Source organism: Nothobranchius furzeri, chromosome 9 (genome assembly GCF_043380555.1).
Source record: "Nothobranchius furzeri strain GRZ-AD chromosome 9, NfurGRZ-RIMD1, whole genome shotgun sequence".
NCBI classification, from domain to species: Eukaryota; Metazoa; Chordata; class Actinopteri; order Cyprinodontiformes; family Nothobranchiidae; genus Nothobranchius; species Nothobranchius furzeri.
Window position 1 is genome coordinate 48,511,758 of NC_091749.1, and position 72,089 is coordinate 48,583,846.

Below are 72,089 nucleotides of genomic sequence, written 5' to 3' on the forward strand. Positions count from 1 at the left end.
TCTGGACCTTTCTTACTGCATTGATTTATATCTGATGTAATGCTGCATGTGGTTTTTTTATTTCATGCATTTGGTTGTTTGAGAATGTCAAATTATCCTCGCATAGAAGGTTTTATTTTACTCCTGATCTGCTGCAACATGCTGAACTCAGACTAAACTCTGGGCAAACTCGTACCATAGAAATCTGAGTCAGCTGGGCTGACATGTATGCATGCATACACATATAAAATACCTTAAGAGTCATTTTAATGTGTTATGCAATGATACATTTTCAAATATTTCTTGTTCAAATTTAAAGTCATCTTAACATCTCTTATCTTTCTCAGATATCGCTGAATAACATGCATACGGTTTATTGTGCACCACTAATAATAAACATGGACATGTATTTGTGTTAGATTCATGTTTGATACTTTTTCTGTGTCATGTTCCACTGTGGGTGTTTTTCAGGTGAGTTGTTTCCCGTGACGCAGAACCTGGAGGAGATTACACCTCCTTCCTACAGTAATATGTGTTTTCCTGCTTGTCTTGTTGCCAGTGTTTTTACTTTTCTAATGTTGCCACTTTAACTCACAGGTGCTCCACCGTGGTCATAAACACTAAACAGTTGGAGACAACAGCGAAGAAGTAACAGCAGTAAGGTGGGATCCACAGCATGCTCGAGACAAAGCATGTAAAGAAGTCAAACACATGCTTTATATTTCTATTTTTGAACATATGACGGTGAAATGCTCCTTGGTTCAAAAGTTGTTGTGTTCATGAACGTACAGGATTTATGTTTGACTTGTCAGCTACTTTGAAGGATTTTACAGTCATTTAGGCTTTTATTTAATCATCCATATACTTCTAAACATAATTTCTTACGAACCAAAGTTTAGTTTGTTTTATTTTAATCCCTGCAAGCTGTGAAAAAACCCTGATTCTTCATCAGGCTGATGATAAGTTAATACAAGGAGGAACTGTCTGAACAACATATTAAATATTCAAATACTTTAACTGATTTAAGCTTCTTTAGATCACAGACAAGCCACGGGGCTGTGGCTGTTAGACACTCATGAACTCAAAGATTCTCTGAAAGCAAGGAAACATGTAGAATCTGGTATAGTTATTAGTCGTTTGCCACAAACATAAACAAAGCAGCCCTGCATTCATCTAAGACACATCTGAGCTAGTTTGGATCTGAGTTTTCATCAAGTGGTGAATCCATCCTCTCTTTTCCCCAGTTCTGGTCGACTGGACCAGTGTGTCTCATAAAGTGGAAAGCTGCTGGTTTTTTTAATGCTGGGAATGTTTACAAACATTGCTTTCATTTACTTTTTTTTACCCAGATCATGTTTTTGAATCAGTTCTACAGCAGAAAGCACTACAATCACGATCAGATCTGGATCTGAATGTCTCCACTTATGCAAGGGCTGAACTGTCATGACAAAATCATTAATATGGAGTTGTTTAAAGGGATTTTTTTTTACAGTTAAGGGAAAAATGTTGAATTCTTATGTTAAATCTTGAGAGGATAAGTGTTTTTCAACCTGAGAATATATAAAACATGTTATTTTTTTACAGGGACACAGCATGCCTCTGCAAAACCTCGCCTCCACACAGATAATCAGATCGTAAATTCTGTTTACAAATGAAAGATAAACAAACAAAACCATCTTTGGTGTTGCCGTGAGATATTTTTACCGTTTTCTTGCAGCAATAAATTACATCATCATTATGAGACAAAGAGAAAATTTTGTGTTTTAATATGGAACTGCATTTGGATCACGTGTGTGTGTGTGTGTGTGTATGTGTGTGTGTGTGTGTGTGTGTGTGTGTGTGTGTGTGTGTGTGTGTGTGTGTGTGTGTGTGTGTGTGTGTGTGTGTGTGTGTGTAATTAACACAATTGTTTAAAAGGTGCGGAATCCCTCGGGTAGGCATGACCGCCGTGTGCAGGTTATGGGATATTTTCATGAGATCCTGGAGAGGTGTGTCATCTCGTCTTTGTGTGCCAGTGAGTGTTTCACCGTCTGTTCTTGAGGCATTAGAATTAAATTAAAAGTAAATTTGGGATTTTAAACTCATCACAATCAGATTCAAACACTTTTCAAAGGCATCTCACTTAATAAACTTGGAAAAGTTTCCAAACACACATGCATGCATGCACGCACGCACACATACACACACGCACGCACACATACACACACACACGCACACATACACACACGCACGCACACACACACGCACACACACACACACACACACACACACACACACACACACGCACGCACGCACGCACGCACGCACACACACACACACAAACACGTACACACACACGCACACACACACACACGCACGCGCGCGCACACACACACACACACACAATTTCTAAAATATTACAACATTAATGGTGGACTGACGACACGTTAAGAGCCATAGCCGTGTTCCTTGATATTGCTGTTTATCAGGATCGTTATTTTTTAATCACCTTGTGCTTTCATTTTTTCTGTATAATTGTTTAATGCATTTATTTTAACTTGATTTTTTTTGTCTTTCTGTAATTAAACATGTCAGGTGCACAAACTCATATTTGGATAGACTGAAATAAAGTGATTTAAATAATCTGCCTTCATGCTGAACTGTGAACTTTTTTCCTGAAGATCTGTTCATACATTTATTTTTGCTGCTGTTTTTATCATGTCAGATTTTACTTGTTTAGGATGATTCTGATTTTGATGAGACTTTAGCGTTATTCTGGTACATTTTCCTTGTGTGTGATGCTTTGAGTCTGGGGATCCTCCATGTTAATCCAGCGTTTATCTATGTGGAACAGCACTTATCTGCCAGAAGAACTCAATGATTACAGTTTTTTTTTTTACAGACGTTAGGACCCATTTCTCAATACTTAGGTCACATTTGCAAAACTCTACATACAGTGTGCACAACAGAAGTCTATGTGGGCCAAACTGAGGATCAATTATCATTGCTTTGGCACAAAATGCATTGAGTGACCACATCTCTCAAATGTCATGAACTCCCTTCTCACTCAGACACAACAACTACCAAAAATCATTGTACTAACAGGACATTTTGCACTTGCTTACATACTGTTCACAAAACTGTAAAACTTATGTTCAAAACAATAACATACTGCAAAACTGAATAGGAAAGCAACATCCAACAGCAATATGTTATTGAAACATAAATGCAGTTTAACCAGCCACAGCTGACTCTGATTGTAGATGTAATTGGGCCAGACAACACTGGACGGCTCCTGGCGTTCCTGCATGATCTCTATGGAAGGGTTGTGCTAGGTGAGGAAAGGGATGTGGACAGACGGAATCAGCCAACATACATAATTGTATGGGAAAATGTGGCATTTCACCACTCCCATGCAGTCACAGAGTGGGTGTGTGGCCCATCCCAGAATGGTCACTTTTCCTCCCACCTTACCCCGGGTTTCCACGGGAGCCGTCAGCAGCACGTTACTGCAGCAGCACGTCTTGCTCGCGTAAGCTGCTGCTTGGCCCTTCCCACGAGACGCGAATCAGCAGGGGAGCAACTGTCACCGACAGAGCACGAAGTCACACGAGTGACTTCGTCAGTAAACACAACAACAAGCAGGAGAAAATTACAACATGGTTTGTGTTTTATGTTCTGTCCGTTTTATAATCGCCAATACGGACCTGAAAAACAAAGGAGACCGCTAGCTAGGTGATAACTTCTCACGGGGCCGCACAGTTAGTAACTTTTTTAAAAGTAAAGCAACCGGAAGGCAGTACGTTCTTTATTCTGAAAATCTCGGGTGCTTCTCTCCATTTCCGTGTCCGATTTCCTGTCTTTCCTTCCCCAAACATGTCTAAATTGACCCGTTTCAGAGGCGTCGCGCGTAGGAAATAGAACCGGCGCGTAAAGGCCGCGACATGCTGCTCCTGAGACGCGGCCGACTCGCACTGCTGACGGCTGCTGACGGCTCCCGTGGAAAAGGTTCTGTTGACCACAGCGGTTCCTATCAGCAGCTATGACGTGCTGCTGCAGTAACGTGCTGCTGACGGCTCCTGTGGAAAGCCGGGGTCACTCTTCATTCCTCAACCCCATAGAGGAATTCTTTGCCTCATGGCGGTGGAAGGTGTACGACCATCATCCACACGATCAAATGTCCCTTCTGGATGCAATGTATGCTGGATGCCTGGACACAACAGCAGTAGATTACCAGGGATGGATCAGGCATGCCAGAAGATTCTTTCCTAGGTGTATTGCCCTAGATGACATAAGATGTGATGTGGATGAGAACCTGTGGCCAAATGGAGAAGATCGAGTAGATTAGCATATTGAATCTGGATCAGTGGATGTTGTGTTTACAAAGTCTTGTTTTGGAAGTACTTAGTGCAAAAACAAATACCATTAAAAATAAATGAACAACATGAAATATTGACTAATTCTGCATCATGTCTGATTCATTCGAGTAACATCTACTGGAAGTACGAACAGAGATGTGTCCTTGTTTTACACAAGAAAATGTAACGCTACATGTTGTTGGTGTTTTTTAGGTCTTTGTTTTGTGGGTGACAAAGTGTGTTTGTTGGCTGCCAACCTTTGCTAGTGTTCTGGAGGACTGTGTTTATTTGAGACCTGAATGAAGTGTTTTGGTGGTTGTAGTGCATTTGAATGTGAAATGAACTGTTTTGCCAAGCTGAAACTCAGTTAGGAGAACTGTGTGGTGTCTAGCAAAAGTGACATTAGTATTGAGAAATGGGTCCTAACGTCTGTAAAAAACTGTAAATCTTATTTACTATCCAGCAATTATATCACAACAACAATAGTGTTATTTTAAATATTTTTCACTGCAGGTTTAATTTGGGACAAAGCCAAGGAATTCTAGCCAAATGATATTTTTGAGAAACTATGACTTGTGTGTGACTGATTGTTTGATGTAATGTACGTAAATAAAAGTCTTGTATTGATGATCCTTCTGTGTTTGTTTCCAATAAATATAAAAAAAATAGCATCACTTTTTCTGTTCTTCTACAAAACCTGCAAATAATATTAAACATTCCAAGTTTAAGGACAATACAACTTTTACTTTTAGCAAAAACAAACAAAACTGACATAAGAAGAAATGAGATGGAATCAACACATGGTGTCAAATTATAGTATAATTACAAAACAAAAGATAAGTGTACAATTGTGTTACATTTATAGTACTTTCCCCAACGTTTAGTCTCAACAGTTTTATTTTAATTTCCCAATGCAAACAGTTGAAACTTCCACTCCTCAAAAGGACTGCAGACCCTGCAGGAGCTGCCTGCAGGCTCTTAAGGTGGTGATCAGCAGCTGATCCACGTAGGTCTGAAACAATGTTCTGATTTAGATTTAATTCAGGTTCCTCTGAAAGCCTTTAGCTGACAGTTTAGACTCCTGTTTACAATTGCTGCATTTCTATTTTTAGAAGCAATGCGCTTATGTAACGCTCATACTAACATTATGGACCACTGCTGTCTGCTCCAGTTGACTGAGCTGCATGCTGTGCATGTGTGCGCGTTTGCATCCGTAACATTGAATTCGGTCTGATTAGATCATTTATAATACAAAACAACACTAAATGAAAAGAAAATGATCAAGTTTGTAGATTGGGTCTTTGTAAATGGTGTTTTAAACTCTACGATTCATCTGAATCTTCATGTAAATGATTACCGCAAAGTTTTTCAGGCATTTTCCTAATCCAGGTAAGGATAAATGAAACAAGAGGGTCTTTTATTCTTTCAATTTTAGTGTTTCATCAGTAATCACATTACCAGATTTTTGCACAACTGAGGATGAACTGAAAACAATGTTACGTTTTTGCTTTTATTCAGTGCAAAATCAAATTTATGAAATGGTGAAAATAAAATGAAAAATAAAAATCCACAGCTACACCATAAAACACGAATGCTGTGAAATTAAACTCAGGACATTTATGCACACAAAAAATACAGTCATGAACAATTTTCAATGAATGTAGTTAAAAAAATATGGGAATACACACACTCACACACACTTTGTAATTTACAAGATCATCTAACTGTAGCTTTTTGCAGAAATTAATACATCATCTTTGAAACTTTTAAGACCGATATGTGCATTTTATGCTGAGAAGAAGGTAATACAATAAACATAAAAACAATAATTTTCTGAAAGATACGTTAAATTGATTTTCACTATATGGATTTGCAATCACCCATCACATTTCACGACATTTAGAAGAGAACAGGATTAACATATTTGAAAACTATGACACTGTGAAAATTTTGAGATTACAAAATAAATTGATAATTAAAATATTAATGCACGCACACCTAAAGTACTAGTTTAAAGAGTGTTGTTCAAATGGAGCAGCTAGAATATGAGTGTGTGTGGATATTAAAAATATGACTTAAGTTCACATTATCAGTGAAGAAGGGTTTTAATTTTTAAATTAAAAATACTCATAAAGTTAAGAAACACATATTGCAAGTGTGTGTGTGTGTTTGTGTGTGTGTGTGTGTGTGTGTGTGTGTGTGTGTGTGTGTGTGTGTGTGTGTGTGTGTGTGTGTGTGTGTGTTTGAAATTTTAAAGTAAAGTAAGGATATTTAAGTGACAATAGCTGTGGCAGAAAACTCAAATATAAGCTTTGAAATATTTAATCATAGAATGACTGTAATATAAGTGGTTCGAATATGTAAAATATAGAACATCAAGAATCAGTACAAGAGGAAGTAAACATAATCACACCAGCTCTAATATAATTTATTGCTTGATCATATGAAAATAATTATTTTCACCAAATTAAAGGATTTAAAGCTAAACGTGAATTTTTTATTGTTTTAATTTTAATCTTGAGGCGTTTAGAAAAATATTTCGTCTTACATTTGGCACATAGTTGTTGTTTCATCATCTCAACACTGGAGGGCAGTAGATATAAAGTTCTTTAGATTGTTGCTAGGAAACGCCGAAAAAAGAAGACAAGGAAGAAAAGGAGCCAATGACAAACCGCCTACTACAAACCCGGAAGTGTCCTGCACATTAGCCTGAATCCTACTAGCTTTTTGCACTTTGAGCAGTAATTGAAGAAAGTCGGTGTAAGCTCAGAGTGAAAGCAGAGGTGAAAGCATGTCGTTCAGCGGAGAAGCTATGTTTCGGGCCGTGGAGGCGCCTCTGTTCTGGCTCGGTGCTCTGACCGCGGCCTGGCTGTCCGTGTGCACCGTGTGCCGGTTGTTGTCCGGTTTCAGGGTGTGGGTGCTGGGCAATGGTCGGCTCATATCCCCCAACAGTCTGGGAAAGTGGGCAGGTGAGAGTGTGACACTACGAGACTTTTAACTGTAGCACGAGAATGAACTCAAACAAAATAAGGCCGAAACGCAGTTTTTATTATATAAGGTCTTTATTCTAGGGGAAACAATGGTGGGGGTTCTAACTTCCAGAAGATTCTCTACAACCAACCACCGGTTTTTAGTCCAAATGTGAATTTATTATGTTTCTATTCCATCATATACACGTGTACCTCGATAGATCACATGGGTTTTAAATGAATGAATGGAGTTTTGATAAACTAATATTTAAATGTCCTGTATTCTATGCTCTTTACTCTGGATATGTGATCAACTTTGGAATCTATTGGATGATTCTTCATGTTTAGCATTAAACGTTTTTATTTTTTATTGCTTTAAAGAATATGTTGGTTTATGGCCTTCAATAACAACCACTGTCAAACGCAAGACAGCCTTCACGTAATATTTGGCCCAGATTCTAGCAGCAAATCCTGCCTGGTTTAGGTAAATATTCCATATCATAAAAAAAACCTACTTTTTGGAGCTTTTTACCATGTTGTCATGACCTCATGCGATATATCCCCATAGCCATGTTTGGCTGCATTCATGCATTTTCCTGCTTCAGCTTCAATTTGATCGATGTAAAGATTTTTCCTGCAAACAGGTGAAAGTAGTCCACTTGCCTCATCTGGCATTTATCTTCCCCTGATTCTTGTCTGGTCCTGGTTCTGAAACTTGGATATTCTGATAAATTACTTCTGCATTGGTGACCACCGTCCTGTCTACATAGATGCACATAATGGCCTGCTCAGGATGTGTTAGGTGACTATTATTTTGTAACAGACTTGGCTGTCCAGTAATTAGAGTACCTATCTGGTTTGCTGTTTTGTGCAGGTTCTCCTCTTGTTTTTTTTTTATTATTTTATTTTTTATTTTTTTAACTTGTTTATTTAGCCAATGTGAGTCTATGTGAGATTAGCAGAGTAAATCAACTAAAATGCTGCTTGGTAATAACCATTCAAAGATGTTTAGAGACACAAAATATTTTGCAGGAAATAATAAAACTAAAATATGAAACCATGAAATCTTCTTCAGCTGGCTTAATAAATCACAGCTGGTTTAATAAATCACTGCCGATGCCGCCGGGATTCAAACCCACATCAGCACATGATAAAATGACACGAAAGGCAGGTGGTTTAACCACTGGACAACCTAGGACAACATGGCAGCAGACTTCCCTAAAACACTGTTGCAAATTGTGAAAACGGGCGTGGGCGGAGCTTCACTTGAACCAATTCAGTTCCGGGTGTAAATTCAGGCTGATGAAAATGACTCGTATTTAACATAAATGACATCTCAGCAGTGATAATTTATCATTGTGCCTACCTTTAACTCAAAGGCTTAAATCAGCATAATCTGGGGCATCTAGAAAAGTTTTCATCTACATATTTCCTAACTTATTGAGTGTTTCCATGCATTGTAGAATTTTCATAGAAAACATGGACAAAACCCAACAAATTACCTCTAATTTAACATTTACACACTTCTGAAAACTGGAGACTGTGCTCTTCTTAAAGCAGAATATCACAACATGCCCTATAGGTTATAAATTGTAAGTCGCTTTGGATAAAAGCGTCTGCTAAATAAATAAAAATAAAATAATAAACATAAGAATATCACACAGACACCAACTCCTGCACCAATCAAACCCATGAAGCAACATGAAGAATCCTGTGGTATTAAACTGTGACCCAGCTGCACAACTATTACATTCTGTCTGTTTAATGATTCATATTCCAGTCAGAAGTCTAGTCTCTCATTTTGGACCATTACATACAAATGTCATTTCTTGTTGAATCTAGCTTCAGAGTATTATCTTGTGATTCTTTAAACAAGAAATAAACAATAGACATGGAATGATCAGCTTGTTGTTACTGGTTTTAAAACTGTTGTAAATCTTGTGACTGGATTATCGTTCGAGGGGATTATCAAATCAGATTGAATATGTCAATCTGTCCACGTTGCTCACTCAGTGAACCTTGAATTGTGACTGCCTGGTATTGCTTCATAGTTGTGTTCGTGTTGCTCAAAGTACGCCTTTCATCATAAAAACAAACAAACTGTATTACACATTTATGAAACACTTGAAGGGTTTTGTGAAAGTAGTTTTAATTTAAAATAAAACTAGTTGGTTTTAAATATAGCGTACTGTGATGTTATTTCTGATTGCAACAGATCAGAGATTTAAAAATGAAACCTAGTCGGTTTCATATAGTTTTAGACAAAGTAAAGGCTAGTGGATACATCTCGAGGAGTGCTTTTATTTTATTGTGAACACTGAGGAGTTTGAACCTTTTTAGTTGCTGAAGTTGCTTTTGGTCTTTTTGTGTTTAACTAAAAGTAGAAACTCATCAGAGAGCAGTGGGGGGAGGGGGTTGTGTTATTTTTGGATCACTCATGCAAAATGATTTAGGATATGCAATGAGGCAAAAGGAGCCCGTTGGCTTCCGCTGCTACTTTCATTCACAAACTTAGTGGACTAGATTGAGAGGACAGCCTGATTATATAACATCGCCAGAGTCATTCATAAATGGGGCTCACACATGAGATGCAGAGTCCTCGGGATTCTGGTTCAGTGGTGCTCACATCAGTCTGTGTGTGTGCGTGTGAGCACGCACAGCAAGGCATGCTGATGCTGGGCGATTGGGTAAAAGAGGGGCATCTGTGATGATATAACAGAGAGCTGTTGTTTTGTGGTATAATAAAATGTTGTCTTGCTTATTTGGACACAGGCTCATTCATTAATAGTCTAGCGATGTTACTAAATGGTGTGTTGCCAAGCAAGTAAACTGAACTGAGATAGGGTGACATTTTCAGTTATCTATAATTTAAAGCAGCACTTAATAAGTTTGCCATATCTCTCTCCTACTGGTTGAAAACAGAATTACAACTGTGGTAAACAACCCAGCAGTAGCCTGCTGTAGCTAGCTCTAACATAAACCAACTGATACTAAATAAGCCACAAAGTAAAAAGATCCACACTGTTTGACAAAAATATTATTACTTAAAAGTCCAGTTGCAACCAAGCCAGGTCACCATCAGTTCGTGATTTCGTAGCCACCTTTGGCTCTCTGAAACAAGTGTAGGCCTCTACGATGTTCATCCTAGCTTAAGCTCTATGTTTTGCCTCCAAAGACATTCCTCTCTTATAGCTCATTTCCATAGACCGTCTTGCTATCAGGGTTTTTCCTGGCTCAAATTGAGGCAGAGGTGGTACCATCCTGACCATGCGCCAGCACATGCATACTCTGTGCATTCAACTGTGTCAGTTTTGTAAAGGTAAAATATCAAAAAAGGCTCATTAATATGTATTAGATTGGTGTTTAGTTCCCTTTTTCCCATCTGATATTTATAGTTAAAAATTTTGTTAAATATTTGACCTACATTTCAGTAAAATTTTAGGTATTTATTAATAACACTCATCTTAGTCAAAATAACACATAAATATATCCACTAAAATATAATGCATTTCATTAAAATGCATTTGTAATGGAAATGGTAATAACATTTAATTTCTGCTGCTAACATTGTTATGGTGGCATGTCTATTATGTACGGGTTGCCAATAATCCAGTTTAAATGTTCAAAGATAGATGCATTTGTGAATTATATACTACCAACGGCTTGTCGTACTTCCTGCTCCTGTGTGTGGAGCAGACTTGTAATAGTAATGTGACTCGTATCTGCAGTGGTTCTGATCCACAGCGCTGCAGGTTGCAGAATAAACAGGATGGTGGGGACTTTTCATCTGTTTGTAGAGTTTATTCTTTCGTAGTTTTACGATCATCATATATTTTTCTGTGCGCCACTTGATCGTGAGACCGCTACCCGTTAGCTTTAGCATTAGCCAATCTGCGTGTAGCTGCACTTTTGATCCCAAACTTTGGACCGGTTCAGCCTTTGTGCCTTTGCTGGTTCCTTTATTTTCCTCCACTGCGTCCAGATGACCACACTGTGCGCCAGTAAAAAGCATTTTTCTTACATGTAACTTACTTCTGTTAAATAAAGCTCTGGGGAAATAGTAACTCAAAGATGTTGCACCAGTGCTGCATAGGTAAAAATGTGTAATGGAGATAAATCTACCTACATTTTACTTTCAAGCTGTGGTTTCTTGTTTTTATTTAACTATTTTCCTGTCCTGTCTGTCTCTCATCTTCCTACATCTCCTCTAAACTCTCCAGAAAAACTGCTGCCTGGATTCTTACTTTTTCACCTCTTACTTCTGAGCAGATCAATGGGATCTCCTGACCGCAAAGCGGAGTGCGCGTTTTGATGCTGCGTCAATGAGGTGAAATCACCGCAGCACACGACGAGTGGAGCGCGTCAGGAATGATTAAATGACAGAGTACCAAATGGGTAAAACAAGAGATAAGTGTGAACGATAACACACCGGAAGTCAGTGCAGGGAGGCCAGAACCGGACTGATGTGGTCCCGTTTCCTGGTCCCAGTCAGAAACCTGGCTGCGCTGTTCTGTACAACCTGTAGGCGGCGCAGTGATGATTGACCCAGTCAAGTATATAGAGAATTGCAGTAATCAAGCCTAGAAATTGCAAAAGCATGGAGTACCCGCTCCAGGTGGGCTGTCGACAGCATAGGCTTGATTTTTGCAAGGTGTCTCAGATGAAAGAAATTGGACTGGATCACAGAGTTGATGTGAGCATCAACTTTAAGTCCAGAGTCAATTTTCACCCCCAAACTGGTGACAACTGGTTTTGAGTAGGGAGAAAGAGGGCCAAGATCAACATCACGACCCACAGCCTTGCTGATGGGGTGAAAAACAATGAGCTCTGTCTTTCCCTCATTCAGATGCAGATAGTTGGTCATTAGCCAAGACATCACCTCGTTAAGACAGGACACAAAGGACTGGATAGAGAGACCTTTCTCTTGGCTTGGGTTAGCAAGCACATTGTCAGGACAGCATATATGGATGTTAAAATCACCAAAAAATAGGGATGGGTACCTTTGACATTTGAATCGATTCAGTACTAATTCCCGGTACCTGGGAACTTAACGGTACCAATTTTCGATACTTTTGAGTGTTTATTATTTTAATTCTCTTTTATAATAAAATATATAATTTTCTCAATATATAACCATATTTGATAAATATAACGATAAATAACATACAACTGTTTGTATTTTAACATCGTCCTTGTAGTTTTATAAGCTGGTAATTAAACTGAAGCAAACATCGTTACTGTGAACTAAATTTACTGTGTATCTTCATTCCTTTTGCCATCCTTTTTCTTTGATTTTTCCTACTGGGATGTTAGAATTTCCGAGGAGAAAGCGAACGCACCATTAGCTGATAACAATGGTGGCAATGGAAGCTAATTTATCAAGCTAACATTATCTTAAACAGTTTATTTAACTGCTGGAGCAGATTAAAACGATGATGCCTCACACTTAGATCGTTGTCGCTGGTTTCATCCTCACCCAATCACCCGTCGCATTTAGTAAAGTGAAGCCAAACTTTAGAGCGCGTTCATGTTCTTCCAGTCGGAAATTCAGAGTTCCGAGGAGAAAGCGAACGCACCATTAGCAGAAGGGAAGCTAACAAATCAAGCTAACGTTATCTTAAGCATTTTATTTACCTACCGGAGCAGATTAAGATGAGGATGTCTCACTTAGATGGTTGTCGCTGGTTTCATCATCACCCAGTTACCCATCACATTTAGTGAAGTGGACCCAAGCTTTAGCGTGCGTTCTTTCTACCATGCTGCTCTGTTTACAACTCGCTCGCAGCGACCGATGACATAACGCTCTTGCGCATGCGCAGCTGTATAGACAAGTTCTCGTTATGAAGGATGGGTACCGAAACGAGGCACCATTTCAAATGACGTGAATCGGTGCTCAGTCGGTACTATGGAATTAAGTCTGTACCTTTAAAAAGGACTGAATTCGGTACCGGGGTGGACCTTTAAAGCGCCTGAGCGCAATGGCGCTAAATTTTCTCGTCTTGACAATTTACCGCCCGGGTAGCGCCCAAACCTTGTTTGTCATTTACACACCGGCTTTCACCTACATCATGGCCGCGCCCTGTAGGAAGCCTCCGTTTTCGTTTTGCGCGCGTGAACCTGCACGCCTCTAGCCACTTACTGCACTTGTATGATTCGTGCACGTACTGCACGATTCTAGTTATAGTCACGTGAACTATAAGTTCACTATTAATGACCAAGTGGAATCACGCTAGAAACACACAAGCACGCAGGAAGATGGTGCCACCACAGGGATGGGATTTCTTGATGAAATCTCCGGCAAAACGCTTTAAAACTGGTGAGAAGAAGCGAGACAGTTCGAAACGGTATGAAGCAGAGAAGCGTGTGCGTAGGTGGAATGATTCTTGGCAGTTTAAAGAAGACGTGAGGCGCAGAGAATGGCCGTGTTCGAGTTGAGCAGCGCCTCGCCTGGAAAACAGACGAGAGCAAACGGAAGCAGCAGGGGGAGTGGCTGAAAGCCGGCGTTTGAGTCGGACAGATTTCCCTACTTGTGTAGCTCGGGGGTGACGATGGCTGAAGATATCGCGTTAGCGTTCACACTTGTTCAATTTTCAATTTTAATTCTGGTGCCTGTTAGCAGCTGAAACACACCCTCACGTGCTTATGGATATCACATATTGTATATGAAGACATGACTGTAATAATAAGTAAAGGTTATCAGCTGTAGCTTCAGTGTGCTCATAGGAAACGTGACAAAAGAAAACAAAACACATTTCTCTTTATGGCCTATATCAGTGGTTCCCAAACTTATGTAGCCGCGCACCCCCTTCTATGTCCCGACCATGTTGACACCCCCCCCAGCCCCACATCAGGGCATGGCTATATATATATATATATATATATATATATAGCTGAAACAACTAATCGATTTAATCGATTATAATCGATTATTAAAATAGTTAACAACTTTTTTAGTCATCGATTAGTTGTTTAATAATCATATTTTACCGCATAAAGTCTATTTTTTACCACAATCTGACATCGGTTACAATCTGTTAAATTTGCCGCCAGTGTGTGGCAGTAATGAGCCACTGATCTACCAGTGGAGCCGTAGAAGAAGAAATGAGCCAATAAGTGCCCTCGGTTTTCATGACGTATCACGTTACTGACGCTCATCTTGCTGTGAGAGATGGCGGATCAACAAGAAATACGGAAGAAAAATAGAAGCGACAAAACAAGAGAAACCCCGGACAAAAACCTCACGAGTATGGGAGCACTTCACTAGATGCCTTGAAAAGACCGGTGACCTGCAAAATATGCAAAAACCATGGCACGACGGAAGCACGACGTATCTAAGTGAACATTTGAGACGAAAACGTGGGGGCTGATGCAGCAGAGGAATGTCCGGTAAGTAACAGAAAATAAACAAGCTAACGCAGATCACATTTGGGACTTAGTGTTAGCTGAGTTCGTTATAGTGGATGTTAAACATGTTTTTTTTTTGCCGCGTCAGTTTACGGTGTTCTACTTCTGATTGAATAGATGCAATCGTGAATCTCCTCCGTGTTGTGAATCATGCGCTTGCCAAATTCAGCACGTCTGTTTATAAGAATGTTCTCGTTAAGAGAAAAACGGCACAAACCCATAACTGTGTTCCTCATTCAAAAAAGGACAACTCCGCAGAGGAAAATATACAGACGAGCTGTGTCCAGGTGAATATAACGCGGCATAGTTGTACGCTTTCAATTTTTAAATACAGGAGAAATTCAGAAAGTCCTTTTTTTAACTATTAAAAGGCTGTTTTACTATCTAACGCCGTAAAAAGCCTCACAACACATTTTTGTCAAATTAAATGATCACTGTATATTGTTAATTAATTCAAATAATGTAATATTGATTTAGTGTTGTAGTGTGTGTGCTGCTTTATTTTATATGTGTACTTAATTCAGTTTATTTGTGTTTCTTATGCAGAAAAAAACAAGCAACGATGGACAACTACATGGGGAGCAAGACACTCACCCCCAGCAATGCATACCACTTACAAACTATTCCAGATTCTACATTATTTTTTATGGAATTTACCTCTTATATTTTGATGCCAAAAAATTATTCTGGACTGATATTTTGCACTGTTTAGCTCATTTTACACCACTGACTGTGTTCATGTGCAATAAAATAGATTGCAGTCAACTGCACACTTCTCTTATGTTTTTCTTTTTCTTAACTGAAATGTATTCATCACTTGTATAGGTTAAATAGCTAAACAATAACAAACCGATTAATCGAAAAAATAATCGACAGATTAATCGATTATGAAAATAATCGTTAGTTGCAGCCCTATTATATATATATCTATCTCAATATATATATATATATATATATATACATATATATATATACATATCTCAGATGTCACGCTAAACCAGGGGTCAGCAACCTGTTCCCATCAAAGAGCCATTATTACCCGTTTCCCACAGTAAAGAAAACACTGCAGCAGCCGCGGCGTTGTGGGCGGGGCCTACTCTCAGACAGCAGAGCGCTGCTCACAACAGGTGACAGCAGCTGGTACCGGTCGCTCGTGTACGTCAAAGCTGTCTTTCATAAAAAGATAATCAATAAAACGATTTATATAAAGTGGATCCAGAAGTTGTAGCCCGTCTCTGCCTACAATATTTTGATATTTTTCACCCTGTTGGTGGTTTTACTGAGCAGGTGCCACTTTTGTCACACGTTTCTTTTTAAAACATGTTTAGACTGTTCAGAATACAAATCCAGGCTCTGTCACGTTTGATTGTTGTAATTAAACTTTGTAGGTGGGGAAGGTCAGAAAAGGATCCGATCATTTTGTTTTTCCCTCATTTACAGTGACGGAGATAACGGTGCAGTGCGCCTGGCTCTGGTGTTAATCAAGTTAAATTTGTAACAATTTTCTCAAGAAAACAGAACAGTTAAAAGCAGGGCTTGTGTTGACCGGATAGTTCCCGTATTTGGCCGTTTATTTTGATGGAGAAAGAATAGAAAGAATTACGCTGACACATGCAGACAAACTGACACTTTATTCGTTTCGCAAATCGCAGACGTAGCTAAATCACTCAAGAAAAGATTTCCTTCTGAACATCTGAGCTGGACACCGCTCAGCGCAGCTCACTGTCAGCACGTACATAAGGTGCACAGTGAGCTGAAGATGTGGAAAGTGGCTTGGAGAGTGCCGCAGAACCAGAGCGCATGCGGGAAGATTCCTTCCACTGAAGCGATAGTTTTCCAAACCCGGTCTCTCAGAGAGACTTGTCACTTAGAAAATATTCCCTGATGATGAAACTTTGGCTGAATTCTGATTGTTCCTGTCTCCAATGTGGCGTCTGAGGAGAGTCCCAGAATCTCACATAGTTTTCAGCTCAGAAAGCACCTATATGATTACGCACAAGCATGACGCGTCAACCCGGTCACACAGTAGACCGGGTTGCAGGTTTACGCAGACAATCTTTACATTTAGAATTAGCTTACAGATGTAAAATTTATGCAGTAAAATATAAAGCATTTTATTTAAATATCCATTCATTATTTTACAAGCACAGAGAGCCGCATCAGATGGATGGAAGAGCCGCATGCGGCTCCAGAGCCGCGGATTGCCGACCCCTGAGCTAGGGCATGTGCGGAGGACACACACACACACAAGCAAAATATACTTGTTTTCAATTACGTTTATTGGGCCCACTTACTTTTTCTTAGGCCCACCCACAAATGAGTTTCTGGCTACGCTAATGGTGACTTTTGACAGACTTCTCTGAGCTCCGCAGCCATTACACTTTTCACCTTGCGCACCCCCTAGCGGCAGCTCGTGCACCCCCAGGGGTGCGCGCACCACACTTTGGGAATCCCTGGCCTGTATAGTTGTCATCATCAACATAACATGATTTACAGAATACATGTGACCAACTAACATTTCATGTTCTACCACCAGATGTTTGGATCAAAAACCAATGAACCAATCAGATCTTAGATCGGGTGAGAACCAGGCGTTTCCCGTCATCCCCTAGGTTTTGCAGCCGAGGGAGAGCAACTGCAGCGCCTTGCTCCAAAACCTGCGGCCGCCTTGATCTCACGAGGTTATCGTTGCCTACGTATGCATGACGTCGGAGCAAGTCTGTGTCAAGTCGGACACAAATCTAACTGGCATGCATTGCTCGCCGATCACCGCTGGTCTAATCTGCGCAGAACTGGCTCATCTCCAACACAGCCAATGGCTCGAGTACAGCAAAGCGGAGCTGGTGATGTACTGCGTTGTATGCCGGAAGTATGCAACGACAAAATCGTGTTTTGTTGAGGGAACAAACAAATTCAAACTTGAATACGTTTTATGTTTGTGAATGTGTACAAAATAAAGGTTTATTACATTTAAAACGGTTCATTTGTTATTTTGACTCGTTTTGGCAGCTGACCAGCAGGGCCGGTAAATATTCAGTTACCGGCCTGACTGGCCAGTTGGTTTTGAAGTTAATGTCCACCTCTGGGTACCCATCGCTAAAAAATAGGACATAGTCATATTTTAGGATACATTCTGCCACAAGATCATAGAAATCATTTAGGAAGTTAGAGTCAGTCTTTGGAGGGCGATAAATCAGCACAACGAGCAGGCGGGGGGGGGGGGGGGGGGGGGGGGGGGAGATGCGTAGTTCAAACTGGCACAGTTCAAAAGAAGAAAATGACATAATGGGTGTAAGCTGTTTACAAGGAAAGCTGGATTTAAAAACAACAACCAGCCCACCACCTCTGCCCCATGATCTAGGGATATTAAAACAGGAGCAGCCAGGTGGTACCAGCTCCAGCAGGGTGCTTGAGTCACCAATCGGGATCCAGGACTCACACATGCACAGAAAACTCAAGTCATGTTGAATAAAAAAAATCCCAAAGAATAAAAGTTTTGTTCTGCACAGACCTGGCATTGACCAGACCAAACCGGGTCTGCGGCGGGGCCGCAGCACCGGGATCACGCATGGGCACCGCAAACGGGGCTGCAGCACCGGGATTGCGCACAGGCACCATCTCCTCCAGCTCAGAAAAAAAGCTAATTGCTAACCTCTATCATAGCTACTGGCACAGTAAACGGCTATTGCTGTAAAGACTAAAGAGACCTCCAACTAATGTTCCTACTGGAACCACAATTCAACTCCGTTTCAATTTAGTGTATTTATATAGCGCCAAATCATGACGAGTTGTCTCAAGGCATTTCACAAAGTCAAACATTCCAATTGAGTTCAATTCATTATGCCAGTAATTAAAGGTTTTCTATATAGGGAACCAAGGAGATTGCATCGTGTCACTGACTAGTTTTGTTAGTAACATAAACGTTGTTAAGCATAGTTTCTGGCCAGCAAAGGCCTGTTCTATGTGAAGTTGCACAAGTTTTTCGCTAAAAAATCACCGAAACCAGTTTAAAAGCAAGTGCTTAAAATATTTATTCATTATATTTCATGGCTTCTTTAATCTGAAGTTTTTATTTATCATTTAGCAAAAATATAACTTGATAGCTTAACTTAACCTGTATTTAACTCATTCACTGCCAATGACGACTAAAGTCATCATTTGCATTTTTTCACTGTATGGGCATCGGAACGAGCCCCGGCACCGTGAGCACAAACATCTCAGCTCTAAAGCCGAACTTCATCTGCATACGTCACATGTCACATTTTCAGGAAGCAGAAAATCCATGTGTTAGGAGATCGATTTTGGGCCGCTGCTGTAAAAAAAGTGAGGCGCGAACCGGAAAAGCTTCTGCCAATCACAATTCAACAACGGATTATGAAAGAAAGGATGAAGCTCAAAACGCGCAGATTCTTCCTGATGTAAGAGGTGAATCTCCGCTTTGTTTTGGATGTTTTGGCGTCGACATCATCTTAGCGCGCCACGTTCTGTGACTCTTAAAAAAAACAGTAAAAAAGGTGAGAAATGCTGGCAGCGAAGGGCTTTACCGATCAGGATACGGCTGGCAGCGAATGAGTTAACAAACTTTAAAAAACTTGAAATTATGATTAAAAGAAACTAATAGAAGCTACCTGTTAGCCACTCCATAACATGGCAGAACACATTCAGGCTTGTATTATTTGTGGATATAACACTTAAACATTGTATTATTTGCTCAGGAAAGAAGAGCGAACAGTTGTGTTGCTGTTAGCCAGAGTCAAGATAATTGCATATTATGAAACTTAATGAGTAAGACAAACTTTTACCCCATGAAACAGGCGTCAGAGCTTCCCCCCCCCCCCCCCCCCCCACACACACACACACACACACAGGAAATGACTCACAAATCAATTATTCATGATATAGTGATCACAGCAGATTTATTGAAAATACAAACAAATAAGTGAATGGGCACTTTCAGTTGGTTGTCTTTAAGATTAGAATTTTGGCATATCTTATGGGTGCCCAAGTCTCCTTCATTTCTGGTTGCCTCATGTGCCCCCGGAAGAACGCAAAAATTACATTTTAATTTTAAAGTCAACGGTGCTAAAAGAGATGATTTGTATTCCGCTTTGCCTTTCGCCCTGGATCGTACATATGTTGTACTGCAATTTAAATGAAAACTAATGATGGGTTTTTCAACCACGCCAGTCACGTACCTTGAGATTTACCAGCTTGTAAAAGTTTGTAATTAGCATGACTACAAATCAGACAATCGGCACGTTGCATATATGACGTCACCATAGAATATCCGCTTCCCTAGCGTAGGTGCTACTTATCACATGGCCATATTTATGGTGGTTCTTTCCTCCTGAAGGAAGGATTTGAATTTCGCTGAACTTACAGCCATTTTCCCTCTGTTTTTCTCCGTGTCTGGTTCGATTAAGTCACTTTTGTGAAGCGCACTTGTAGTCCTGGACTTGTTTTCACACCTAAAACCTAAAATAGCGTTTCCCCTCGTTCGAGAATAAGCGCTTTCTTGGAAACAAAATGCTTCTTTAAAATTCACGGACATCTTATGTGAAATCCATGGCACATAACAAGCGGAATTATAAAATAGTGTTTTTAGCCCCATTGACTTGCATTCATCTTTTTGTTCTGCCGGGAACCCATGGTCCAGAAGTAAATGAGCGTGACCCAGGCTCCCTATAGCTATGTCATTTGTTGATATTATTTTATTGCTTTTGAAGACTAAATAAATGGATGACCTAGCCTGTCCTCCCTCTCCTTCTACGTAAAGTTTTCACTTTTTTCTGTGAAATGTTCGAGATCAGGTTTTAATTTGAGGAAACCACTGCCCATCTCCATATCACTTTTTCTTGGCTGACTAGAATGTCTCCCCCAGCTGGTCAGTACCTGCAGGATTTCATGCATTGATTGATGGATTTTAAAATACTCTGGTTTGTCTAAAATAATTATAACTGATTTATGTTATTTTTTTGTTGTTGAACTGCTCTCATGGTTGGTATCCATTTGTGCAAAATGATCCTACGTGGCTTATCTCCAAATCTCAGCTGCTTCACCAGTATCTACTAGTTACGTTAAAACATTCATACTGAAGCCTTTACCACGTGAAGCCTAAACAAGTGAAGGCCTGTAGGCTGACAGAACTTGTTGAAAATTGGAGTTTTTTCCCGTTGCATAGGAGCACTCTCATCAGGACACTTAGCCAGTCTGACCCAGTTTTTAGGAGACAACAGCAGTTCCAGAAATAGACTCTGCTTTATTTGCTTGAAGGGAACATGCACTCAGCTGTATTTTTTCCTGTTCTGCCTGCAACACATTTCATTCTTAAAATAACTAAAAATAACCCAGTTGATGTTTCTCTCATCATTTTGCCTCCAGATACTCCTGCACCCCCACCCTCCTGTTCCTCTGTACTATTTTTAGTTGCCCCCAGGATCCCCCATGTTCGTGTTTGTCATTTTCTTTCCTCTTTTCCTTCTCCACTCCCTTCTGTTTGGCTCTTCAGTTGCCCCAGAGAATCCTTGGCATCTCGGCATCATGTGTATTAAAGACAATCCCACAAAGAGAAGATGGGCAGTAAAAGGGAAAATACACAAACCAGTGAGATTTGATTATGAGTAGCTCAAAATGTATGCCTCAAATAAATTTCATTATCTCTAAAAGATTATTAGATTTCTAGAAAGGATGCAAACAAAATTTCCTACAAACATAATGTCGTTGGGATTGTAAACTGTAGCCTCATTTTATTGTATCTAATAAGCTTTCAGACTCTGGACTGAAAAAAAAGACCTGTGTTGTTGAGATTGAAACGGGCATGACAGTCAGTAGATTTTCGTGCTACAAACACTATACAAGACTTTGCAGCTCTATTATTCTGCTAGTTATAATCTTATTTTTAATTCCTTATTTCAGCATATACAGAAATGTTTTCCTAAGCCTGGCAGTGTACAACAAATGTATTACATGGCATTTTGGGAATGCAAAAGCCTCTGACAATAGTAAATCAACCTTACAATCTATTTATACATTCAAATTTTAAATTATTGATTAGTGTATGTTTTGCAATGTGAAACATTTAGATTTTGGAATTTAGTAACAGTTCTGCCAGCTTGTATTTTAAAGTTATTTATTTGAAATGTTCCTGCAGTAATTGTTGTTTTTAATAGAATCTTTAGCTGCAGCCTCAGAAGGAGAGAGTTCCCAGCATCAGGGACACCAGCTGTGACGTAACTATGAGGATCGGGCCCAATGACGTAACTGATGATTCAATCAGACATTGTAAACAAAAAGCGTTCTGAGAACCACCAAAACGTACAAAACACATAGTTGTCTAGAAACCCTGATGCCTGCCTTTTTAAAAGCTTAAAACGGAGGAAACCCCAGGTTCATTGAACCAATGGGCTTAGGAGAACATTATTGTTTGATGTTGATTTGTTGGCCAACTGGTCAACAACCGTTACATCATTATAGTGTTTGCGTTTGCAGTCAAAAAATAAACTAAAAGAAGAAAAGTCCTTTAAGAATGGCCACAGGTAAACAGAAATTGCATTTCTGATAGTTCTGAGGATTTAATCATGGTTATGGTTTTACAGTATGTGTGTGTTACAGTATGTGGGTTTTATTTATGTCCAAACACATTTTAAACTTATTTTTCTAAACCGCTTCATTCCAGAGCTCTGGTGGATTTGTCTAAAAGCATCATTTCTTAGTGTGCTTGGGTAGAACCTGTTGTTGTGTCTACTTCTGGGAACAATGTCAGCTGTCCATTGTTAACTTTCATTTGGAAATAATCTTCCTCTGTGTCAAACATTGAACTCTAGTGAAGCAAAAACTACAACAAATTAATTGGAACATGTTTAAATGTAAACATTTCATCACTGCAACTATTAAAAACCAAAAACTGGCCACGGTGTAATGGAGATTAGTAGTGGGGGAAATCTACAGTTGTTCACTCACTATAATGATGTAACAGCTGTTGGCTAGTTGGTCAACAACATCAAACAGCTACTTCATGTTCTCCTTGTCTGGTTTATGATGTAAATTTGGTGAGGCAAGCGGTTGGTGTCCTCTATGAATGTTCACTAAAAACTAGGGGTGTTTTACCGATATGCAGTGCATCCAGAAAGTATTCATAGTGCTTCACTTATTCCACTTTTTTGTTTATTTTACAGCCTCATTCCAAAATGGATTAAATTCATTTTGCCCATAAAATACAACACACAACACCCCATAATGGTAATGTGAAAAAAGTGTCTTTGAAGTTGTTGCAAATATATTAAAAATAAAAAACTTGAGAAATCACATGAACATAAGTATTCACAGCCTTTGACGTGAAGCTCAAAATTGAGCTGAGATGCATTCTGTTTCCACTGATCATCCTTGAGATGTTTCAGCAGATTAATTGGAGTCCATCTGTGGTAAATTAAGTTGCTTGGACATGATTTGGAAAGGCACACACCTGTCTATATAAGGGCCCTGGGTTGACAGTGCATGTCAAAGCACAAACCTGCATGAAGACAAAGGATTTGAGTGTAGACCTCTGAGACAGGATTGTCTTGAGGCACAAGGCCGGGGAAGGTTACAGAAACATTTCTGCTGCTTTAAAGGTTCCTTTGAGCACAGTGGCCTCCATCATCCGTAAGTGGAAGAAGTTTGGAATCACCAAGACTCTAGAACTGGTCGGCCTTCTAAGCTGAGTGAATGGGGGAGAAGGGCCTTGGTCAGGGAGGTGACCAATTACCTGATGGTCACTTTGTCAGAGCTCCAGCTGTCCTGTGGAGAGAGGAGAACCTTCCAGAAGGACAACCATCTCTGCAGCAATCCACCAGTCAGACCTGTATGGTAGAGTGGCCAGACGGAAGTCTTTCCTTAGTAAAAGGCACATGGCAGCCCACCTGGAATTTGCTAAAAGGCACCTTAGGGACTCAGACAACGAGAAACAAAATCCTCTTGTCTGATGAGACAAAAATTGAACACTTTGGCGTGAATGCCAGGCGTTATGTTTGGAGAAAATCAGGCACCGCTTATCACCTGGGGTCTCATTTATCAAACAGTGCGTAGAATCCTTACTAAAACCGTACTTAAGCTCAGCAAAAAAAAAGTACTTACGCCAAGTAGGTTTGTGATCTATCAAACATGGAGTACACACAGCTGCACGCAATCTCTGCTTCATAAGTCTGAGACTAACGAGAATGGTTCTCAGCTGCATTTTAGTCAGAGCCCGCCCTCACCACGCCCACTTACTGCCATAAATAGTCAGAGCAAAGTGCCTTGTGGATCTCATGCACATACATAAGCCGGCTGTTGCAGCGATCTGCCAATGACATGGCAACCGTAGATCAAGGCAGATCAAGGAAGCGTAATTTCACAGAAGCAGAAATTGAGGTACCTGTGGGTGAGGTGGAGAAATGAAAGGAAGTGCTTTTGCAAAACAAATAAGAGAAAGTCCACGGAGTGGCACAGCATTGCTGAAGCCATCAATGTTGTGAATTCTTCAGAGAGGTCTGTGGCGGATATAAAAAAATGGTCCAGTCGGGATTCGATCAGACTCCCAGGTGAAAGTCGTGCGCTAACCAGTCAACAAACGGAGATCTCCCCTGTACACGTAGCCAGGGTGCATGATCAATCGGGTCACAGTGACATGACACACACACTGTCACAGACACATGACATTCTGTCTCAATCTGTCCCCCTGCTGATATTCTGCATTCCATATTCTGCGCTTCAGGCTGTGTGTGTGTGCGAGTGTGTGTGCTCGCATGTTTGTGTGCGCTCGCGTGCGTGTGGGGGGTCTTGTTCTGTGTGAAAATGAAATAGTACAAGTGATAATGCTGCAGGATTTCATCAGTTTATTCTTCTCAGCAGCAGCATTGCAGGTGCTCTCCATGTCCAAAATGTGAGTAAGCAAGGTCCTTAGTCAACTTAAAGTTGTGCACATTTTTCCGGTAAGTTTTCTTTCATAAATCCCAAAGTTTGCCTGGAAAGTTGCTTACGCAGTTTTCCCACCCCATTTTGTGCGTGAGCAAGCTTGATAAATGAGGCCCCTCAATACCATCCCTACAGTGAAGCATGGTGGTGGCAGAATCATGCTGTTGGGATGCTTTTCAGCAGCAGGAACTGGAAGACTAGTCAGGATTGAGGGAAAGTGTCACGTCGGGAGCCAAGAGGAGGTTAGGACTCAAATATGCAGAGATTCCAGATGACACAGGGTGGAGAAATAACGTAAAATCATTTATTAAAGAATACATCCAAAAAAGGCAGGGAACAAAAACAAAAATCAAAAAGTCCCAATAACAAAACCTAGAGTATCCAAAAACATAAGAAACCAAAATCAAGAGAGGGGAACGAGACAAGGGTGACACAAACAATGACCCAACAACAGACAGAGACGCAGACAGGGTTAAATACACTGGGGCATGATGAGAGGAAGATAAGCTGCAGGAGCGTGGGGAGACAAACCTAGTGAAAGCAATTAACTACAGGTGCTGGCCAGTAAATTAGAATATCATCAAAAGGTTGAAAATATTTCAGTAATTCCATTCAAAACGTGAAACTTGTACATTATATTCATGCAATGCACACAGACCAATGTATTTCCGATGTTTATTACGTTTAATTTTGATATTTATAGGTGACAACCAATGAAAACATCAAATCTGGTATCTCAGAAAATTAGAATATTCTAAAGGCCAATGAAAAAATGTTTGTTTCTCTAATGTTGGCCAACTGAAAAGAATGAACATGAAAAGAATGTGCATGTATAGCACTCAATACTTAGTCGGGGCTCCTTTTGCCTCAATAACTGCAGTAATGCGGCGTGGCATGGACTCGATCAGTCTGTGGCACTGCTCAGGTGTTATGAGAGCCCAGGTTGCTCTGATAGTCGTCTTCAGCTCCTCTGCATTGTTGGGTCTAGCGTATTGCATCCTCCGCTTCACAATACCCCATAGATTTTCTATGGGGTTAAGGTCAGGCGAGTTTGCTGGCCAATCAAGGACAGGGATACCATGGTCCTTGAACCAGGTGCTGGTGGTTTTGGCACTGTGTGCAGGTGCCAAGTCCTGTTGAAAGGTGAAGTCTGCATCCCCATAAAGATGGTCAGCAACAGGAAGCATGAAGTGCTCTAAAACTTCCTGGTAGACGGCTGCATTGACCCTGGACCTCAGGAAACCGAGTGGGCCAACACCGGCAGATGACATGGCACCCCACACCATCACTGACGGTGGAAACTTTACACTGGACCTCATGCAACGTGGATTCTGTGCTTCTCCGCTCTTCCTCCAGACTCTGGGTCCTTGATTTCCAAAGGAAATGCAGAACTTGCTTTCATCAGAAAACATAACTTTGGACCACTCAGCATCAGTCCAGTCCTTTTTGTCCTTGGCCCAGGCGAGACGCTTCTTGCGCTGTTTCATGTTCAAGAGTGGCTTGACACACGGAATGCGACACCTGAATCCCATGTCTTTCATGAGTCTCCTCGTGGTGGTTCTTGAAGCGCTGACTCCAGCTGCAGTCCACTCTTTGTGGATCTCCCCCACATTTTTGAATGGGTTTGTCGTCACAATTCTCTGCAGGGTGCGGTTATCCCTAGAGCTTGTACACTTTTTTCTACCACATTTTTTCCGTCCCTTCGCCTGTCTGTTAATGTGCTTGGACACAGAGCTCTGCGAACAGCCAGCTTCTTTAGCAATCACCTTTTGTGTCTTGCCCTCCTTGTGCAAGGTGTCAATGATTGTCTTTTGGACAGCTGTTAAGTCAGAAGTCTTCCCCATGATTATGGTGCCTTCAAAACAAGACTGAGGGACCTTTTAAAGGCCTTTGCAGGTGTTTTGAGTAAATCAGCTGATTAGAGTGGCAGCAGGTGTCTTCTATATTCAGCCTTTTCAGAATATTCTAATTTTTTGAGATACCAAATTTGGAGTTTTCATTAGTTGTCACTTATGAATATCAAATTTAAATGTAATGAACATTGGAAATACATTGGTCTGTGTGCATTGCATGAATATAATGTACAAGTTTCACGTTTTGAATGGAATTACTGAAATATTTTCAACCTTTTGATGATATTCTAATTTACTGGCCAGCACCTGTAATCAGGGAGAGGAAACTAGCATGACCTAAGAGCAAAAACCTAAAGACAAGAAGAGCAAGCAAAAATAACTAATATTCTAAGGGGGAAGGAAAACTACAAAAACCGGTGGGGAAAGAAACACACTAAAAAGACTAATTAAATGAAAAGCTGTACCTATAGAAAAACTGCAGAGGGGTGACTAGGGGAGACCAAAAGAGCACAGGACCTGGGAGGGATAATCTGGAGGGCCTGCAGACCAGGGGACACATGAGGAACACAAGGAGACACATAAGGGGATCCTTAGGGGAGGATGGAGCACACAAGGAGACACATGAGGGAGACGCAGACCATGACAGAAAGATGACTGCAACAATGTACAGAGACATCCTGGATAAAAATCTGCTCCAAAGCGCTCTTGACCTCAGACTGGGGCGACGGTTCACCTTTCAGCAGGACAATGACCCTAAGCACACAGCCAAAATATCAAATGAGTGGCTACAGAACAACTCGGTGAAGGTCCTTGAGTTGCCCAGACCTGAACCCCATTGAACATCTCTGGAATGATTTGAAAATGGCTGTGCACCGACGCTCTCCATCCAACCTGATGGAGCTCAAGAGGTACTGCAAAGAGGAATGGGCAAAACTGCCCAAAGATAGGTGTGTCAAGCTTGTGGCATCTTAATCAAAACGACTCAAGGCTGTAATTGCTGCCAAAGATGCATCAATAAAGTACTGAGTAAAGGCTGTGAATACTTATGTTCATGTGATTTCTCAAGTTTTTTTTATTTTTAATAAATTTGCATCAACTTCAAAAACACTTTTTTCACATTATCAGTATGGGATGTTGTGTGTTGAATTTTATGGGCAAAATGAATTTAATCCATTTTGGAATGAGGCTGTAACATAAACAAAAAAGTGGAATAAGTGAAGCGCTATGAATACTTTCCGGATGCACTGTACTGGTATTGCCTTACTTTTATCTTTCCAACACAATATATGCTGGATAAAAATCTCATTTAAATTCATGGACATCATTGGTCAAATTCATATAACAAATGGGATCAGAACATCTTCTGATTTATCAGTTCATAGACTCACATTAATTTTTTGGGTAGTAAGGGACCCGTGGACCCAGAAGTAGATGGGCCACAAAGTTAAAACTTGTGAAGCTGGTATCTGCAGGTCAGAGCCATACAGGAATCAGGAAATGGCAATCACTATTGAACCCCAAATCTGCCCATCCTTTTCTTTTTGAGTGTACCTCATTCTATCACGGAGATAAGGAGCGGGAGCATGAGGAAAAAAATAAAATAAAATTGGGATTTAAACAAATGAGTCTACACAATATGAGACACGAGCTTTTTTATAGTATACAGGGACATATTGTAAAGTTTCAGGTCTCAATCCACGTTTTGTTATATTTAGCCCGAGTTGTGATGAATAGTTCTTTCTGAAAGACGGCTGTTGCTAAAAATAGCCTCTGCTGCTGCTGCTGTTTGTGCCAGGCGTTTCCAGGGTGTCTGCTTGCCCCGCTGATGACAGACAGGACCTCTCTCATTTGTCTGTCTTCATTACATTGAGTTTCCTCCATATCTCCATCTGTCTGCACTCGCACCCAGCTCTTTATGCCTCAACAGTTAATTCAGCTTTTTATGTGCTTGCCCATTAACACTGTTTTTGCACACGGTTTATAAGACGCCAGAAGTTTCAGTAGATGGCAGCATTTGTCTGAGATTGTCTTTGTTCCTCTGCACTCTTACTGCAGTTTCTCTTTTATCCTCCATTTGAAGTCACGCTTAAGATGAGGAGAAAAATGTATCCACGAGTGTATCATCGGACAAAAAACCGCTGTGTCTATCTGTGTTATTTTTGCTACACTAAGGTAGAATGTTGGTGCTGCACTGCAGACATCTGGAATGTGTATTTGTGAGCTGAACAGCATCCCCTTCGGGATAATCTGGAGCGCTGATTGTTCTACTGAGATCTAAGTGTAGCATTTAGGTCTGTCACTGGTGTCTTATTTTTTTCTTTTTTTTTCTGTCCATTTGGCCAATTTTTCTTCCTTTAACTTAACTGATGTTTGTGTATTACTTATTCTGTAAGAAATAGCAAATCTGTATTTAAAAGAAAGCTTTGGGATATAATTTATTTTTTTCTGCTTATGTATTCATTTTTTTCTGTTTTCCTTTAGTTGTGACTGGAGCCACCGATGGTATTGGGAAGGCATACGCTGAGGAGGTAAGATTAATCTAGAATTCATTAGAATAATAAATATATTCTTAAAGTTGTCTTGAGTTTTAAATAAAATCTGGTTTGGTAATGTTGAGTTTTATTTGAAAATATTTAATGGATTATTTAGCTTTTTCAGTTTGTCTTTAATTATTGACAAACCATTTTAGATGTAGTTAAAAATGTTAAATTACATGAATCTCATTTCTGTGGTTTTCCCAGCATGTTTAGAGTCATCATTTATATTTTTCTTCTACATTTTAACAGCTTGCTCGCAGAGGCTTTTCAATAGTTCTGATCAGTCGCTCTCTGGAGAAGCTTGATGATGTGTCCAAGGCAATCGGTGAGAAACATGTAGCATGTTTACATTTTTAAACAGGTCAGATCACTGTTAATTATATAGTAAATTATAATCAAAATAATCACACATTTTCATGCCAAGAAAAGTCACTGATAATTGTGATCAAAGACAAATGAAGACCAGAACTGCAAGCAGTCTGGTTCATTGGGTTCCAAGGCAACCAGTGCCATAGCCCTACCCAGCTCCGCTCCTGCCTTCGCCATTCCTCGCATGGCACCGCTCCTTCCACATGTTCTCCTGCCAGCCTTCTTTCAGCTAAAAATCTCACTTCAACCAACACAATGAATAAACACACTGGATAACTTTTTGACCCCGTAGCACCTCCTGTAAATCTTTCATTGAGTAGATAGGCATGGCTAACGTCTCAATCCTTATTACAATCCAGTTTCATCATTTAATCTTGAAAGATTGTGGAGATTTAGTCAGTTAAGTCATGTGCTAGCTTTCACAAAGATTTAGGAGTTGCGTTGTTTGCTCAATTTTGAATATTTCTGTGATGTCTTTATCACATGTAGTTACGGTGTGCTGCTGACCTCGATATGGGGTGTTGTGGATTGGTGGGTGGAGTACTTTGAAGACCTCCGCAATCCCACCAGCACGTTTTCCAGTGAGGAAGCAGAGTCCGGGGCCTTTGGGTTGGGCTCTCCAATCTCTGGTGCTGAGGTCATTGAGGTGGTCAAAAAGCTCCTCGGTTGCAAGGCTCCAGGGATGGATGAGATCTGCCCAAAGGCTATTGTAGGGTTGTGCTGGCTAACACAGCTCTGCAATATTACATGGACATCAGAGGCAGTCCCACTGCTTTGGCAGACCGTGGTGGTACCCCTTTTTTAAAAAGGGGGCCCACAGAATGGGACGGAGGGAGGGAGGGAGGGAGGGAGGGAGGGAGGGAGGAAGGAAGGAAGGGAGGAAGGAAGGGAGGAAGGAAGGAAGGAAGGAAGGAAGGTCTTTTCTATAGTACCTCTCAAGATAAAAAAACACAAGGCACTTCATACAACAAAACAATTTAAAATATGAGATTTCAAAAAATTATCAAAAACATGTTTAGAATAAGCCAAAACAGACAATTGTGGTTAAAAAATGCAAAGAAAGAAAGAGAGAGTGAATAGGATAGAGGGAAATCAGTGAATCCTGGGGAGAGCAGAATAAAGAGAGGGTGGTGATGAAGGTCACACAAAATTGATTTTAGGTGTTTCTATTTTATGACAGTTTTTAATTTGTGTTTTATGTGTATATATGTGAATTTGAATGGCTTTTTAGGTTTAACTCTGTGCAGTGCTTTGGCCAGCTGACATGCCGTTTTTAAATGCGCTTTATAAATAAAATTGGATTTGATTGGATTGGAAATGCCAGCCTAAACAGGTGAGTTTTCAGCTGCTTCTAGAAGGAGACCACTGAGTCCACTGATCTAAGGCTCAGGGGGAGAGAGTTCTAGAGTCTGGGGGCCATAGTACTAAAGTGTTGGTGCGTGTTGATGAGGTGTATTTGTGGCTGTGGTGAGCGGGTAGTGCAGGCATCGTCTGGCCTACGCCAGCTGATGCCACCACACCACCCCTCTTCCCCCCACAGCCCTCTGTCTAAGTGCAGTTTAAAACTGGAAGTGAGCACTGGCACCTGGGATGAGGCTGAAAGATCCCCTTGCCAAATGCCGTTGTGTGTGCTTACTCCTGAGGCCCTAAGTGTGTGTTTGCATGGAATGTCATTGGTGGAAGTGTTTAATGTGCAAATAAAAATGGGGGGCAGGCTGCCACAGGAATGCGGAACTGGGGTCCATACCCGGACCCCCTGACTTGTCCACCCCCCAAAGTCCTATGTGCATGTTTGTGTGATGATGTGAGGGAGCAGAAGGAGAAAAATGTGTGGGGATGGGGAGGAATGGCTGGTTGGCTTAAGCCCTCCAGGGAGCCAGCTCCCCAACTGTCCCCAATAGGCACCTCTATTGCCAAAATGCCACCCAGTTTATGGAGACCCCAGCCCATCTTGCCAAGGCCCAAAGCAGCATATTGCAGAGCTCCACGGAGTCCAAGGGAACCACTGCAGCCCCACCCCAGCAGAATATCTATTCCCATCCCTGCATTTGCACAGCTTCCAGAGTATATAAGACATAGGACTTCCAGGTAAGGTTGGGTCCTCCCCCTCCTGGACAACCCCCTCCCCTGTGATGGACAGCAGAGGAGCCAAGGCCTACCCGAGGCCCCTGAGCCTGGGCCAGGCACTGCCGTATGTTCCCGCCTTCTTCCCGGCAGCATACATGTCAGGACCCAACCCCCAAGGCCCCGCCCAGATCCCCACACGGGGCCGGCCAACCCCACACCCTGAGCCCCCAGGCCCCCACCCAGATATATCCAGGGGCATTGCAGCCGCCAGGCAGTGACCCATGGCCACCGCCAAGATCCCCAAGGGGCCCCACTCACACCCGCCAGTAGTTCACCCCCCGAGTCAACCCAAGCACCTCCAGAGGGGGGCAGAAGTCCCCCAGCCCCAGACGCCCCCAGTGAACCCACCCTCAGGGAACGTCCTGATACTCCAAACTCGGACCCTCCACCCCATCACCCACATCAGCCCGCAGGACAATATCAATGGCCCCCCGTCATCGCTATGTGATGGAACCGATCAAAGGAGCCCAGAGAGATTGACTTGAAGTGGAAGTCGAGGCTGTATCAAATGCAATATGATCTAACACAATATTTCTTTACTGGTTAATGCAAAGAGTATCTCTGTTTTTCCAATTCATGAGGATAGTTTTCTTAGCGATGTAAATGGCAGTCAGAACCACGTGAACCAAAGATGTTTCAATCAGGACATTGTCCAGGTTTCCCAGTAAACAAAGAGAGGGGGAAGTTGGGATATGACATTTCAGACATTTTGACAGGTCTTCACATACTCTACCCTAGAATTCCTGGACAAGTGGACAGGACCACAGTGCATGATTGTAATTGTCACGAACGTTGTTTGTGCAGTGTGTACATGTGTCAGACGACACAAACCCCACCCTGAACATCTGATGACCTGTATAGTGTACTCTGTGTAGGATTTTGTACTGAATTAATTGTAAATTGGGGTGTCTGATCATTTTAAAAGCTTTTAAACAAGTTTGGGACCAGAAGTTCTGGTCATAGCTGACTGATAGATCCACCTCCCATTTTTCAATAGGGATTGCTATTCTATAGTCTATTGTGGACAGTGTCTTATAAACTTTAGACAGTAGTTTGGGGGGTTTGAGATTATAGAAGTCAAATACCCTTGGTGGTGTTTTTAATTCTACTTTATTGAGCTTAAATTTTTGTTTAACTACAGATTTAATTTGGTGATATTCTAAAAAGCTATTCTCATCTATTCCAAATTGGGAGACTATTCTGCTACATGGGATGAAGTCCAATCCTTCATATGTGTTCCAGGTATAGGATTCCTTTACTTTTCCAGTCCAGAAGGTTCATCATTTTGCTAGGTGTGCGTCTGCATGGTATTAGTGAAGACTCTATCAACTTTAGATACTCCCACCATGCTTCCAGAGAGGTGCTGATATTAATATGTTTGAAGCCTTCATGTTTTCTTATGCTTGAGCTAATAAATGCTAAGTCTGAAAGCTCTATCGTATTGCAAAGTGTCTGTTCTATATCTAACCAGGACTCATCTAGTGGGTTTTTAATAATCGACCCAGTTTAATTTATCGGATCAATACATTAAAAAATGACTAACATCGGCCAATAACCAATTTCAATGCAGATATATTGTGCATCCCTATTAAAATCCATAAAAAACTATAGGGTTCCAAGCCCAAAGGGCAGGGAACTCTAAATATATGTATAGTATAGGGATGAGCAATATGAAAAGAATTCCGATCACAATAAGTTTCATAACAGTTGATATTGATATATATCTTAATACAAAACAAACTGCACTCAGTCTTGTCTAGGATTGTACAGTTTTACATTTTGCTGCTCCAGCGGGTCATGCTGCTTCGGGAACTAAAACAGATTGCGGGTATTCTTTGACTTTGTTGCAACATGTGCTTTTATTTATTTATTTTTTACCTTACTTTAAATTATAAAAAAACTTCCACACAACTGAAGTGTTAAAGTTAAAGTCAAAGTCCCATTAGTTGTAACACACACACACTGGTGTGCGAGGTGAAATTTGTTCTCCGCATATGACCCATCCCCTGGAGGAGCGGTGAGCTGCGGACACAGCCATACTCCGGAACCATTTATTGGTTTAACCCCCCCAATCCATCCATCTTTTTATCATCCTTCTTAATGCAGAGTGTCAAGTGAGGACGCATTAGGTTCTGTTTTTAAGGTCTTTGGTATGGTTACCACCGCCCTGAACTGCCAGTTCAGTGGAACTGCCCTCGTTGTCCATGCAATATTGTAGAGCCAACCAACTCAGCATCCAGAGTCTTAAAGAACTCCAGGCGGATCTCATCCACCCCCTGGGCCTTGCCACCAAGGAGCTTTTTGACCACCCTTAAAGCAATACTAAATAAGCTTCCCTTTTACCTCCCACTGGTAAAATAAAAACCCTGCTTCAGCCTGCTATAATTGGTGGTAACAGTTAGCAATTGCCAACATCAAGGCCCTTTTGATTAGGAGCCCTGAAAATGAATCCCTCAAATAAAAATTACTTTATAAAAGATATCTGTGACCATTATTTTATTTTCCATCATTGATTTCTTCACTGCTTTATTTTTTCCTTATCTAAGTAACTGTTGTATATTTTCATAACATTTTTTCATTGTAAATGCCTGTTTTTTTGCCCCCAGCCAGCAAATGTGGTGTTGAGACTAAAACGATTGCAGCAGACTTCAGTTCTGCAGAAATCTACTCAAAGATTGAAGACGGACTTGCTGGACTGGAAATCGGAGTGTTGGGTAAGACTAGCAGGTGTTGAGGTCACCTCACTTAAAATTGGATGCAAACATTAGGACATTGTCATCTAGAAAATTCAGTGTGGATTTTCTTAAACAAATGAAAGTTTAAATGTTTCCATGGATACATTTACCAGTGCTTTGCTGCCTCCTAAAGACGAAAATATGTATCACAGTTTTGTTTTTATATTTTGAATCTAATTTAATAGTCTTTTTGATGTTTCATTTTCAAAGTCACACTGTTTGTTTTTTTCTTTTACAGTAAATAATGTTGGGATATCATATACCTACCCGGAGTTCTACCTCAATGTTCCCAATCTTGACACTGTGAGTGTTTTTAACTTAAGAATGGTCGGTTTTCAGTTTCATTTCTGAGCATTTCATGGCATTTTTAATAGGCAGTGGTTAGAACGTAAGCTCAACATTAATGTTTTTCAGCATTTCTGACTTTTACATTAAAGGTCTCATTTCTGTGGTGATGTTTGACTTTGTGTGTTTGGTCTGTTCACTTATGTTAGATAGGAGACCTGGTTGGATTAATCCAGTCCACTTTAGAATAGATCAGTATTGTGTAAGTGGACTGCTTTGCTCTGCTTTTGTCAGTCTTATGCTTCTTTAAACAGCTCAGTTGAAGGAAGGACCTAAAAGTGCCAGCTAATTCATTAAACTATTCAGAAATGTACGTAGGAGACTGTACAGGCTCTTATTCAGCCAAATTGAGCTGAAGAAAGAGTTTAAACTTTCTTTTGTACAAGACCATGTGTGATTTACATGGTAAAAAATGAAAGATTGTTACTCTTGTGAGAACATGTAGTTTTTGCTTGGGACTGGTGAAATCATTTTAATTTCATCACGTTATGTCTTGGTTATTTCTAAAACAGTTGTGTCCATCAGCAGTAATGCCTTTTTTGTTTCAGTTCATCGACACAATGGTCAACATTAACATAACATCAGTGTGTCAGGTAAGTGTTGCAACATACGACATTTTCTGAGCACATTAACATAAACGATTAGAAATGCTAATGTACTAACAACCTAAGATTGCAAAATAAAACCGTGATTGCATTAGGTGATGTTCGGTTAATGCACCTTCGGACGTAATTACAGCCTCAACTCTGCATGGATGGGTAGGTAGAGTTTTTGATCTGAGGGCAATGCATTTTTAACCATTTTTCAAGTTCAATAGAATAAAAAATGGGAAAGTCCAAAGGTTGTTGAAGAATTTGAAGGTGCTTTTATGTAGGTTTTTTTGGTGAGCTGCAGCAGAGAAGATTCTAGTTGTCCAGCTCACTTTGGATTGTAGAAACTTTAAACTATGTGGGTAGCTTGTAAATCAGTGTGCAGTCCTGGCCACCTTTGAGTAATTAAATTTATTAAAGTGAATTCAAACACCTGAGATGGTGTGCAGTTCCCTGTCGGGTTGGGGAATGTGCACACACACACACACACACAATGGTGACATAAAGCATAGTAAGTCACTACCATCGTTTTTCTCCCATGTTCAGTCGCTCCCAGAGCAGCAGCTAAAGTCCATCCACTCTTTTAACACTTCATTTAGGTTATTCAATATTTCTGGAAATGGCTCCCTCTTCTATCATTAACATTTCCTCTCTGTCTTTGTCCTGCCTTTCTGTCCACCTCTTCACACACCTCCCACACATGTATGCTTACAAGCATGGATGAACACAACCACACACAAACCACCTTTTTTCTTTTTGAAATTTTGATGTTTTTAATTTCCGTTTTCTTGTTTCTTGTGTTCATAGATGACACGTCTTGTTTTACCCCAAATGGTTGAAAGGTGAGTTTGTACGACATTTGTACGTTTTTGTACATTAAAGATAATGTACCGTAAGTATCTTTCCACACAGAAAATGTGGTGTGTAAAAGTATTTGTCCTCTTACATTTTTCGTTTTTACTTTTTTTTTTTTGCCACAGTTGCATCAGATCTGCAAACAAAATAACCCAAGTATATATGATATGTAGTTTTCCAATTATGTTTTAATAAGGAAAACATGCTATCCATACCGACTCAGTCAGCACTATGTAAAACATTTGACCTCCTTGTTAAATAATGAATTTTCTGTGATTAACAGCAAATACAACAGCAAATACAGGAAAAAACGAATCCAGAACAACACTGAAATCACCACATTCCTCTCTTGGTTTAAGATTAATTTCATGATTCAACAATAAAAATAAAGACAGGGCAAAAATGCCATAATGGCAAAGTTCTAAGATCAAAACCTCTGCTGACCAAAAAGAACACAAAATCCCACCTCTTGTTGGTTAAAAACCTTGATGAGCCCCTAAACCTTTGGGAAAATATTCTGTGGAATGATGAGACACAAATAAAACTTTTTGGATAGTGTGTATCTCGATATAGATTATCATCATCTTCTTCTTTACATCATATATATATATATATATATATATATATATATATATATATATATATATATATATATATATAAACAACCATTAAGCCAACAGTTAAACATGGTGGTAGTAGTATGATGGTCTGGGATGTCTTGCTGCTTCAGGACCTGGACCAGATGTTGCTCTAACAGTATTGCAACACATCAAGCATTCAACAAGAAGTTTCTAATTTCTATTGTCAACTCAAAACCTAGCCTGCCCACCCATTCCCCACATGTCTATCAGTCAGAACATCCAATTCTACTCAGCAAGTAGATCCCTAAGGTTACCTATCAGGTCCATCCAACACATTGTTGTGGTGTTTGAAGTTGCATTATTGATCTTCACTGATAAATTTCATTTACACTCAAAGCCAGTACAAACACTACAAGTTGTTAGGTGGTTTCCATCTTTAAGCAATGGTTTCCTTCATTGCAGTCAATCCTACAAGCCAGATCCTACAGGTTTCCTCCGTATGTGATAGCTGTGATTCATCATTTATTAAGTGAACAACAGGATCCAAGGGGAGTGGTACACCACTTAAATCAGTAATACAACAAAGTACTATAACCTAGAGGTCCTGAAGTCCAGGACTTTCCTATACAACATGAATAAATAAGCCCAGAGTCCCAGGAAAACAAAACTAGCAAAAAGGATCTGATGTGTTGCCCATTTTGTGTGTAATAATAAGCTCTTGGACACATTTTCAAATTTATATATTTATGATTGGGTGAAAATAAAAATAAAAAATCCCAATCGGGTTTAGGGCCCTTGGGACAGCAGGTTGTTATAAATATATATCTTTTTTGGGACACATCTTGTAACCAGCTGGATACTGGGTGTTCACATAGACCCTAAAAACAGATCTCATTCTGAAGTCAAAAAACGAAGAATGTCTATCAGCATTATATTTTAACATCAATTCTTGGAAGCAAAAAATAGATTTTTCCCCACTAATGTTTGTCAACGTTGTAATGCCCTTGCTATCCAATTTCTTACCATGATTTCCTCCCTAACAAGAGAAAACTATTGTTGTATAAAGGGGATGATGCATACCACCAATGTTTTAGTGCTGGTTATCTGTCAACAGCCCAAAATTTCACTAACGTATGTCTCAAAATTGGATCGTAATGTAGACTAACTTTTTCAGTTGATACTCCTGTGAAAAGGAAATCCTTTTATCTCACTGGCAGAATACGGTCTCGCTCCACAACTTTCCATACAGGGTGCTTTCTATCCAGCAAGACAAACTCCTCTCAACATGGGCTCAGTGATTGAAGTTAAAATTGGGACATTCACATTCTCCATTTTTTTTCTTTTTAACAGCAAAATGTACCACTTAAGGCCAGGGAGCTTACTGTTCTAAACACAACTTGTAATGATCTATTCTATCCCAATAGCCTGTCAAAGAGGGAAGCAGAATCAGACCTTAAATGTTTATTCTATGTAACACGTTCATCTTGATGACTGAAATTCTAGCTGGAACAAAAGCCGGCAGGTGTTTCCATTGATTGATATCCTTGTCAATCCTTTTCACTACTGACAGATAGTTTAATTTGGCAGCTGCTGTAATATTAAGTCAAAAATGTATCCCCAAGTAGGTCTGTAAATTCTGTAAAGAAGAGGGGTACAAAAATCCTCTTAACGTGATGATAGCGATATCACGAGTACTTGCTTGGAGTGTCACAGTCAGTTTGAGGATCTGTTACTTTTCCTTGTGGAATCAGGTAGAGGCCCCTTTCTTCCTTAATAAATATTATTTTTATTTATTTGAATTCCCAGTTTTGTTTTACTCTAGTTTGGGATGTCTAGTGTTTAAATGTGTTTGCTAATCTGAAACACTGACGTTGGAAACATTGAAGTCAGACTCCAAAAAAGCAAATATACAAGAAATATTATGTAACGGGCCAATCCAACGTTGGATCACTGTTCTTTGCTATAATGTGGTTGGAATGAAATAAAGACTATCCTTTTTATTAAGACATACATTCTGATAGACGTGAATAATATATTTGTTTGACAAAACAAATTTAAATGAATTTGAATTCAAAGTCATATTTAGCTTTCTCAAATAACAAACTAAAAAAAAGGATGGTGAGTTTTACTATGAAGAGCAAATACATTCAGACTGTGCCTCCATGTTCACACAATAATCGAAAAACATATCAAGTGAGTGACAAAACTACTAGACTAAAAGTACTAGCTAAACCTACTTAGAGCATGCAAAATATGGCTCCATAAAGATATTTGAGTGTTGGATTAATCTTTCCATTGCGAAAAAGGGGAGACAAACTTTTCACACCATTACCAAGAAATATGTCATACAGACCAAAAAGAAGTGGTTTGTTGGTGCTTTTTGTCACTAAAGAGGCACCTGCAAGAGTCTGATTTTATTTATGTATAGAATCTGTGCAAATTAGATAGACAACACTTAGTTTTCATTCTTTAAGTTGTTTTGCTGTGTTTCAGAATTATTTATATTTACAAACCTAAAGAGTGAAATAAAGAAGGGTTTCCTAGAAAAGGTATTTTGTATTACATGATTAAAAATAAATGGCTGTTTTTGTCTGAATGAATCGAAGAATTCCATGAAGGTTCATTTCTGCTCAGTTTGATCTTAAATTTATGAATCTTTTGCCCCTCAAAATAAATTTCATATTCCAAAAATAAGAAGGATGAAGGCACCGCAGACTGAAGCAAAAATGTCATCAGATTGTAAACATTTAAATATTGATGTTGCTGTATCTTTCATCTTATCATTATCCACCAGCTCTACTTTGATGCACTACGAGTACAGTTTTGGCTCAGCATGCGAGTACATGCTCTACCGTATTCTTTTATCTTGCTAGGATTGATTTCAGGCTGAAGTGTCTGTTGCTGTCTTTTTTCTCGGAGTATTTCTTTCTGATGCAGAAGAACATTTGGTTTTCAGGAAGAAGGGGGCCATCCTCAACATCTCATCTGCCAGTGGGATGTTCCCTGTTCCTCTCCTCACCATCTATTCTGCCTCCAAGGTAAATGCAGTACATGGTGTATGACCTTCTCATCAAGTGTTACTTGAAGGGATACCTGTAGGTGCTCTGGCTTCATAAACAGCTTGTGTTAACATATACTGCAGCACTGCAGGAGAAATCCACCCCAGTTGACTTCTTATGAATTATTCTTTCTCATTGACCGACGAAGCTAAACTTAATCGATAGAGAACACTTACTTGTGTGTAGGATTAAATTGACTAATTTAAAAGCCTTGAAACAAAATCTTCATCTTAAGTAATGATAAATTCTAGTTTTATTTGAGGCTATTTTTGCTTGACAACAACATGAAATGTTTACTTGAAACTGGACAATGCTGACATCTTAAGTTAAATGTTAATGTGCTGCCTAAAGCAGTACAGGCACATTAAAAAAATCAAATATCATGAAAAGGTTTCATTTCAAGAAGTAAAACACATATTTAAATTCATTACACATAGTGACATATTTGAAACCAATTTTTATTGTAATTTTGATGATTGTGGTTTAAGAAAATCCAAAATTCAGTGTCTCAGAAAATTAGGATTGTAAATATCAATCAAGAGCATTGTTTCAACAGAAATGTCAGCCTTCTAGTAAGTATGTTCATTTCTATGCATCAATACTTGGCTGGGCCTCCTTTTGCATGAATAGCTGTATCAGCGCAGTGGGGCATGGAGGCCATCAGGCTGTGGCTCTGCTGAGGTGTAATGGAAGGCCCATGTTGCATCCTTCAGGTCATTTGCATCGTTGTGTCTGGTGATTCATCCTACTCTTAACAATACCAGTGTCTGTTCAGGTTAGACTAGCTTGCTGGATAATCAAGCCTAGTAAAACCAGGGTCATCGAGCCAGCTTTTGGTACCTTTAACGGTGAATAGATGCCAAGTACTGCTGGAAAATGAAATCATCTCTGTAAAGCTCATCAGTAGAAAGAAGCATGAAAATCTCTTAAACTATCTTCATTCATCGTGAACTCGAGAAAACACAGTGGACAAACATGCAGATGGCATGGCACCCAATCATATCTGATTGTGGAAAATTCCTTCTGGACTTCATTCAAGCTATGGGGATTCTTTGCCTCTCCACTGATTTCTAATTGATATGAAGATTTTAGTTTTATCTGAAAAAAGAACTTCAGATCACCAACTCCAGTTCTTGTTTTCCTTAAGCTTCTGATGTCTCTGGTTCAGAACTAGATTGGCAGAACTTGTTTGTGCATAGTGACTCTGGACGTGTCCACTCCTTGTGAAGTCCTCCCAAATTCTTGAACAAATGTTGCTTGGAAATCTTGTCAAGGCTGTGGTTCTTCCTGTTGCCACCAAACTTTCTATGAATAAAAAAACAGCCCTCTGTGTACAAGTGGCTTCTTTTGCAGTGAGCTTTTTTGGATTCTCCTCCTTAAAGACCATGTCAGTAACTTTCTTCTGGACACTTGTCAAGTCCGCATTTATTCCCATGATAGTTTGGGTCAGTACGATACACTACTAAGAGACCATTGAGAAGAAGTGTGTCCAAAGCGTGTCCTTCTGTTGTCCTGGCGGGGAATTGCTTTGCAACACTCCCCAGGAGATGTAAAAGTTCGAGACCCAAACATCTCTGTCAGTGCTTGTGCGTCTTTCTCTTGTGGAGCTGACGTAAGTAGAATCGTGTTTAGTGTAGGTGTTACTTGTCTTCCATTGATGACCTTGATAAACTACCTTTCTCTAAAACAGGCATTTGTGGACTTCTTCTCGCGGGGACTGCAAGCTGAATACAAGAGCAAAGGGATCATCATTCAGGTAAGTTTGGCACTGGTTTTAGACTGCAAGTCCAAATGATGTGATGTGATTATTTGTAATCATACTTTTAGATATGACATTTTTTAGGACCTAAGACATTAAAGAAATACAGGTCCTTCTCAAAAAATTAGCATATTGTGATAAAGTTAATTATTTTCTGTAATATACTGATACACATTAGACTTTCATATATATAAGATTCATTACACACAACTGAAGCAGATCAAGCCTTTTATTGTTTCTAATATTGATGATTTTGGCATACAGCTCATCAAAACCCAAAATTCCTATCTAAAAAAGTTAGCATATGAAACTGTTCTCTAAAGGAGCTATTAACCTAATCATCTGAATCAACTAATTAACTCTTAACACCTGCAAAAGATTCCTGAGGCTTTTAAAAACTCCCAGCCTGGTTCATGACTCAAAACCACAATCATGGATAAGACTGCCGACCTGACTGCTGTCCAGAAGGCCATCATTGACACCCTCAAGCAAGAGCGTAAGACAGAAAGAAATTTCTGAACGAATAGGCTGTTCCCAGAGTGCTGTATCAAGGTACCTCAGTGGGAAGTCTGTGGGAAGGAAAAAGTGTGGCAGAAAATGCTGCACAACGAGAAGAGGTGACCGGACCCTGAGGAAGATAGTGGAGAAGGACCGATTCCAGACCTTGGGGGACCTGCAGAAGCAGTGGACTGAGTCTGGAGTAGAAACATCCAGAGCCACCGTGTACAGGCGTGTGCAGGAAATAATCTACAGGTACCGCATTCCCCAGGTCAAGCCACTTTTGAACCAGAAACAGTGGCAGAAGCGCCTGACCTGGGCTACAGAGAAGCAGCACTGGACTGTTGCTCAGTGGTCCAAAGTACTTTTTTCTGATAAAAGCAAATTTTGCATGTCATTTGGACATGTACCCTCAGTCAGTGATGGTCTGGGGTGCCATGTCAGCTGCTGGTGTTGGTCCACTGTGTTTTATCAAGGGCAGGGTCAATGCTGCTAGCTATCAGGAGATTTTGGGAGCACGTCATGCTTCCATCTGCTGAAAAGCTTTATGGAAATGAAGATTTCATTTTTCAGCACGACCTGACACCTGCTCACAGTGCCAAAACCACTGGGAAATGGTTTACTGACCATGGTATTACTGTGCTCAACTGGCCTGCCAATTCTCCTGACCTGAAGCCCATAGAGAATCTGTGGGATTTTGTGAAGAGAAAGTTGAGAGACACAAGACCCAACACTCTGGATGAGCTTAAGGCTGCTATCGAAGCATCCTGGGCCTCCATAACACCTCAGCAGTGCCACAGGCTGATTGCCTCCATGCCATGCCGCATTGGAGCAGTCATTTCTGCAAAAGGATTCCCGACCAAGTATTGAGTGCATAACTGAACATAATTATTTTAAGAGTGACTTTTTTTGTATTAAAAACACTTTTATTTTATTGGTCGGATGAAATATGCAAATTTTTTGAGATAGGAATTTTGGGTTTTCATGAGCTGTATGCCAAAATCATCAATATTAGAAACAATAAAAGGCTTGAACTACTTCAGTTGTGTGTAATGTAGGCTTGGGTGGTATCCAAATTTGAATACCGTCTAACTTCCACTTAATTTTACCCCGGTATATGGTATTACTGTGAATACTTAAAAAGTATGACGTAAGACTCAAGTGGACCTTCACCTTTCTGAATCCGAATACCAATTACTAAAAAAATAACAATGCAACTCACATACTATTGACAACATTTATTAACACAAAAAACGCAGCTTATAAACAAGTGCAAAGAGTCAACAGTCCAACAGCAATAAATCAACATAAAAACCCAGGACAGCTGTTGTGCGCAAATCAAGTGAACAACTTATCAACGAGTAGCATGAAACAGTGCAAATAGGCCGTAACAGTCAACAAGAGTTGAATAACCATAAACATTGAAATTATAAAAATTATTGCAACCAAAACAACTGCATTAAAATTATAAAAAGAAAACTCCGTCACACGGCCACACGCGTGCGCGCGCGCACACACAGAGGAGTGTGAACATTACGGCATGTTGCAGCAAATCTAGTTAAGATTTCTCGCCAGAAAAACCAGAATGTTTACTTTTTCTGGGTTCAAGTTTGCATGTTGTGGACCAACAACTTTACCTGCGCTGCTGAAAACCCGCTCCGATGGTGAGCTGGTGGCACAAAGGCATAGATACCTCCGGGCCAGTCGTGACATCTGGGGAAAACGACTGGCAGCATATTTCCACCAGAGAAGAGGGTCTTCGTCCCCTTGAATAACAGGTTCCAAACAGTATGCTGTTATTTCAGCTCCAGCTCGTTGCTCTGCGCTGACGGGACCCTCCGGCGCAGCTTCAGCGGCTCGTTTTTGCAGGAGAGCCCCCAGAGACATCTTTTTGCGTGGGGGTTCAGTTTGTGCTCATTCCTCTATTGTTCGGATGGCCACTGCTTCTGGTGCTGCTTGCCCCTCTAAGCTCACGATCTCAGCCTGTAATTCAGCTTTGATTTCAGCCAGTGCGTTGTCATCAAGCTCATATCTGCCACGGTAACGAGGATCGAGGAAAGTGCATTTTCGCATTAATTTGCGCACTGAATCAGATTCATACTTGGCCTCCAGCTTTTTTAGAATTGTGGTTTTTATTGACTTTGTAAGCTGGAGGTCGTTTTCTGACACAGCCAACACGCTCTCCCTGCAGAGCTGGAGTATGGGGAGGATAGAGGAACTGGTCAGTCGCACAGCTGTTTTTCATGACTGTATTGGAACTGACACCATCGCTATTTTGTAATACCACGTGTATACGGTAATACCGTAATACCGCCCAAGCCTAGGGTAATTACTCTAATATATATATGAAAGCCTAATGTTTATCAGTACATTACAGTAAATAATTAACTTTATCACAATATGCTAATTATTTGAGAAGGACCTGTATTTCTTTATTTTTATTATTATTATTATATCATCATATGCACTGCCTGGCCAAATAAAAAAGTCACATCTGGATTTAACAAATAGTTACGAGCCTCCGATTGGATCATTTCATTTGGCAACAAGTTATTTAACCCCAGCTGATGCAAAAAGTTGCTTCTCATTTCTTAAACAACAGTGTGGAAAGACACATCTGGGGGTCATGGAAAAGATTTTAGTGTGTTTAAGAAAGGTCAAATCATTGGCATGCATCAAATAGAGAAAACATATTAAGAGGTATTAGAAACTACTAAAATTGGGTTAAGAACTCTCGAACGCATTGTTAAAAACTGGAAGGATAGTGGGGACCCATCTTCTTCAAAGAAGAATTGTGCCCAGAAAAAGATCCTGACTGGTGGTAATCAGCGATCACCTAAACATTTTGTGAAATCAATCAGGCTCAAATAGTGAAAAAGTGATTCAGAGAGCATGACACATCATTTTCACACATGGATTGGCCACCACAGAGTCCAGACCTTAAACCCATTGAGAACATTTGGGATGTGCTGGAGAAGGCTTTGTGCAGCGGTCAGACTCTACCATGATCCGTACAAGATCTTAGTGACAAATTATTTTAACACTGGATGGAAATAAATTTTGTGACATTGCAGAAGCTTATCGAAACAATACCACAGAGAATGTGTGCCGTAATCAAAGTTAAAGGCAGTCCAATAAATTATTAAGAGTGTGTGGCCCTTTTTTTTTTAAATTTTTTTGGTGGCAAAATTTTTTGGGCAGCGCAGTGTATATTTTTATATAATATTTCTTAAAGTTTTGAGTTTTGCATCATTTAAACTTCATGTATAATTTGTTTCCTTGGTTTTCTAGAGTGTGTTGCCATTTTTCGTTGCAACCAAGCTGAGTAAAATCCGACGAGCCACGCTGGACAAGCCCAATCCAGAGCGATACGTTGCAGCTGAGCTCAACACCGTGGGACTGCAGACCCAGACTTATGGCTACCTGCCTCATGCCATAATGGTTAGTCTGGGAATGTAAAAACAAAGTACAAGCAAGGAATCCAAAGCAGATTGTCAAAATGAAAAACAAAGCTACGATTGAAAATGATTTAGAGGTCCTTCACCTAAATGATCAGTTACTCTAATCATTTGAGTTCACCATGCAGGTTGAATGTGAAAATGGTCTCCTACACCTTTTTTCTGTATTATCTTCTGATAGAAAATAGACAGTGAAACTCTAAGATGCATGACAGATCTACGTCACACAAAGCTTTCATGGACTCACCCATCTAGAATCACGATGGGAAAGCCTGTTGGTTTAGTGTCCAGGAAACAGAAGAGAATGTCTGGAATAGTAGAAGCTAACCATTAGCATTAGCAACTCCACCACAAGGCAGAACTCCTCAAGGCTTGTGTTAGTTGTGGAGATAAAGTATCAGTGTTGCAGACCAAACAGAGTCAGTTGTAGTTGTAGTGGAGGCAAATGGATTATTTATTTGATATTCTGTATACATATAAAATATTACCTTGCTTGATCTTTATTGTAAATATCAGAATATTATAGGGCTTAATCAGAAGATTTTAGGATTTTTGCTTTATTAAGTAATTATACACACTTCGTTTTGATACAGAAAAGAGTCAGGTTTATAAAAGTAAGAATTTATTTTATAACCATTAAAACACGACAAGTGAACTAAGCATTTACTGTGAGTGTATGAAGCTAAATGTGATGTAAGAACCTTTGTGTGAATGCGGTGTTGGTCAGAACTTCCTTATCTCGGAAAGCGACTTCTGATGAAAAAAGAATTTGGATTGCTTAAGCTATGAAGTTGTTATTGTCAGAAGCACATCAGACGCAATCTCTCTGTGTTCTACCTCACCTTTTTGATGACCCTCGTCACGGATCCGGAGGTCAGAGAGGCCGGATGGCCTCTGGGCACCCAGGTCCATTAGATTGACCGCAAGGGCCGACTTCTCCAGTCCAGAGTTGTCACCAGGCAGCACAGGTTGGGATCACCTTGCGTCTCGGGAACAATTCTTAAGCAGTTGAACTCTATCGGCTTGTTTCTGCTGGAACTGTCTTGCTGTCTCAGCTTTGTAGGTGCTAAAAGGTTTTGACGACGTGTCAAAATCTTTGATGGTTAAAGAGGTTTGGCTACAGATGGCCGGTCTGAAGCTTTCTCAAGAACTGAAGAATCATCAGCGTGATCTGGTTTTAATGTTTTGATGTTATGACTTGCACAGCTAATCAGGCTGACAAGTTTGGAGATGTTTTACCAAGGCAACTCAGAAACACACCGTCTTTGATATCGGAAGTCCTGACTGGTTAAAAAAAACAAGTTATGTGTTGTAGTCTTAACTTAACTTACTTGTTATTGTGGATGCAGGTGCGAGGACCTTGTCGTCAAAACATGTTGAACACATGGCAGGTTCTAGTAGACACACATGTATATTAGCATTGTGCTAACCACTCGCTGCCAGTCAAATCGCAGCCTTTGCGATTAGAAAATTTCCTTTTGTCACATCGCAATTTAATTGCATATGCAATTAATCGTTCGGCCCTAGTAACAACACAATGTATTACAGCATATGGTTAAATCCATTTGGGCATAAGAAGCTGTCATTAATCCTGTGCAGCCAAAATTTCTTGTGCAGATACATTCATCACAGATGTTGCCTGCCTTCATTTTCTGTATTCCACCAAACCACGAGTAGCAGACAAGCAGTGCTGTTGCGATTATCCGCTAATCCCTCTCTGTTCTGTTGTGTAGCAAAGCTCTTCACGTTTCACAGTTTTAAGCCACAGTTTGCTGGTGTATAGTTTGGTCAGCTCTAAAGCTACAGTCTGCAACTTTCTGGAAAAACATCTGCTTGCTTGACTTTGCTGTAGCTCTTTTTCTCCTTAGGTGTAAAACCTGAAATAATAAAACCCATCGAGCAAACTGATATTAGCCCCATGATCTGGCTTCTGAGCTCAGATTTATTGAGGTGTTTAAAATGTGCAACATAATACAGTTTGAATTTCTATGCTCCTGATGTACTGTAAAAGTGACAGCTGGTTTAAATTCATTATGATGAATTCATAGAAGTTCATCATCCTAAACTGGAAATGTAAAACCGCTTGAGTCTGATTTTCTTATTTAATGAACTCAATAGCACTAAAAATAGTGAACATGAGTTTTATTAAACATTGAATTTATGACAGAATTCTTTAGTTTGTGAAACCATATATTTGATTTATTTTTAACTTAAAATACATCAGCAGAATTTTTCCACCCCTTGTAATTCAGTTGCAGAATTTAACTTTCCAAATTTCAGCAACAGAATTTGAACATAAAAATTTCATCAGCAAAAATTCAACATCGGAAAATTCAGCAGCAAAAATGTAACGGAAGAAATTCAACAACAAATGAGGTGATGCTCCTGATGACCCAAGCCAAAGCATTCGTCACTTCGTGTGATGCGTAATTTGATTGGCTAAAAGCCACTCAACTTGATCGATTACTTTGGCTTGGGTCACAAGTATGTTGCCTCAGTTGTGGAAATTTTGCATGCATGTTGATGATTTTTTTTATGTTGAAATTTTGCTGATTAACCTTTTGCTAGTGTTTAAGTTAAAATGCAAATACATAATTTCACAGAATAAAAGGGAAATGTTGTAAGGTAAATGTAAAAAAAAAAGTCATTCTCGTGAGGCTGAATTTATTTCATAGAAGCATAATATGTTGGTAATAGCCACCATTATAATCTATGGGTTTGTTTCCACCAAGTGCGCAGCAGCATTTCCCAGAAGTGTTGAGTCACAGCAGTCTGCCAAATTTACATTTTACACATCAAGCTCAACAATTCAAATTGGACCAAACAGGAAATCCAACTCAGGAGCACTAAAGCATCCAGCACATTTCGAAATAAAATAATCCGCTGTGTTTCCTGTTGCTTAACTTAAAAAATAAATTTTCATTTTCAGTGATACCTCAAAGGTAGAAAATAATGTAAAATAAACTTCAGACCTTTTGGATACATGCTGCCGTCTTTCTCCTTGCTTTTTATCACGTGAACTGGCAAAATCACGTAAATCTTACAATTCTGTTATTTTGTGGGACCAGCTACATATTTGCAGTCGTAGTTCTGATTCTGAAATGCTCCCAGTAGAAAGACATGCACAGCTAAAGGTGCGTGGAAAACGCGTCTGTTAGGTTATGCATCTGGTGTAAAGCCCAGGTTAACAGGAAATGTTAAGAATCTACATATAAAATCATCTTAAAATGGAAAAAATAAAGTACTATCAAACATATTAATTTTTTAATTACCATATTTTTGGTTTATTATAGATTGATGGTAAATAAGACAACAAGTCTTTCCTAACTTTTACTAAAAAGCATAATTGTTATCTTCTAAAACTGCCTGTTTAAGAAAGGGTGACAGGGAGCTGGCGCCCATTTCCAGCCCAGCAGTCATTTGGGGAGAATCTGTGGACATCCTGGACTGGTTACCAGTACAGGTGCTGGCCAGTAAATTAGAATATCATCAAAAGGTTGAAAATATTTCAGTAATTCCATTCAAAACGTGAAACTTGTACATTATATTCATGCAATGCACACAGACCAATGTATTTCCAATGTTCATTACATTTAAATTTGATATTCATAAGTGACAACTAATGAAAACTCCAAATTTGGTATCTCAAAAAATTAGAATATTCTGAAAAGGCTGAATATAGAAGACACCTGCTGCCACTCTAATCAGCTGATTTACTCAAAACACCTGCAAAGGCCTTTAAAAGGTCCCTCAGTCTTGTTTTGAAGGCACCACAATCATGGGGAAGACTTCTGACTTAACAGCTGTCCAAAAGACAATCATTGACACCTTGCACAAGGAGGGCAAGACACAAAAGGTGATTGCTAAAGAAGCTGGCTGTTCGCAGAGCTCTGTGTCCAAGCACATTAACAGACAGGCGAAGGGACGGAAAAAATGTGGTAGAAAAAAGTGTACAAGCTCTAGGGATAACCGCACCCTGCAGAGAATTGTGACGACAAACCCATTCAAAAATGTGGGGGAGATCCACAAAGAGTGGACTGCAGCTGGAGTCAGCGCTTCAAGAACCACCACGAGGAGACTCATGAAAGACATGGGATTCAGGTGTCGCATTCCGTGTGTCAAGCCACTCTTGAACAAGAAACAGCGCAAGAAGCGTCTCGCCTGGGCCAAGGACAAAAAGGACTGGACTGATGCTGAGTGGTCCAAAGTTATGTTTTCTGATGAAAGCAAGTTCTGCATTTCCTTTGGAAATCAAGGACCCAGAGTCTGGAGGAAGAGCGGAGAAGCACAGAATCCACGTTGCATGAGGTCCAGTGTAAAGTTTCCACCGTCAGTGATGGTGTGGGGTGCCATGTCATCTGCCGGTGTTGGCCCACTCTGTTTCCTGAGGTCCAGGGTCAATGCAGCCGTCTACCAGGAAGTTTTAGAGCACTTCATGCTTCCTGCTGCTGACCAACTTTATGGGGATGCAGACTTCACCTTTCAACAGGACTTGGCACCTGCACACAGTGCCAAAACCACCAGCACCTGGTTCAAGGACCATGGTATCCCTGTCCTTGATTGGCCAGCAAACTCGCCTGACCTTAACCCCATAGAAAATCTATGGGGTATTGTGAAGCGGAGGATGCAATACGCTAGACCCAACAATGCAGAGGAGCTGAAGACGACTATCAGAGCAACCTGGGCTCTCATAACACCTGAGCAGTGCCACAGACTGATCGAGTCCATGCCACGCCGCATTACTGCAGTTATTGAGGCAAAAGGAGCCCCGACTAAGTATTGAGTGCTATACATGCACATTCTTTTCATGTTCATTCTTTTCAGTTGGCCAACATTAGAGAAACAAACATTTTTTCATTGGCCTTTAGAATATTCTAATTTTCTGAGATACCAGATTTGATGTTTTCATTGGTTGTCACCTATAAATATCAAAATTAAACGTAATAAACATCGGAAATACATTGGTCTGTGTGCATTGCATGAATATAATGTACAAGTTTCACGTTTTGAATGGAATTACTGAAATATTTTCAACCTTTTGATGATATTCTAATTTACTGGCCAGCACCTGTATATCAGAGCCATATTTACTCTCAAGAGTCTACCAGTCGCACTCACTGGTACACAGTGACGATTTAGAGTCATCATGAGTCTAACATACATGATTTTGGTCTGTGGAAGGAAACTACTATACAATTCTATACAAACCGTTTAATTAGTCACGCTCCACTGTAGCCTCAGCAGGTTTACTATTGGCCTGAGCAGTTTTGTGTCTTGCCAAATACCGCACTCTATCTTCTTCAGGCAAGCTTGGCACCAAAGCTGGGATGCAGGAAAACTACAAAGATGGCGTCTGCTCAGAAATAGTGTTCATTTGAAACGGCTTTGGCATCAACTTTGGACAATTTAGACTGGCTTTTCTTTGAGGCATGAGCAGATAGAGGTACTTAAGTCATTTATTTTGAATAAGGATGTATTTACTTCTTCTTCGACAGTGTATGGCGGACTGCCCTGTTGACTGATTCTCATATTGATAAATAGATCATGCTGTTCATTGCACTGATTGGTCCTAGCACTGTCCAGTTGCGTTCAGAGACAGTTTGAAAGACAACCATAGATTCTGCCTTACATGACTGTGTCGTGGTTAGACTATACAGTATGTTCTTGTATATAGGATGGTTTGCCAGGCTGGGAGGAACGTGGAGCAGAAAACCCATGCACTCATGAGAACATACCAACTCCACAGCCAGGCATTGAACCTGTGACTTTCAATTTAATGTCAATATCCAGCTTTGCATTTATAAAGTAATCTGAATCCACTTTGACATTTTATAGGCTTTTACTCTACTGCCTCAACTTCATCAACTTTCACAAGATTATGCTTGGATATTTTTTTATTTAATGCATCGTCAAGCCAACAAACAGACAAGCAGCATTAATTACATTCCTTCTCCTGAACTCTCCTGGATGAATGAGTTCATTATGTTTTCTGTGAATCTGTGAAAGTCACACGATGCTGCTGCGTTAAACCACTCTCCTCTTATGAAGAGGACTTAAATCTTAAAGAAAATCGTTCCTGCCCACCACGGTACAGTTGCCAGAGAGGTTGTAAAGATAAAGCTGACTCACCTGACTTTGTGGCTAAAGTGGAAGAATTTTTATTACTGTAATCTGAACGGCCCACTAATGTGCCATATTTAAATGTTCTGCAAATGAAGTAAATTTATCCATCAGCCCTAGAGATAAAGACCATCTGGCTGTAATGGGGAAAGAAATCTGAGATTGTGTACGTTGCTTTGCAGACCATTGAGAATAGATTTAAATACTGCTGAAATGAGGACTTTTGAATTTTATGGTCTTTTACATCAAATAAAAAGTGCAGTAGTTCAGGCGTAATTAGAAAAGGTTGTTTGAAGCATTAGAATGGCCCTGTTGCTTGAATTTCCCCTTGTACAAACATGCCTGCCACAGTTGTTGCTCCTGTGGGTTGGAGATTAATAATAAATGCTAATCTGTTATTTGTAAATGCCACCAGATGACCATGTAATTTCCCTCTGTAGGGTTGGGTGACTACAGCTCTGCTCCCAGCCAAGATACTCAACAGCCACCTGATGGGGATGGGCCTGTCCCAGCGTGCTCGTTACCTCAAGAAACAGAAGCAGGGATAGATGGATCTGGATGTGAGTGCCGGGAGCCACAGCGATAGACAGAGGGGACCAGCTGTGTTAATGACGTGTCCAACTACCATCATCATCAAGGACCAAGCAAAGAAAAAGTGACAATTTCTGGGCAACATCTCAGTTTTCCTCCTCCTGAAAGTGATGGATGATGTGAGCTAGTCTTTTCAGCACATTGCATGTGCTCAATCCAAACATTTGTGTAAACACTATTGGACCAATTTGTGTTTTTTGTTAAGTACACAGCTTTAATTAAACATGAAAACTAGAACTAACTCCCCAAAATGACCATCTGTTGCAACAAAAATAGGGAGGTTATAAAACATTCAAAAAGGAGAGAGGAAGTTGCATGTGTGAGGATGTGGCCCCTGTGGGTTTAGCTCACTGCTGTTTGATGAAACGACGAAGGTGGAAAAACTGGTGATCAGAAGTCAGTTGTGGGTAACAAACTAACCTGTAGTTTCCTTTTGTTTTTTTTTTATTTAAAGTCAAGTTTTACAGCAAAAGGATTTAAACTTCTAAAACTCTGACCTCAATTTCAATTGATTACATTTTCAAGCATTGGTGAAAGAATCACATTTACAATTAACTAACATGTCACACACACACACACACAAAATAGTGGCAGTCTGTTCTTAACCAGCACTAGTAGTAATTACAAATTAAAAACAGTTCTGATACATTATTTGTCTGAGCAGTAGCAAGGTTTCTGATCTTTAAATATAGATTTGGTTCTGATTATGTTTGTTTTTCTGTTATTCATCATAAAGCCAGCTTGCGAGTTATGAAACCAAAATAACAAAATGACTCACACTCTAGTTTGTTCTGTTCTGTCATGTCTTTGTAGACTTTGTGCTACATGTAATCTCTTTGGACCTGGTGTCATATCTGCTTTGTTTTAACTTGGTTTTTGGTATTCATTTACGACGTCTTGGTACTTCATATTTTACAATTAAAAATTGCACTACCAGGGATTGACCTCATTGTTGTCATCTTTTCATCCTCATGTTGTTTGAAGTAACCATGACGATTACCACCTTTCACGTTGCCCCCTGCCATCAATAAATTTGCCTTCCAAACCACTTGGGATCGTCTTTCCTTTTCTTGTTTAGTTCTGTCACTTTTTTATAATCACACTCTTGTTTAATAAAAAATGAATTTGCATAATGTCTAAACCAAGTATTCTCATTTACAGGCATATTTGATTTATTTTTGGAGCTCTAGAGAAGAGGTTACTAGTGCATGAGTGCATTTTCTTAATTGCTTGTTGCTAACAATTGTTAGTGTGACGTGACATTTTGGCTTTTATCTTTGGATTTGATTATGCTGATCTGTTGCACCGTTGTGACCTAAGCTGAAAAAAAAGAAGTTTGACTTGAAAATCACAATAATCCAAAACTTTTAGATTTTTTTTTTCAAAAATAATAAATACAAATCCATATATACATATAAATACACATATGCATATAAAATACACAGCCAATACATGAATTTGTTTTCATCAGATTGTAATAAATATATCAATGAATATGCATGCATATGTATTAAAATATATCAATTCTGTCAATCACATTAGGTGGAGCAAAACAATTCTTATGAGTGTTGGAGTGATTTCACTGCCCTAACACACATGCGATTACATGTTTCTGCAGAACTTAATGTGCTGGTAAACAGCTAATTCAGGTGTTTTAGAGCAGGGAAACAACTAAAAGATGCTGTATAGTGGCCCGTCAGGTCCCGGATTGGGCACCGCTGTCCTTAAGGGAAGTGTGTATCTGGGATTGAAGGAAAATATCTACCAATGAAAGGGTGCATGTCTTTGACGGTCATGTTTAATATTCTTTCTGTTAGCTCAGATGAACACAGAGCAACACTTAAACAAAGATATCTCAACAAGACTGGTCTGGTACAAAAAATATGAAATAACACGAGTAAATGAGGCTAAAATGCCAGACTCTTGTTGTGAAAGGCTCAATAGGTATTAAATTGGTAGTTCCCTCTTTACCATTATTTGTATTAATATTTTATTGAACACAATCCACCTATATTTCAGTAACATTGTAGGCTGTATTAATATCACTTGTCCTAGTCAAAATTACATATCTGAATATGTCCACATATAAGCAAAATAAATTCATGTTTTTCATGTTCATTAGTGGGCTGGTGGAAATGCTAATAATGAATTTGGTTACAATGTATTGGTGGCGTAATCTTTTTTATTAGTTTTGGGTTGGCAATAATCTGATCTAAAATTATATTTAACCCTTACCCAACGTTTAAATTTTCTAACGTTAAAGTCATTAGAGCACAAAAAAATGCTCTAATGTGAGGTAAGGGTTAAAGATAAATGTGTTTGTAAATTACATGTTACAACAGCTTGCCACAGTCCGACAGAGGTATGGAGCAGACCTGAAGCAACAACCGCTCCAGGTATCTGCTGTGGGTCAGCCCCATACCTCTGCAGGCTGCAGCCATCCACAAACAAACATAATGATGGGGATTTTTCCTCCGCATGTTGAATTTATTCATTTTTGTGAATCAGATAAATGCATTTTGTCTTTAATGTGCTACTCGCTAATTAGCAAATTTTTACAATACCGGTATGTTTGTCGGTTTGTGTAAACATGAATGCGATTCATCAAAAGGGGCTGGTCATCCGCAAGGGGGCCAGTGCAGTGGTCATTTCAGCCCACCCCCACCCCCCGGGGCACCACTGATTGTGGGAGTTATTTAAGTATAATTGAGGATGAGGCTTGTAAGTGACATTCATTACCTTTATCTCAGTGAAAGTGGATATAATACTGTTATCTGACAGCTACCTTGCATTTCCACATTCAGTAATATTGCTGTAAAATTTCACCAGTGGCTCACTGAAGCTTCCAGAACGATTACACAATTAGTCATCATTTTCACAGTCCAATATTAATGTGTTGCTGTATCACTGCTCTGCCTCTTCCCTCCCAAACATCCCCATGCGGTTCCCATGCCAACAGTTTTTGGGAGGTTATTCCGGTGCACTGGTATGGAAAGTGCGGAAATGTGTCATCAGTGAGGATGTAGGAGGGGAGAGGAGCGCTGTGCGTGGAGAGATGCCCAAAGGAAGAAGAGAGTGGGTAGCACAGAGGTATATAAAGACAAGCTCAGTGGTGCTGAAATTCAACGGGTCGCTCTGACTTGTGCAACTTTTCTGTTTTCAAAGCGAAAAACAGTTTAGAGAAGGAGCTCAACGGGATCTCTCAAAGAATCTTTCGAAGCCCAACCCGAGGGATATTTTCAATCGCTCTGATTGATTATATTGTTACACTTTTTTGTCTATTTTTGCATCATCTGTCCCAGAACAGTGGAGACAGCCGATCAGACAGCAATTTTTCATCTTTAAACACAAGGTTGTAAATCTTGCATCCTCCACTGCATCTTCTCTAGAGTCTTCCTGTCTGAAGCTCATCATCCGCACATTCAGGCCTCTGTTTGCCATGGCGACCAGCATGGAAACTCTTTCTGCCCATCTGCTGCCTTTGGTAATGGAGGAGTTCCCCCAATCTTTGGCCACAGCTTGCGTCTGCAGGGCCGGGCAACATGAGCCCCGCCTCCGCTGCGTACAGTGCGGCATCATTGAGGAGGAGGAAGAGAACTGCTCTACCCTGGAGGAGGACCAGGCCCTGCGCTCCTTCCTGCAGACGGTGGAGAGCCTGAGAAGAAGCACCAGATGAGCTCCTCCATAGGACCTTCTGCCCTGACACATTTGACCTACTAGACTTGACTGCAACTAGTTTGGAACCCAGCAGATGTCTGGAAGGGGACGCTGTGGGTGAGGATGTTTTGGTGAAACCATCGTCGCAGGTGTGGACAAGTGCCAACAAATGAGACTGCACTGAACTGGAACATTGTGAATTGTTTTAAAGCTTTTATTTATATAATTCAAAAGCTGCTGACAGCAAAGCAACACTTGGGAAATACTTTCAAGGGAAATTTGCTTTGTTTTGCTGTGAATTTCAGCGTCCATCACATCTGACACCTTGTCTGTCACGCTCTAAACTGTGTTTCTTCAGATTTACGTTTAAATGATGTTGAGTTAAATATATAAATGTTACATTAAAAACAATTATTTGTCAGTTTGTCTTTCTATTATTGAGATAAATGAAAAGAAAAGTATTGTGAAGCCGAGAAATCTATTAACACCCCAGGTTACCCATTAATGTTTCTGCAGACACCAGCGAGTGTGTTTAAAGGACCTCGACACGCAACAAGCCTTATGGGCGTTTTAGACCCTTCCATTTGGTGGCACTGTTGATGCACTTTTAAACAGAACTCTGCTGTTCTACTCAGCAGCTCAACTTAACTGCATATTAACATATGCAATTTTAAAATGAGCTGTGCTGGTTCTCTCATAATTCAGTTATCATAAATTTTACTGGTGATTGGTTCTGGGAGAGGATGGCATGGGTCATGACTAAAATACTACAGCATCCTGTTGGCTGTTATTGTAATCCTGCTTTTTTTTTTTACCTTAAATTCTAATATTTTCCATTTCACCTGTTTTATTTATTATTATTCAGCTTCCCATTTTTTTCTCTGTTCTGTGACAACTTTTAGAAGCTTTCTGCACAGCCATGTTCCATCTCTGCATTTTGTTTGCACTCTAGTAATATATTCTGTATAAAATATCTGACTCTTAAGAAGAGACTTTTACTGAAAAAATAAAACGTTGCTTCTGTTATGCTTCTATTAGATTGCAATCTCTTAGTTTCTTGATGGTTTACAGAAAAAGCTCAGAACTGCTTCAGAAGTGAGTTCAGTTAGAGATGTTGTCGGCCATCATGAGCTTGTTTAATTTTGAGGGCTGTTACGTAAGTATCTGTTTTATGAATTGTTTACATGAAAAACATCCTTTTTCACTTTTAGTTAGTTTTTTATTTCAGTTCAACCACCACTGCTAGTATCCTGGTAAATAGTTTACCAGAGTTTTTATTTTAATTTTTAGATATTTGAGGTCAAAATCATAGAAAAAAACACAAATTTTGTGTGAAATGTTATTAATAATGTTAGATCATAATGACTAAGCTGTGAATTTGTTCATTTAGGAATAGTAACACCAAGAAATTATGAGAAACAAATATTTTTAAAAGGATACTTTTCAACTCTTTTATATTTTTTAATTATTTAATTATTTATTTAATTATTTATTTATTGAGCCAGTATGTGCTAAAGTAACCCTTTACAGGGTTAATGAAAGGCCACCCAGCCCCAATCACCCCCGTGGCCAGAATATTCCACTTGCAACTTCAGAGTTGCCGGTCATGTCTGGAGCTGACAAACCTGGTGCTGCAGTCTTCTTCCGGCACGTTTCCTGCATGTTTTAAATTATGAACTCAGCTGATTTGTTTAATTTAGAGATGAATCACTCCTGTAGACACTAAGGAAGGCTGGGAGACATTTCTGCTGTTAAATTAAAGTGTAAAAAACAATACGCACAACAGTTTCGCTTTTGGTTCTACAAACGGGCACTAGGGGGTGCTAAAAGCAAGCCAAAACTCCCAAGCCTCCCTTTTTAACACTCATTAATGCTGTTTCTTTCTCCAACTGTAAACACTCATTTCTCTACCTGTTTTTTTTTTCATTTAGACCAACTAACCAGTCTGTTCTGACAAGTATAAACTTTACACACAATGTATTTCAAATTTATTTAAAATATTTTGCCTGTTTTTTTATTACAAACATTTTATTTCTGCAGCCCTGGACATCCTGCTGCTCTGATGTGGATTTCTAACATATTGTCCAGAGCAAGCTGCACGATTGCTCAAACTTTCTTCCAAACATCTATCTAAATCAAATTAGGGAAAATAAAGAAAAGGAAAGATAAATATTCTAACTTTGCTAAGGTGCGTTTTGTTTTTACTGTACAGTAAAAGGCTGCATTTACAAAACTATGATTAAAACTAAGACCAAGATTTAGTACATTTTCTTAGATGAATATAGAAATAAGAGATATGTTGTGCTGTCTTGACTAAAGGATTAGGATTTGTGTTTTAATTTAATCCAACTGAGATCAAATGTGTAAGAATTTCAGTTTATTCCGATGCATTTGGCCATGTTGCAGTGTGCAGGTATCTTGTTGACAGATTGCATAAACCAGCCAATAAAGACACATTTGTACAGCTTTGTTACTATGCAGCATAACACAAATTCATGCCACACATTTCCACCTTAAACTAAACAGAAGCTGCCTGCTTTTCCTTTTTTCTTCCTTGCATTCATAAATGAGAAAAGTTCCCCCTGTGCTACGCATGTCTGTCTCTATCTTGAATTAAAAATAAGAAAAACAAATTAGGTTTCTAAATTGCTTCAAATCTTTGCAAAAATTGATCAGCATTCAAACAACAACCTGCAAAAATGACATGAGGTCATAGTATTTAACCTTGGTGAGTGGGCTCATCATACTCGACGTGCCTTTGGCTTTGCAGGTAAATTGTCTTGATGTTTTTCTCTTGATATTTCTCCTCCTTTTAATGGAACGGTGCCTGCATGTCCCTGGGGAGGTTGTTGCTCACAAAGTAATTGTTTTGGCTTGGGACTAGTTAGACCCACCATTTAGGTACTGGGTTTAATGCCAGGAAGTTATTAGGCCCCTGTTCAAATTTAAATCTTTTCTTATGATTTTCCAGCAAATGATGAAAATCAGTTTAGTGGAGAATGTTACAGTTTTCTCATAATGCCTGTCTCTCAATGTAACATTCACCTAAACCCTGCATGTGCCTGTCATCTAAACTGGCTGCAGCTGTAGGCTTTTTGAGAAAATTATCTGAAAGCTTTATTTCACTCATTTTCAATAAAATTGCAGTAGTCTCTGGTACAAAGGAAAGCCGTGTGAGATGATCTCTGTGGAACTCCTATTTCAGGAGAAGTCAACAAGAGGAGAGGGGGCCAGGAAACAGCAGAATTTGGAGCTGTATTCATTATTAATCAAGCTATTTGTACATCTCCTCTCTGATTGGCTAACAGCAACGTGACTCTTCCACTGCCTCCATTCGTGTTACTACATTGATGTTGTGGCCATTTCCATTGACGTTTTGGAAATCCTCTATTTCATTTATTCTTGTGTTTGTTTAACAGAAAAACGTAGAAGTCTAATTACTATCCAAGTATTTATGTAATTTTTATTTTTAGGACGTTTGTGATGTTTGTAAACTTTTGGACTGTCCCATTAATTAGGATTATGAGGAGCATGCTGGGAGAGGAAAATGTCTACCGGAAGTGATGGGAGGGTTTTAAATGATTTTCTGACCATTTTATGGACTTGATTGGTTATTTTAAGTTGGATTTCATTTAGATTAAAAAAAAACGTTGTTAGATGGTTTAGAGTTATTTTTTTGCAAGACATTAATTAAAAATATTTTTTAAGAACTCAAGTCTGGAGTGCTTGCAAAAAGCAAAACCACCCAAGGGAACCAAGGGAAATCCTCCAACATCATTTCTGTATAACTGATTAAAACTGATTGTTAGTTATCAGTAAATTTCACTCCTACTTTATTCAGCCCCAGATGATGCAGACTTAAGGTAGACATCAGCAGTGTCTTCTTTGAGCTTGAAGCTCTGCAGTTTTTATTGTGACATGCTAAATTATCTACTGCAAAGCATTTCTGCATCAGCCTGCCTCTGCTGCAAATCACAAATATTGCTGAGTTTAGATTTCGTCCTTCTCACTTCAATAAAAGTTTATTCCCCACGTGGCTTCTGGTGCCTGGCAGGAGGAACGGCCACATGGTGGTTGCTGCCGTTGGCATTGTTTCTAACTCTGCTGCAAAAATGTGCAGCACCTTTCTTGTAGCGTTGCATAAAGACAACCCTCACGGTGGCATTCACCTGTAGGCTTTGAGTCAAAGCTTCCCAGAGGGGAATTTATTATCATCACTTCTCAGTTGCTGCTGTGCTGAGGCTTGTGTCTGTGGTGAATGATGAGCTCAGAGTCTGACACCACATATCATTTCTCAATGCACCCTTTTAATCCTACAATAAATCAGGCGGATGTGCATCCCTGACAAGGAGTTTGGATCTAAACATAAAATTAATTTGGACTTTTGACTAATTGTAGCACCTGCTCTAATTTTTTTTAGTAATTTATTCATGGTCTCTGTTTCTTTAATTGTTTATTTAACCCTTTAGCAGAGTAAAAAGAAATAAAGAAAGAAAGCAATCTTTTATATAGCGTCTCAAGATAAAAATCACTAGGAGCTTCACAAACAAAATAAAGGAGCTTCACAAACAAAATAAAACAAAACAAAAACAACAACACACAATTTAAGTATAAAATTATTTTTAAATTGATTAAAAACATGTTTAAAATGAGAAAAAATAAAAATATGACTGATCATTCAGAACGAATATGAGACATTTGGTGTGGGTATTGGCTTCAGCAGACATAACTGAGACCTCTCCTTGGTTTGTGGCTTACAAGGCTAACTCGCAGAAACCTTTTCTTCATGGCCTGTTGGCTGTCTCACAAACAACGATTGTTTCAATCAGACTGAACTTTATTTAAAGCTCACCTTGTTCTGCTGAAAAATCTACAAATCCCAGAGGCAGAATCTACATCCACCGAAGACAGAACAGACACACGTAAGGGGAGTGAAATACATTTTACACGCGAATGCAGTTTTTGCAACAGAAACTGATGACAACATGTAATGGGGGATAAGGAGGTAGCAGCTGTGAGGTGTTTTTGAATGGCTAAAACATAATAAAAAGAAATACCTGAGTGTTCCTGTCTTTATTTCTACTCATTTCTGATGGACACAACTACGATGTAAATGGATACGTGTTCTATGACTAGAAGAAGGAGGAGTGGTTGACACTTTGTTCCTGAAGATTGTTGAAGCAAAATTGTTTGTTTATTAAAAAGGAGTTGTTTTTAAAGTTTCTCTCTTTCCCATCCACCCATCCATCAATTTTCCTCCACTTATCGGGTCGTGGAGACAGCATCATAAGCACACAGGCTCCGACTTCCCTTTCTCCAGCCACTTGGGCCAGCTCCTCCGGGGGAATCCCAAGGTGTTCCCTGGCCAGCTGAGAAACATAATGGGTGCGTGGTGGAGTAAGACTTAATTCATCAGTTTCCATATTTATTTATTTATGGAAATGATTGGGGTTTGGTGAACTTGATTCGGAACACAAAAACAATCACTCAGTAGGTTTTAAAATACATGAACATGAATATTTTTCTCTAAATAACAAATATGTTCTCTCAAGTAATCCAATAGGGTTTGAATGAAGGCAACTGGACTTCTTTGGGTTCTTGAAGACAATTCGCTTCTCATTTGAGGAGCTTTGTCAGTTCTGACTGGAATATGGGAGAGTCAAGGTTATAAACTGTTCCAGGCTACTATTGCTTAACAAGCAGAAACCCATCCATCCATCCATCCATCCATCTTCTGAACCCAATTTGTCCACGCAGGGTCGCGGGTGTGTGTGTGTGTGCTTATCTCCAGCAGTCAACGGGCAAGTAGGCGGGGTACACCCTGGACAGAGAGCCAGTCCATCGCAGGACAACACAGAAACACACAGGACAAACAACCATGCACACACACACTCACACCTAAGGACAATTTAGACAGAACAATCAACCTAACAGTCATGTTTTTGAACTGTGGGAGGAAGCCGGAGTACCCAGAGAGAACCCACGCATGCACAGGGAGAACATGCAAACTCCATGCAGAAAGATCCCAGGCCGGGAATCAAACCCAGGACCTTCTCGCTGCAAGGCAACAGCTCTAACCACTGCGCCACTGCACAGCCAAGCAGAAACCCATCCTCCCTATCCCCGATGCACTGGGTCAACGAGGGTTTCGGCCAGTTAATCACCAGATGTTCTCACCAGAAGAGAGCCCATGGGGTAATCAAATCCCAGGGTTAGTCTTGTAGCCCTGGCCTTGAACCCGGGTTCTAACTCTGGCACCATCAGGAGGTAGGGAGAATGGGGTATTCATAGGTAGTCTCTGCTCATTAAGCAACAATAGACAACTACAGTTAATAAGCTTGACCTATACATATTCCAGTCAGAATTGACAAAGCTCCTCGGATGAGAAGTGAAATGTCCAAAGAAGTTCAGTTGCCTTCATTCGAACCCCTTTGGATTACCATGACCTGGACGACTGAGAACCTTCACCAGCACTTTGTCACAAGGACTTTCCATAGACAAAATGAGCCTCACAAACTGTCAGTTGCTGCAGGAACCCGGGCCTTCTTCAGAGCATCTGGATTACATCTCCTGATCGCAACATCTTTTGTATTTTGCATTCCTTCACAAAGAGAATTTGAACAGAAACTCTTTATCAAGCCTCTAACGGACTGTACAGTCGACCACACAGCAAGAATGAACACCTGCTTTGTTAAATCTTCCTCCAGACATGAACAAAAATGTCTAATTATTGTCAAGGACGCTGACTCTTGCGAGGATGATGCAGTGCAAAAAACATAAACATTGATATCGTGAAAAATTCTCCTGTATGGTAAGTTTTAGTAAAGTGCCTTCTTATGGCTCTACACCCCCCAAGGTGCTTCACAACACAACCCATCGTTCACACACTGGTGATGATGACTACGGTGTAGTCACAGCTGCCCTGGGGTGCTCTGACAGAGGCGAGGCTGCCATACACTGGCGTCACAGATCCCTTCGATGGGAGCCGGGATCAAACCTGCAACCTTCCGATAACTGGACAACTCGCTCTACCTCCTGAGCTACTGCTGTCCCTAAAGGCTAACTTTGCTTTTGAGCTCTCTATCATTGGTTTTAATGCTGTTTTACATCACTTAAAAACAAATACCCATGATCTACTATGACACATCACATGTGATTTATAAATGAGTTGTGTTCCGTTCATAAGAACATGGTGAAAGGCTCTATCATATTATTAAATGCTAATATGTGCATTATTGTAAATTTCTGATATATTTTTGAAAAGGTCATTCCAAGCTGAACACAACAGGAGGATTTAAAGTATTTTCTGAATTGAAAGCGGCTTTTGGTGTGACCTGCCTTTAGATTTTCTCCCGCAGTCTTCTCATTTCATAATGACACCTTCAAGAGTTGAAATGGATTTTTGTTGCTCGGCAACATTTTGTGTCAGCTTTCTGCTTCTAACTGCATTCAGCTTCAATAAGTGTTATTTTGTGGCGATGCAGATCTTAAAATAATGAACTAAAACACATAGACACAGGATGTGTGGGCGCCCTGCACACCAATCTTTATTCCACCCCAACCTGCTCACTGAGCACATGTACCTACATGATTGGACTCGCCCTTCCATTTCACCAGCAAATCGCTGGCATGTTGTTGGGTTCACTTCATTTGGGCATAGCATGCTATTAAGGGGTTATTTGTATAATTTACTACCTCTAATTCCAAGGCTCAGCCATATTGGCAGGGCCATTCAAGGCTAAATTGAGTGTGAAGATTGAGAGGAATTAATGTCTGTTGGACTGCGAGCTGAAAGCGCTCCTTCAGTAGGCCGTCTGCCACCACAAGGACAAGAGTCTGGGCAGGATTTGTACGTTAAAGGTTGACTTAGCAAAGTCAATAATGGAGCTACTCCATGGGACTTAGCCCACCCCAGAGCAATCATCTACTCGTTTTAGCTCTGAGAGAAGAGAGACAAGCAATCTAATCCGACAGTAAGACGTGCAAGTGGAGCAAAAAATAAAAACCAGAAACAAATGTATTATTAAAGGAACACAAGTCACTAAAGCCTCAGAAAGCCACTTTGAAGCCTGATGTTTGGAGTCAGTGAAATGTCCTTTGCCTGGTTATGTGATGTTTCCTTTTGTTTGATTGAAGCAGTCGTGGCTTCTTGCAAGTAAAACATGGAAACAAAAGATTTGTTTTTATGAGTCTGCATATGAAGAATCTATGAAATACTGCCTTGTGTGTGGGAATAAGGAGATTTCCTCTAATTTAGCTCAACAGGTGACGTTATGGAAGGGAAAACAAAACCGGAGGGGGCAAAAGGGTCGATTGGTCTGAGTGGATGTTTGTACACACCAGAATAAGACAGTTTAATGTTGCACAGCTAGGTCTGCTTTATAGTTACTGTATGTGATGTTTGCATCAGTGGCTGAACATGGGACGATTCATTTGGTGAATGCAGCCATACGGAGGACATATACTGCCTTCTGCTTGGTCAATGTGACATTAAAACCTCATATTTACAGAATATGAGCTTTGCTGTGTCACTGTGAGCGTTACAGAGAAAATGTGCATACAGAACAAACAGCTAAGCAAAGGAAAAGGCATTGAATATCCATATTTCTATGATACAGATTTCTTAAAATGTGTTCGTTAAACAGTTAAATCATAGGCTGACACCTTTTAGAGATGACATTTGCTCTTTGGTGATTGTAGGGGCGGGGCCACAGGAGCAATGGACCCTGCTGAAATGTGATTGGCCCCCTGATGAGCCCCTGTTCTGACACTCATCTGTCCTTTGCACAACAATCAGATTGTTGACCCTTTGCTGCTACGTCACCTGATCACATGGGTCTAGGGTTGCCAACATTCAGATGTCCGTTACTCAAAGCCATGACCTTCACATAATAAGATTCTTCATTGCTGAAGTTCTTTTTTTAACAGGGTCTTTTAATTTAGTTTTTAAAACACACAATTCACACAAACTACAAAACAAAATTCCTGATGTTTTTACATAGAATTTCACTTTAAGGTTTAAATATCCCCACTACTGTTACTGTATATGTATAATGCAGTTCTTGTTTTGTAGATAAGAATCCTTCAATAAAGTCCATTCAGCTGTAACCAAATATTACAGGTTAATTAAAAAAAAGCAATGATAAAATGTCACCACATCTTTGAGACAAAGAGCCCCGGCTTTGGAACATAATTAATTAGCTCCTGGTAGTTTTCTGAAAGACGAGGCTGAAAACAAAGTTTACTGCGTGAATGACAGCACCTCTAATTTGTTATGACCTATAGGCATGGAAAATTGGAAAATTTAGGCTTCATTACAAATGAGCATTGTTATGAATATATTTGATTGATTTGTCAGACTTGATGGCTTAATGTTTGTTACTTTTTATTATTCATGAGTGGAATTCATAACTGTGTAATGAGGAAGAGCATAATGATGATGTTTGGAAATACGTCTGACATTTTCTTTCACAAGCAGTGACTATTTTTCTACTTAATTATCAGTTTAGGGGTGAAAATTCCTGTGAATTTAAGCTATAAACTCAAGAAAATAGGCAATTGGTAGGTTGGTGGCCTCAAAAGCAGAATGGGAGGTTTAATGGTCAAGTTTCCAAAAACAGTAAAATGTAATGACCTGTGGAGCTACAGCCATATCATACTTAAAAACATGGAGAAAATATATATGATGTACTTACATGTGCAATTCGATGTTGTAGTGTTATTAAGTGCTGGTCACGCATCAGTCATGGTTATAATCCGTTAATAACAGCAACACATCAATTAGGGCTTTGCTTTTCTTGTCAGGATACTGGAGTTTCTGTAAAAGTTTTATTTTCATTTATTTTGTTTGCATAGAAACACCCACACACACACACACACACACACACACACACACACACACACACACACACACACACGCACACACACACACACACACAAGAGACATTAGTTAAAAAAACGTTTTTCCAGTGTGTTCATTAAGCCCTATTTAATGTGCAAGAAACGTTTCTGATTCTAAAATAAACCAAAATACAAATATCAACTTGAAGTTTGGAACACTTTAACACTTTTTATTCTTCTCGATAAATAAGTGACCAGTGAGAATTAAACCGATAGATCCTTCTAGTTGGCTTTAATGGTTGGCCCTAGCAGCTACTTGGGTAACAAAGACTTTTAAATCATAAACTCTAACTATTAGCATTTTGTTGTCTTTAACAAGCACACATTTAAACTGCTATAGTTTTGGGATTTGGCTCAAAGGCCACACAAGAACTCAAACCTTGGATTTACTCATTTTGCTTTTGATGTAACAAAATTGTGTCTTCTAAATAATTCATATGATTATATTTAAAACATTTTGAGCTGAACTCTGCTTTGTTCTGAGAAAACACAACTGTGGACTTAAATACCACCTGAGTAAAATATGTAACATTCAACAGGGATGAACTCAGAACTCTTTTCACACAGGGTGAACTTGGAAGAGTCTATTTGGGAAAACTGTTTGAGTTCCCAAAACCACCCAGCGGGCTCCAACTTTGTCCAGACTATGCTCTGTGTTCAGCTATTGATGTAAAAGTGCTGCTTACAAGACTGTATAAAGCACAATGGGATTCTAAAACTTCTAATAGGACATCTCTTATTGGTGCATGAAAACACATTTTCAGGTGCTTGGTGTTCACCATTTTTTCCAAGATCACTGAGCGAACCAAATTAAATCGGAACAACAGTCCTTGTTCCTGGAAGAGCAACCTAAACTATTAAACACAGAGTATTTTCTGCAGACTGTAAACTCACCACTTACGCAGCAGTTGGCCCTGCTCATCATTTAACCACAGCTGGTACCAGACAAATGCTTGAGCTGCATAATAGTCATAGTTATTCTGAAATACCACTCAAAAGTCCTGTGTTTATTTTAAAACATAAACTGGTAACATGGAGGGGTTGTTTTGAGGACTGAGTCTGTTAAAACATTTTTGATGATTTTTTTTACATTTTATTCCCAAAAACCACAAATAATTTTTATCTGCTTCTTAATGGATTAACTGCAGTGATTTCTCTGTTTTAGTGCAAATAATCCATTCGTGTTCTTTATTATTAATCTAGCCTTGAGAAGCTCATGCATAAACTTATATCAGCTGATCTGGCTCTTTGTTGTTATCTTCTGAAGCAAAATATCTTATATTATTCACATAAAATTCCTCAAAGAAGTTACAGAGGCTGTGGAATCCCGTTTATTCCCTGTTTTTACTGGTTTCTGCTTTACTGATGGTGTACTGGAATATTTGGACACAAAAAAAACCTATTCATTTATTGATAATAAAAACATGAATACTTTCATTAATGTACGTAAATATAATTTTGAGCATATCTTATAAAAGTAGTATAAGTGCGAACGTTGTAGAATACTGACACTGGTACAGACATCCAATGTGAAACCTTTTTTTGATGCTGAGGGGCGACTCTGATTTAACAGAGTTAATCATTCAATTCAAATTCAAAAACACTTTATTAATCCCAGAGGGAAATTAGAGTTTCAGTACACACAATTCAGAGATCAGACATACATACATAGACACATGACAAGAATTGGTGACTGTGGTCATTCGCAACCCGAGTCACGCTACTGTAATAGATCAAGAGGGTTTTTATGAGGGTAGAGTCAGGGGAGGGAAAAAAAGGCACTTCAGAGTTACCCTCCACAGAGAGGGCAGCTTTGCTATGCAAAAAAACACCTCAGACAGAACTGCAACAGACTTCAGACATTGCACAACATAAGTGCCCACTTGGTGGGGAGGTAGGGTTGGGACTCTCCTCACTTCAGTGCGTGCAGCCGCATGGGACAGCGCTCATCACCTCTATTTGGACATGGGAGGGAGATAATGGGTTAGAGGGCACAGTGACTCCAAGATATGATTCCACGGCCTTCAGCGGTCACAGTCCCGCCCAGGCTGGGATAGGGAGAAGAGTTAAGGTTGGTTTATGCTTGACGCGTCCGCAGGGACGAAATTTTGATTTCAGAAGTGGGGGGGACACAGCAGGCTTGTGCGGATTTGGGGTGGGGGGTGTTATGTAAAGACCCCTTGACACGTCACGTGCCCATCTCAATAATTTTCCTCTCTCTCTCTCTCTCTCTCTCTCTCTCTCTCTCTCTCTCTCTCTCTCTCTCTCTCTATATATATATATATATATATATATATATATATATATCAAAGTTAAAAAATGTACAACTCTATTATTATTTTTATTTATTATCATTATTGAAGTGCAGTTTTGGCTGTTGACAATGGATAGGCCATTGTATTTATTGTTTTGGGTCTTTTTTTATTGTTTTTGGTGCAACATTTTCTAACAGGGAGTGAGATTCCTTTTTTATTTAATTTTTGTTTGTTATTTTTATTCATTTAGAAGTTCTGGTTCTGGACATTTCAATGTTAAATGAAGGTTTATTTGTTGCATTTTAAAGGGTGTACTTGCATTATTATGATATATTAACATTATATTAGTGGTTATTTTGGTCTAGATAATGTTGACAATGATATCGTTTATCATCAACAATTTGTTGGACAAAATATCGTCCAGCAAAATTTGTTACTTTCCCAGGCCTAGTCAAAAGTATAAAAATTATTTATACATAAACGGTCCCTCCTGAGATCTGGCCGTTTGTTCATTTGCTGTGTTAGAGGACATGCTGAACTAATGTTTTACACATGATCATCACCCTAACATTTGAGTGTATAAAAACATATTAAATGTTTTTTTTCCCTTAAAAGTGTTTAAACAGTTGTTGCATTTCAACACACAAAAAATAAATGGAAAAAATAAGATAAATCTAATGAAAAGTGTACATCTTTGACATTAAGCTTAAAAAAATCTGTTGACGATGATGATACTGTTCATTTTTCAGAGCTTTTTAATGTGAACATATACATTGCAATAGATAAGTTTACAATAAAGTTAAATGATAAAAGTTTTGAAGTTACACTTCTACCACTACTACTAGTAATAATAATCATGATGATAATAGTAATAATAATAAAACAATAATTATAATAATACGAATAAATTGTGTCTGAGGAGTCAGTTATGTGGAGGAGATGAGTTTGTAAAAGTTAGTTTTGAGTATGTGTGTGAAGGAGGAGGTGAGTCTGAGCTTAATGCAGGTCTGTCACATGTTCCAACTTAAGTTTTGACTTTGAAAGAAGTCTCTTCTATCCACTTTACGTTTTCTTGACATGCTGCCTCCTGGCTGTGCCTAACTACCAAAGACTCACAAATGAACACTTATTCAAATGTTATGTAATGGAAGCTGAGCTGAGCTCTGATATTACACAGCGTCTAATTGACGATGTGACTCAGTACCGGTGTTCCCTAGCGGCTCCAAACTAGCAAAACAACGTGAGCACGTTCTGACTGTTTACAACTTGAGTGACAGCAGCAACAGCCAATAATACGTTAGCAAGTATCAGCAGAGCCAATAGATTAGCTTTTGGGCGGGTCTAATAGGAAACCGGTTTCCGTTTCGGTCCTAGTGCTCAACCAAATCCATTTAATGGAGCGTAATATTGTTTTAGGACGGAAAAAAGTGCAGGGGACCAAAACTGCCTTTAGAAAAAGTGGGGGGGACATGTCCCACCCGTCCCCCCCCAAAATTACGTCCCAGCGCGTCCGCGAGGTCCAGACGGCTCCGCGCGGCGAAATTGCATCGTTTTAACAACCCCCCCCGCCCCCACCCCCCCACCCCCCCACCGCGCCTCCGCACGGCCCAAAATTTCCGCACCACGCACCTAGGAAATTTTCTAACCACGCGGACAGTCGGACGCGGAAAAACATGGCAGACTGGCAAGAACTAGTATGGCAGAGGTTCGTAAATACAGACATTTGTATGATTCAGCTCTCAAAGATCACCGTAATACATGTTGTTAATAATTCTTGGAGAGAAATAGCTCGCACTGTCGGAAAAGACGAGGACGCTGTTAGAAAATGCTGGAATGCCATGTTGTAAACAACAGTAATTTTTACTTGTACTATGGTGTAGTGTTGGATGCATGCCGTAGAGCTCCATGCTGCCCCGTTCAGTTTTGGAGAATATTGGCTCACCGCAGAGACAAGCCGCATGAACCATAAACGCTGCAAGTTGTGAAGCGTGTTCCATCCGCGAGCCGCATCACCAAGCAGAAGGTAAATGCGTCAAGCATAAACCAAGCTTTACCATGGTGACGGCAACATTCCACATTTCTTCTGAGGGGGGAGTTATCACTTCAGACTCACAGGCTCCAAGGGCACCAGATCCAGATAAAAAATTGTTTTGGGGACAGACAGAGATACTTTCCTCTCTGCCTTAGTTTTCTGTTGGTCTACAACCCCTCTAGATCCAATAATGGCGTAATTAATCTTTCCCAATCCGTGCTGATCCGTCCACTCGCTCCTTGATGGTATCCGCCTTTTGCGCCAGAGCCTGAATCTCAGCCAAAGTTCCAAGCTTTCGACTCATCTCGACAATTATATGAGTTTGTGTGTTCACAGCATGATGCTGAAGAGGTTCTCTCACCAGTGGCGGCTGGCCAGTAGAGGGCGATAGGGCGCCGCCCTCCCAGTTTCCCCTGTGTTTTAATTTTTATTTAAAAAAATAAATAAATAAAATTAACAATAATCACATATTCTAAGTTAATTGTGTGTTTTGTAACAAAAATAAATCATATATGTATATATATATCTATATTGGTCTCTGCCGGTCTCTGCCGATCTCTGTCGGTCTCTGCCGGTCTCTGCCGAGCGGTGGAGGCTGTGTGCTGTTTTTCAATCACCCAAACCGGACGGGACCAGCTGTCCAATTGCTGACAAGAAAATCAAAGGGTAGGAATGGGAATGTATCCAATCAGCGTCTACGTTGTTTCAGAACGTTTCAGAAGCATGATGGGCGATAGAGCTACCGCCAAGGCTTTCGTTGGTGTTCGGTAGAACTCGGAGAGTCTCGACTCCAGCACGTTTTGACGGTCGTGACGCAGACGTAGACAGTGCGCCTACAACATGGATACTGGATCTCAGCAGCCACTGAATTCAGTTCGGTCTCTTCTCCAGTATCCGTTCGAGAGGAGAACTATGGTGGAAAAACTTAATGTCAAAGAGCTTGGACCAGATCAGCCCGACGTAAAGATAAGCCAGCAGGACAAGGAGAAGGGTAAACTGTACACATGACGCTTCTCCCAAAATTGGTACACCAGGAAGCAGTGGCTAGCTGGATGCAATCACGCTAATGCATTATTTTGCTTTCTGTTTTTGTTATTCAAAACGGCTGGGATCCACAGAAGGTGGATGTGGAACTTGTGTCTCATTGGGGACTCCATTCATTCTCTGACTGAGGAATGCAGCGCATCAGTGCAGCAGCCAACAAAGAAACGGAGGACGTTTGGACAGGGAGAACAGCAGCTGGGTGCAGAGGTAAGCTGTACATTACATTTCTGTAAACAAGACAATCAGAATCAGAAATCCTTGGTTGTCCCACAAACCGGGACATTTGTTTAATAACATGTACGTTGTTTAATGTGCAATAACTGTAAAAACTAATTTCAACACACATACCTATTATACATATTTAATCATGTAAATGTGTATTTCAAGTAAATTTGTACATACATCAATCTGATTCCATTTTACTTGTTACACCTGCTGCAGCAAACAAATTTCCCAGCTTGGGAAGTGGGAAATATGACATTTGTAAGAGGATACTGATGACATTATTTCCTATGAAAGTGTTTCCACTTTCCATAAGTCCTAACAGTGTAAATTTCTGGCATTTTGTCTAAGTGGTGTTTACTACCATTACTGTAACAGTGACCTGCTCGTAATTTTTTGTGTTCACTCAAATGTTGAAATTAAACAAAATGTTTTTGTTACTTGCCTCTTGCATCGCCTATTTACCATTTATGGTCATGTTATTTTATGTGCAATTTAATGCAGTATTTTTCAACCTTGGTCCGCAAGGCAGTTTGCCAATAGTCAGACACACCTGGATTAATCAGTTTGTCCAATGATGTAAGACAGGAAATAAAAGAGCTGTGCTTAATAGTGAAGTTGTGCACAAAGCTCAGAAAGCACAAGTTTGTTTAAAAAAAATAGCACAGCCCCACCAAAAATATTTTTCACCAGCCGCCACTGTCTCTCACATTTGTCTAAACACCTCAGCCAATAACACAGTTTGGACTGAAAGCAACTATTGGACCATCCAGTCCGGTCCAACAAAACAAAGACAAAAAAAACCCATTTGAAGTCACAAACAACAAAAGACATTTGGACCTAGAAAATGATGACTGGTGTTTAGCACTATCTCGTTTCCTCT

At 39.9% G+C, this 72,089-nt stretch overlaps 1 protein-coding gene across 1 annotated transcript; it reads left to right on the top strand.

Annotated features, from left to right (window-relative positions):
- The first annotated feature begins 6,976 nt into the window (after positions 1-6,976).
- On the top strand, positions 6,977-52,716 carry hsd17b12b (hydroxysteroid (17-beta) dehydrogenase 12b). Its single transcript, XM_015956345.3, has 11 exons — positions 6,977-7,285; positions 28,954-29,000; positions 29,259-29,334; positions 34,112-34,219; positions 34,479-34,543; positions 35,134-35,178; positions 35,983-36,017; positions 39,568-39,649; positions 41,361-41,426; positions 45,219-45,368; positions 51,946-52,716. The coding sequence occupies exons 1-11, from the start codon at positions 7,108-7,110 to the stop codon at positions 52,051-52,053; spliced, it is 960 nt and encodes a 319-aa protein (XP_015811831.1). The 5' UTR covers positions 6,977-7,107; the 3' UTR covers positions 52,054-52,716.
- The last annotated feature ends 19,373 nt before the right edge of the window (positions 52,717-72,089 follow it).

Excerpts from the sequence above, each read along its gene's own strand:
- hsd17b12b (XM_015956345.3), top strand. The coding sequence starts at position 7,108 with ATGTCGTTCAGCGGAGAAGCTATGTTTCGGGCCGTGGAGGCGCCTCTG. Across the intron at positions 34,220-34,478 it reads ACTGGAAATCGGAGTGTTGG|TAAATAATGTTGGGATATCA; the intron begins GTAAGACTAGCA and ends TTTCTTTTACAG. Across the intron at positions 35,179-35,982 it reads ACATAACATCAGTGTGTCAG|ATGACACGTCTTGTTTTACC; the intron begins GTAAGTGTTGCA and ends TTGTGTTCATAG.